Here is a 66,997-nt window from a genome sequence, read left to right as displayed (position 1 = left end):
TACCGAATGCCAAAGAAACAGAAAACTGCTGCGTAGCAAGATCTTGTACTTCTATTTCCTACATGGAAAGTAGGGAGTTGTATTCCATTGAAATAATGGGATTTTTCGTTTCTAAAATTCTAGATTTATAGATATGCTGTTTATTGATATTTCTGGGATAAAATGAAGTGGTTGCTTTTAGTAGGATGTATTTATTCTCGACATGGGGGTTGGTTTTTACATATTTGAAAATGGAAATTGCAAGCAGCGATAGGACAACAATGTTTTGCTAAAGCTGGCTGGCATTAAAGTTGGTATGGTCGTCCATGTGCAACAGAAACCCCCCAACGCCTATGGTAAGTGGTGTTTAGTTAAGAGTTGGGTGATCGAACAGCGGATCTTATTCTATGGAAAATTAGAAGCATTGATGCACATCCACTAGGAGGTTGTAAAGCAAACGCTGATGCTTCCAAGTGTTCCAAAGTTGCTAGGAAATTTTCAGGAAATGTAAAAATTATTTTTGTTTGGTTGATGTTTTTTTTAATTTTTTGATAAGTTAAAAGAATTTTTTTTCTTTTAATAGTCGCAATCTAGTTAAAATTAGTTTTGAGGTGATTTTTTAGGATAAAGTAACATTCTGTTTGCAGTTTTTCATTTTGGAAATATATATATATTTTAATTATAATTTTACAAAATTATAAATTAAATTTATTGATTTTTTTTATTAAATAAGATTAAAATTGAGTTTTTTTTTTTTCAAGGATAATGCATTGAAAGGAGAAAATAATGATACATGGCTGTACTGTACACAAAGTTAATATTTCTGAGCCTTTGCACTCAGCATCTAAATCCAAAAAATAAAGGCCTAAGCGCATACAATCAAATCAACAAGCAACAGGTTGTCCAAGAACTTCCAAGATTTAGATGGAAGGAAGTGTACGCCATCCCCCAACTCAACCCAGCAGCACAAATCAGCTAGAACCTTTTAGCTTTCAAGAACTTTGAGGGTCATCATAGTGGCAGTGAAGCCTGATGCACAATCCCAAGAGATCAAACATCTCCAAAATGTTGCATATCCTCCTAAAACGGGAACTTTAAATCCTCCAACGTTAAGTATTGTCTGCAAGAAAACTAGACCAAAACAAAACAAAAGACTATCTATGCATCCTATTTGGAGGTGAGGAAGGAAATAGTTTGAGTAAGGAGGTAGAGCTGCCTCTGCTTTGAAGGAACAGGAAAAACACTACGGACTCGTCCTTAGAAAAGTAAATAAAGTTGAGAGGTTTTTCTCTCTCTAACCAAACTAGAATGGGAAAGACAGCTAGAGTCGAGTGATTTTTATTAATAGAAAGTTCAATCCCATACTAGAAATTTGTCATTGTTTTAGTTCCTTGCAATAGCTTTCTCTTTTTACGCCAAGTTTAAATACTTAGTCTGGACTGAGAGCACGCCATTTTGCATTCTTGGATATAAAACAAATCCAAGGGATAACTGGGAGGCACCATACAGATGCTTTCTGTTTTGACTTCTTATCCTTCTGCCTTCTTTTTTTTTTTATTTTTCTCCTAATTTCTTAGCATGAAATTCTTATTCAGTTTAATTTTTTATTATTTAGACTCCTTTTGTTTTTTTTTTAAATTATAAATTAAAAAAATAATAACTTTTTATTATTATTTGATTATAATGTTTTAAAAACTATTAATAGGATTAAGATAAGAGGTATTCTTTCTAAAAATAGCTTAGTTTTTTTTTTTTAACCAAGAAGATATATTCTTTCTCCAGCTTTTTGGAGTACCTTAAATATTAAAAAAATTAAAAATTATTTTTTTAAAAATGAATTCTTAAAATTTTACTTTTTTTCATTCATGAGTATTTTAATATTATCTTTTTGAAAATTATTTTTTATAAAATGAATTCTTAAAATTTTTGTTTTTGTCATTAGCTAGTGTTAAAATGAGTATTTTAATATTATTTTTTTTAAATGAAATTAAGACTTTCATATTCATAAATAAATATTCGCTTACTTTATTTTTAGTGAAGCAATATTTATTCATAATTAGATTAATAAATTATTAAAAGAAAAAAAAATCTTACTTTCATATAATATACATTTTAAAATTTGACGTTCCACTTTTTGTCTCAATCACTTTGATTTTGATCAAATTTAATATTAATTTGTTATTCATATGTTTTAAAAGAAATAATTTTAATTTTAAACTAAACCGAATTAATCCATTTCAATTGTGATTGATTTTAGTTCAATTCTAATTTTGAATAGTCTACAATTATCTGACATAATAAACTGCAAAGCACTTGGCCAATAAATGATTCACATATTTTCTAACTGTGATTCTATGTAATTTGTCTTACATGAAACAAGAACCTCACTATCAAATGACAAATAGATATTAGTGGATCCTAAATTTTGTTTTTATCCACACGTCACAAAGTTTTTTTTTTTTTTTTCTTATTTGTCATTCAACTATTAGCTTACCATATTTTCCATATTCACAGTATAATTTGTTCAATTCATGACTCATTTATTATTATTATTATTATTTTATCTAAAAATACGAGATATCTTGGTAAGGTCCGAATCATATAAAACCAAATAAATAAAGAATTATTGAGAGCTTGACTGAAAAAATACAAAGAATTATATTATAATTTTTTTTAAAAAAAAAAAAGAGGACCGACTCCGTATCACAGATCACCGCACATCATCACATACGAGAACATGCTCTCACAATGAAAGCTCAAAAATGGCAAGACAGCTGATTAAAGAGGAAGCGAAGTAGCTGTGGCGATCAAGACAACCAATAACCATCGCTTCTAGAGCCGGAGAAGTAAAGCGCATTTGGTCGAAAAATGATCTCAACGCATCTCTACAATCGAATCGGTATATCATTTCCAGAATTTAAGTTTACAATCTCTAGAATTAAATACGCGAGCACGAAAGGATATGCGAGCCCGCAACTCTAATAGCCTTCTTCCATCAAATCACAATAAAAAAAGTATAAATCTAAAGGCAACCTACAATCAAAAAGGAGAAAAAAAAAAGACACCACGAAACCTATGGTTAGCAAGGTGAGGAGTGTCCTCCTGTTTAGGAGGGACAGAGCCGACCATGAGAAAATTCCGATAAAAAGAAAGCCGACGGCCTAAAAAATAAGAACTCTACTATTAAGAAAAAATCTCTCTCTAAAAGATAAAGAGAAGGATGAATTGTTGGCCTTTTTTTTACATTCATTTATTGAGTGGATATGATACTTGTGTAACTGATATTTATTTTAAAATGAAATTTACTGTGCACATTCTTGAAGCATGGCTAGCTGAAACTTCCATTAAACTAAAAAATTAAAAAGAAAAGAAGAATTTCTAATTGGGAAGATGCATAAACAAAAAGCCTCCATGCCACAAGCTGAAGAAGTACATCGCTGCACTAGAGGCAAAATCAATAGATCAAGCATCAACTCCTACATAAAACTTAAAAGGTTTCTACCATTGAAGGTTCTCAAACAATAATGGAGGAACATATAGAATTGTTGACAACTTATTCAAATGATACATTCATACTCCTTTAACAGTCGTCTCCTTATCCATTTCTTGCCCACCCCACCTTCGCACTCTTTCTGATGTTTGCTCTACCTGCAAAATGAAGTTAAACTTGTTTATTAGAGAAGAAGGAGCATTGAAGACTACAAGCAAAGATAAATCATGAGCAGTTCAGTTTACTTCTTTGTTCCAGTTGGTTCTGTAAAGCACAATCAAGAGCAGCAAGGTCTGCAAAGCAGTTCCAGCTATCATTCCTCCCCAAAGTCCCTACAGCAATGGAACCTTCAACTTATCAGCACAGATGTTTGTTTCAGTGCAACTTGAGCTGACAAACTGATGATGACTAGTTTGTTTAATCAGGCAAGAAGAGAAATGGCGGAACAAAGTTACCGTACCTTCACTCCTAAGTTTGCTTTGTAGCCAAGGAGGAAACCAAGAGGAAGCCCAAAAATATAGTAGCAACCAATGTTGATATAGGCCACTAATGCTTGCCAACCACCTCCAATGGCAACACCTAAAAGAATAGCATAAAAATCATAAGAAGGAGAGGCTGGAGAATGAATCATAGGGGTTTTATTGCCAAATCCAATTGTACCTCCTATTACTGGCTGAACACTGTTGAGAACCATGGTGACAGCAAGAAGAATTGCTAGCTTAGAGACTGCTATTTGCAGATCTTTGCTGTCAGTGAAAATGATTGCAAAATAGTCCTTGGCTACCAATATGATGAGCATGAAAAGAATCCCAATGAGGAATGATTGAAACACAGTCACATATATGGAATATTTGGCTGCTCTTGGACGTCCTAATCCAAGTTCATTGGAGACGCGAACACTGAAGAGGAAACAAGATATTTAAAATATTTTAGAGATAGAACTGGCAAATTAAAGAAGACAACTACCCATTGAATCCAAAACCTCCAACAGAACACAAACTTGCCAGTTATGTTCATAGACCAGTAGAGTTCCTGGGGTTTACCTTATAGCGGCATTTATTCCAATGAACAACATGGCCTCCCAACCATTGAAATTCATACTGAAATGAAGGGGGGAAACAATTAACTGAGATACAAGGCCAAAATCAAATAAAAACCAAAGTATTTAGAGCATATCAGAGGAAGGTAACCTATAGAAACAATAATGGCATCTGATTCATCACATTTCAATAACTAGTGATCTGGGTAATTTAAAGAATAAACTCACCATATAGAAAGCGAATCAACTGAAATCACTGCATTATCAAGATGACCAGCGAGGACAATAATACTCATCATATACCAAATCTCTAGACAAAGCATAACAGCTGAAGCAAGTGAGAGCCGAACAAAGGCCCAAATGTCTTTAATCGCAGACATTGATAATCCAGTCCAGCCTTCCTTGCACCAACCAATGACATAGACAACTTGACCCGCAGCAATTCCCCAACTGGTAATATCATATGCTATGGCTGCACCAGTTGTACCCCACCCAAATACAAAAATCAAGAGCCAGAGCAGGGGAATGTGCAGAAGCAGAGCCACAAAGCCGATCCAGGCAAGCGCAGTAACCTTGCTTTGGGCCTGAAGGAACTTTGAGGCAGGGAAATTGATGGCAAGTGAAAACAACTGCGGGATAACTAGCAAAGTGAAGTGTCCAGCATAGTCTGCTACGCTTTCTTCTTGCCCAAGCAGCTTAAGTATTGGACTAGCGAAAATGTAAATAGGCAACAAGAAGATACAAGTCACCAATAAGATAATCCATGACCGCTGCATGTAAATACCAAGCATTTGGACTTGACCAGCACCAAAAGCTTGACCACACAGCGTTTCCAGCGCACTCCCCATTCCAAGCTGCAATTTTTTGGAACAATGTCAGTTCAGTTTATAGTGGACTTGAAATCAAATAGCAGATGGCAGAAGAAAAGCAAACAACTTTCAGAACACCACACAAATTTACCAGCAATTTTTTTTGGTCTTTTTCTCTTTTCCTTCTACATTAAGAACAACAAGAAGAAGATAGCAAGTACTAACCATGAAGCCAAAAGAGAAAGTGCCAATAACAGATAGTGAAATGGCAACAGCAGAGAGCTCAAAATTTCCAATATGACCCACAAATATGTTAGTAACCGAGTTTATCCCATATTGGCACAGAGTATTAAACGCAATTGGTGCGGCAATCTTCCACAACTTCACTGTCTCAATCCAAAACATAGACTTTATTTCCTTGAAGCTCCTCACAGGCAAGTAGTCTCCATCGCCGGAGGTGAGACTTCCGTCAAGCAGCGGAGTCTCCATGTCCGGCGGAGATGGACACGTGAAGGATGTTGGTTTGGTTCAGAGAACGAGTCTCCTTGAGAGAGAGGATACTTTCGCTTAGAGTTATTGCACCTATGGACTCTTCAGCTGTTGCGCTTTCTTATAGTAAATAGTAGTGAGTAGGGGTGAGCATTCGGTCGGTTCGGTTCAAAACCGAACCGAACCGAATAAACCGAAAATCGAAATTTTAGTGTTTATGAAAACCGAACCGAACCGATTTTGGTCAGAAACCGAATCGAATCGAACCGGTCTGATTCGGTTCGATTCGATTCGGTTTGATCGGTTTCGATTTTTAATAATTTTTTTATTTTTTACACTTTATTTTTAATATTTTAAAATTTAATTAAAATATTTTAATTTTACTATGATTTAATTTCTCTATATTATTAAAAAATCACTAATCGGTTCGGTTCGGTTTTTTCGGTTTTTTTCTGATTAAAACCGAACCGAACCGAAATAATCGAAATTTCTGAAATTAAAAATCGAACCGAACTGAAATGTATAAAAAACCGAACTAAATTTTCAAATTGATTTAATTCAATCGGTTTTTTTGATTTAAACCGAATACTGCTCGGTTCTAGTCGTGAGACTCACGGCTAATAATTCCGGTGTTGACTCAATTATTAATTTTTTTCTTTATTTTTTTCATTTTAAAGTTTTTAAATTCTATTTTTAAAATTTTTAATTTCTATTTAAAAAAAAACAAAGACAACAACGATCGAAGATAAAAAAACTACTTCTAATAATAATAATAATTAAATATTAAAATTTGTCAATTAAAAATCACGAAAAAGAAAAACTTCTTCTCAGTTATTCACTATAATTTGAAATATAAACGTATTGAAAATTTTATATTTTTGTATTAAATTAAAATTATAATAGATTATGTATTTAATCTATTTTATAGTATACATAAATCGAAATCGAATGTGTATAAGAAATTGAAAAAAAAAAAGAAGTTTATGTGGACCCACAAATAAATAATTCATTGAGACTGAATGGGATTGTTGCCATGTCCCACATTAAGAGTTTTTACTTTTTAACTAAACATATTTTATTTTGATTAAGAAAATGACAATCACCTCATGGAAAATGCAGACTTGTAATATTTTATTTGAAACATGAAATATTATTAAATTTTTAAATATAAACATGATGATTTAGATTACGAAATAACTAACTACATATATAAAATATAATTCATAAATGGTATAATTTAATTTAATTCAGTAATTAAAAATATATCTTTCATTTAATAAATTTAAATTTAAGTCATTATAATTGAATAAATGAATAGTTTTGAAATAAATTTATAACTTGATAATATCAACGCTCAACCTTTTATCAAGAGGGTAAAGCTCATCAGTTAAATTATTATTATTTTTTTATGGCTAAATTATTTATTAATATGATCACATAATTACAAATAAAAAATCAATAACCTTACAAAATTCATTGCTAAATATAGTAATATTGGAGAATAAGTCATGAAAGGTTGAGGTCATTTTTCTTTAACTAAATAATCAGATTAATAACTTATGGACAATAGCTTATCTTTAATAATTTTTTAATATCCAAGTAATAATCTTATAATTAACAAATGAAATATGACGATTCAAATTTATGAATAAATTAAATTTATAATTATAAGTTAATGAGGAAAAAAAAAATCATCTTATCTGCATATGGAATTTTGTCGTTCCCAATTCCAATAACGACTGTAAAAGTAAGCGTTGTTTTCAGATCTATGACCTACGGCTCAAAGGAGTAGAAGTCGACGAGGACGAAATCCGGCCCCTTATTCCACCAACCATGTCCAGCAAGTAGACAAGCAACTATTTAATGCTAGTCGGCATTTTCGTAGAACGAGAACAGCTTCTTTGGTGCAAGACTGGTGGGTGAGAATGAGAATTCAGTGTAAATCTGGTAGCTTCGTGATTCGAGTAAATGCGTTCATCCCCCGGTTAGGTATCCAAATGTTTTTAATTGGAAGTTAATACTAATCTAATTAATTTTATTTCAATTTTCATAAATAATATATATATACATGTAATATTGCACCATTTTATTTAAATAAGTATATTATTGCTCTTTGTTGGAAATAATTGCTTTTAATAAAGCTTATATTTATATTTTTCAAATAGAATTTAGTGAATTTTATATTTAAATGTATATTAAATAATGATATATTAGTAAAATAACAAATAAGTAAATTATCTTGTAAAAAAGTAAAATTACATAAGAAGAGATAAATAAAGTTCAATTAAATGTTTTGTTTTTTTAATTTTTATATTTCAAAACACGTTTCATTATCCACATAAAAATATAGTATACATCATTAATAAAAATATATTACAATCTGATTAATATGTTTAAAATATACTTAAGTGGAGGATGATCGCTGAATGAATAAACATACAAATTTAAAGAACGAAGCATTTTCTTTAATCATTAAAAACTTGTTTGATATTATTGTTGTAGCTGTTATTAAGAAAAAATATATATTTTTTTAAATATTATAAATTATTTTTGTATAGTTTAATTATAAAAATACTAAAATAACAACATACGTGGGCCACATAATTTTTAAATGACCTAACCACTCTAATAGCTCTGACAACATCCGTGGCTTTGTAGGCCTCACATATAAGGCCGATCACTTCAAAAGGGGGCCCAAATACCTCCAAAGCATTTTGAAGTGAGAACCAAAAGCTCCCTCAGCACGGGATGGCTCAGCTTTTGGGCAGCAACGTAAAAATCACGTGCACTGCACACTGACAACTTCATGTCAAAATACACCTATGATCGAGCGTAACGTGTCCAGCAAATCTAAATCTAACGGCTCCTATTCACCAACTGTTGGATTCGAAGCCTCTCTCTATGCGGCACTCAGCATATGAACTGGAATTAAAAAGAAAAAACGAAAACGCAATATGCATGTCTTTGACTCCTCACGCAACATGCAGTTTCAGGATCGGACGATACAGTTATATAAATGTACAATTTTGCCCTCTCAAAATTTTGTATAAAAAAAAACTTATTTTATTAACTCGGTTTTAATCTCATTTCATTTATCTTTTTCACTTTGAAATAACTTAAAATATATAACAGTTAAAATTTCATTCCATTTATCTTTTTGTTATCAAATTAGAAAATAATTTAATTTCTTTACAATTAAAATCAGAAAATGCAGGAAAGCCCATCACTGCATATGGTCACTGTGCACGTGTTGGTAGAAAAAAAAAAGGTGAGACACTAAATTGTAATTCTCATTTCTGGGTACTATTCAATGTGATTTACTAACATCATTATAGTATAGTTTGAAATAAACACATAATTAAATAGTTAAACTATTGATAAAAAAATAAAAAAATCACTCATTTAAATTGATAATATTAGTTTATTTCAAAAAATAAATTTTTATAGTGTGAAATAATAATAAATTCTCATAAAATTTTATATATTTATATTTATAAAAAGTATCCGATCCATTTTCATATGGCATGTGGAAATTATGGAGGATGGCTGATGAGGAGCATTGAATTTATTTGTAACGTTTTATAAAGGGGGAAGGGGAAGGGTGCATTAAATGTGAGAAAATGGTGAGTTCACGTGAAACCAAAGACCAAAGAGAGCGACCGCGGTTGCTTCTTGTTGTTTGTTGGTATTTGGCAGTTGGCACTTGCGATTGAGATGATCTCAGTGTGAATTTAGCATTTGGGTGAAACGACTTCACATTTTAATACGAAACCCACAAGTTGCATGCCCAAGTGCCCAAGACTGTTTTTTTTTTTCAATGGTTAAAAGATTCAGCAGTCAAGTGGCACAATAGATTTAATACATTCACTTCATCATAATTGTATAGAGACATTAGATGTTTACACAAAAGACATTTGATTGTATTTGGTCACTATCTGTTGATGACGATATATTAGTCATTTTGATTCCACTATTACTAAATTTAGTGTTTTTCAAAAAATACTTTCTTAAATATATTAATTGTAAAATATTACAACCAAATAAAATTTTAATTTAATATATTCGTCAAAATTTTTAATAAAAATTATAATAAAATTTTAATTTAATATAATCGTTTTTTATTTATTTTACAAAAAATATTTTACATGAAAATACTTTTCAGGGGTATTCATAAATTTGGTTAACAAATATTATTTTTCAAATTAAAATGAAAATAAATCTTTTTGAAGAAAATAATGTTTTTTAAATTTTATTAATATTAGTGTATATATAAATTTATTAATAACTTTTATTTTTTAAATTACAATCCATATATTTTATTAAAAAATATTTTAGATAGGAAACAAATAAACCAAGAATATGTAAAAATAAAACATTAGAACTCATATTATGTATTAATTTTAGATAAATTTCCTCCATTTAATTTTATTTGCAACTAATTTAACGTCCACATCTAAAGTTATAAATATTTTATACTATTCTATTATGGAATTAAATTGTCACTTTTTTTTTATTATTAGCTTCTTTCGCCGCTTAGTTATCATATTTTTCATATTAGAATTACAAAACATGTACAATATTTTTTTGCGTAATTTTGGATTTCATCCCTTTTTAAGCTTCTTTGACCACTTTTTTTTCTTGAAACAATCTTCTTTGACCACTTAAGTATCATATTTTTCATATTAAACATTCAATACCTTATAATAAATATATCAAATTATTTTAATAAATTATTTCAAATTGTTACGATTTTAATAACGATTTTTTTTAATAAAAACATAAATTTCACAAGTTTTAAGAACGATCAACTCAGAAATACAGTTAAGATGTGAGGAAAAAACCTCAATCAGGCTCGGAATACTATGTCTAGCTCGATCAAGCGCATGAGTTACATCATTAGCAGACTTACGAACAAAGTTAATAGAAATAGAATTTATCTTCGAGATAAGAGACTTACAATAAAAAATAAGACTATAAAATAATGACAAATTCTAATAATTTGGATCAGATATAGCTCGAATTAAAAGTTGAGCGTCTGACTCTACAATAACTAATGATCAACCACCATCCTTGAGCTAGTTTAAAGATTCCCTAAAAGCCATGGTCTCAGTCGTAGAAGTGTCAAAATTATTATGAATTCGTTGTTGACGTGTTGCAATAAACTCACCATTCCCTCCCCTTAAGACACAATCCACTCCCATAGCCTGATGTAAAAATAATGCAGCATCAACATTTAGCTTAAAACTTTCAATAGGTGGCTTTTTCCATTGGACGCAACCCGGAGCATTAACAACTAACTCTCTGCGACTTCTAGCCGCCTCCCAATATTGAAGAAGAGACTTTGCACGTCTAATCACAACATGAGATGGACACCTTTTATGCTTCCATACCACAACGTTTCTATTCTCCCGTAAAACCCAAACTACCATAATCACCATGTGTAAAGTAGACGCAAAAACTGAATTGTATACCTGAACAAACCAATCGCTAAACAACTGCATGTGGGGGGAAGAGCCAACCAGATTCAGTCATCATTCAACAATCACAAGCAAAAGGGCAATTAACCAGAGCATGTATTAGCATTTCACTTTAACTAGAGCAAACAGAACAAGACTCACTGACTTGGACATTCCTACGAATTAAATTAACTAAGCATGGAATAGCATTAAGGCACGCCCGCCATACCAGATTCAAAACTTTCGGTGGAGCCCGAATATGCCAGAGTTTCTTCCATATTGATCTAACTGTAACTAAGCAACTCAAGTGAGTAGTCTGTGTCAAGAATCTATAAGCACTTCGAATCGAATAAAATCCACGTTTCTCAAATTTTCATACCCAATTATCTGCTTGTTCAGTAATACTCAAAGATATAGACAATATATTATGAGCATCAACCTAATTAAATATAGACAGAATCAAATCCCTTTTTCAGCATCCCCGTTGAATGAAATCAGAAACCAAAAATACATCACAATCTATCTGTTGAGGAGTAGAAACCTTACATTTCAAATTTAATGGCACTAATGGATCCTCCCAAATCGAAATACTTCTACCATGTCCAACTCTTTTGAGAGAACCTGACGCAATCAACTTCTTACTCTCCCACAAACTTCTCCACAAGTAGCTTGGATTGCTCCAAATCTTCGAATCTAAAAAAGAGCCAAACGGAAAATACTTGGTCTTGAGAGTTCTTACCACCAATGAATTATCTCTAGTGAAAATTGCTCATGCATGCTTCCTTAACATAGATAAATTGAACTCATGCAATTTCTTAAATCCCAACCCACCATCAAACTTCGATTTTGCCATCCGTTTCCAGCTTACTCAATGCATACCTCGTTCGTGAGAGCTCCCTCTCCCTCACCAAAATCGAGCCATAAGTCGTTGCAATTCATAACAAATTGTTTTGGGCACTAAAAATAAATCCATAGCATACGTTGGAAGTGCTTGGAGAACAGTTTTTAACATCACTTCTTTCCCCGCCCTAGATAAACATCTCCACTTCCAAGAGTTGAGTTTCTGCTACATTATATCCTTCATAAACTGAAACACCTCACGCTTATTAATCCATATTCACATCGGCAAATCCAAATATGCTCCTAAGTCTTTTTGCTCCATCATCCCCAATATAGAACATACATCCTGTAGCACATCAAGAGGTGTATTACGTGAGAAGCACAAAAAAGACTTAGAATAATTGATTAATTGTCCTGACGCCTCAGTATACCCATCCATAATCTCCTTCACCATACGTGCCTCTCTGCCACTTACTTGGAAAGTAACTAAACTGTCATTTGCAAAAAATATATGTGAAATAATAGGAGCTCTTCTCGTAATAGATCATTATGTAATCAAACCTTGATTTACCTTAGCTGAAATCATACGAGACAAACCTCCAGCACAAAGAATAAAAAGGTAAGGTGAGATCGGATCTCCTTGCCTTAACCCTCTGGATGGAACTATAGGACCCAACAACAAACTCCCAGATAGGACCGAATATTTCACAGTAGAAATACAGTGCATAACTAGATTAATCCAGTTCTGGTTGAAACCCAAACTTTGAAGCATTGCTTGAACAAACCGCTATTCCATCCTGTCATAAGCCTAACTAATATCCATTTTCAATGCAGCAAAACAATCCTTACCTCTCCTTTTATTGTTGAAATAATGCATCATTTCAAAGGCTATAATGTTGTTATCTTGAATACTTTTGCCAGGAATGAAAGCATTTTGTGTTGGAGAGACAATAGTATCCAGCATAACCTTCAACCTATTTGCTATCATTTTGCTCTTAATCTTGTAAATAACGTTACATAATGCAATAGGCCTTAAGTCACTCATTGCGTGAGGTGTTTGCTTCTTTGGTATGAGAACCAAAACTGTTTCATTCTAAGAGGTAGGAAAAGACCCCTCCTGTAGATACTGAATGCATACTCTGGACACCTCGGGACCCACAATCTCCCAATGACTTTGGAAAAATCTAGGATTAAAACCATTAATGCCTAGAGCTTTTTCAGGTTTCATGCTAAACAATGCAGCCTTCACTTCCTCCATTGAATAAGACTCCACCAGCTTCTGATTCATCTCCTCCGTAACACATGCAATAACGTGTTCAAGAATAGGCTCCATATTGCCCATGCGTGATGTAAAAATGTATTGAAAGTAGCCAACCATTAAATCTTCTAAGCCCGACCCTCTCAAACACCAGACTCCCTCCGAATTTTGAAGCCTAAGCACATTATTTTTTCGCTTCCTGTCTGTAACCATAGCATGGAAAAAACGTATATTAGCATCCCCTTCCCGAAGCTAAAAAAATTTTGCCCTCTACTTCCACTAAACCTCATGATCATGTAGCAGTTGAAAGAACTTTCAATATGCTTCATTAATAGCATTATGATCCCGCCCAAAACGAGAGTTATGTCGTGCTTTAATTATATTCTGGTACTCTTTCAACTCCTTCCTATGTATCTCCTTGTTAGAGCGAGAAGACAAAACCACTTTTTAGAGCTCGCTGAAAGATTTTCAAAGAAAAATAATAACGGTTTAATTCTATATATTTTTATTTTTAATAGAAAAAATTCTCTCATTATATACCCCATTTAATTTGATAGAAAATATGGATTTAAACGCTTTTTTTAATACACTGTGACTTTATTTATTATAATCTTATCTTTATTTTTTATACAATAAATTTAAATATTTTCAATTTATTTTATATACCCCATTTAATTTGATAGAAAATATATATTCTGGTACTCTTTCAACTCCTTCCTATGTATCTCCTTGTTAGAACGAGAAGACAAAACCACTTTTTAGAGCTCGCTGGAAGATTTTCAAAGAAAAATAATAACGGTTTAATTCTATATATTTTTATTTTTAATAGAAAAAATTCTCTCATTATATACCCCATTTAATTTGATAGAAAATATGGATTTAAACGCTTTTTTTAATACATTGTGACTTTATTTATTATAATCTTATCTTTATTTTTTATACAATAAATTTAAATATTTTCAATTTATTTTATAATTGTATGTGGCTCTATTGAATTTAAATTTATATGATAAATTAGAACATAATACCTAATTTTTTTGTAAATTTACAATATAGTCTACATATTTTCAAAATAAAATAACTTAACAAATGGAACACTGATACTGCGCTTATTAAAAAAACAAAAGATTTTAAAGAAATTGATAATGATTTTATTGAGTTTATAAAATTTAATTAAAATATATATAATTAATATATGAATTTATATATAAATATTGATTACAATGGAGCTTAAATAAATTTTTATGAGAGTGACTAATTTGTATTTTTATATCGAAACATTTATTAAAATGGAATATAAGGCTTTCATTTAATAATATTTCAACAGTATAATATTATCTTTCAGCGAATTTAAAATTTTAATATAAAAAAAAGAATAAATACTCATTTGAAATTACATTATTTCTTAATGAGTCATTTAATATAAACATAATTTAATTTCAGTTCAATAATATAAATAAATATTAATATTTATATATTTAATTTCATTAAAAATAAAGAATTATTTAATTGATAAATTAAGAGAGCATGTAATTGAATCATATATAGGATGAGGTTAAATACATAAATTTATTTCTAAATTAATTGAAAACTCGTCGATAAATATTTAGGTCTAAATTAAGTAATCAAACCGTTAATTAAAATTACTTGATGAAGACTAAACGTTTTTGTTTTGATACTTAAAATAGGGATAGCGATGCATTATTTATTGATATTAACATTTATTTTTTTAAAAAAATAAAATTCATAACCTTCTTAAAATTTATTATAATTTATTTAGTACGTGTACTTTTTATTTTCAGAATAATTTGACTATTATAAATTTTAGGACGAAAATGGAGTTTTCACTTTTCTTTAATTTGAAGTAGAAAGAATCAAACACGAGTGGGAAAAACAAATTCTACGCAGAGAGCCAAGTCCTCTTCTTTCATATATAAAAATATATATATTTTTTCTCTTCTGGTGTGTCGGAGGTTAATATTTTTAATGGTTGGGGCCTGGCCAACGTAGGAAACTTTTCTGGTTTTGAAATTCCTGCATTAGACCAAAAAGTCAGTGACCGACTCGTGTAAGTAAACTCCCCATGCATCAACCAGGAATTGTCCATTAGGACAAAACAGCTACCGGAAATTCGAATGAGCGAACCAGCTCGAGCAATTTTCAAACTCACGGTGCAGTTACCAAATGTTCTCTCAAAGCTCTTCATTCTACTTCCATGTGTCGGATATGTCGTTTTCTTCTCCCTTCTGGATTGCAATATTCGGGTTATTGTCGTTAGCTTTTTCGTATAGTTCGTAACTGTCATGTCAGGTGATCACTGCCCGCATAAAAGATCATCTCATTCGCACAAATTCAATTTCATCCTCGCATCGCAAAGAGGAGCGTGTATTCACTATCATAATATAATGGGCCCACTCCTGCCTTCCTTACTCTCTCATTGGCTACGCGTTATTGTTAAGCGCGATTGAAGTTTCACACTGGAAGTTGATGAGTTGTAGCACAGTGTACAAGCAAAAGGGCATGTTGTGGCCAGGTCACCGTTCACATCTTTGAAAATGAGAAACCGCTCGATCAGAAAGACAATCAAGCGGCAAATATTTCACGCCAAACATACTCCTGCAGATTGAAATAAATAGATAATAAAAAAATAAAGGCAACAGAGAGCTAGTTAGAATTTGTAGGCATCCTCCCTTATATTCATTAGAATCATTTAACCCCAAACCAAACTCTCTTTTTTTCTTCATTTCTTCCTGAACCCTTTTATGTCTTATGCGTTTCTCTAAGCACCAACTCTTGTAACTCCATTCATAAAGAGAGAGAGAATGGCATATGGGTTCTTCGGCGGTGGTGCAGATTTCTACACCGGCATCGCAAGTAGATCTATAGTCACCATGAATTCTAACGACCTGTCCCAACCTTCACATAGAACCCAGCTCTCTCAAATGTTTCTAGACCCCACCTCTCAGATTGTTAAGCACCGAACACCCACCGCGACCGTAACAACCCAGGGCGTAACCGGAAAGCGAACGCTCGCCGATTTCCAAGCACATCAACAACAACAACAACTACAGCATCCAAATCTAAACCCAGCACTAAATGGTCTCCTTATGCGGTCCGTGAAGCCCAGGATGTCTCTACATACGTCCTCAAACTCCACGCTTTCTCCCATCGATTTCACGGCTAACATGTCTCCAGAATTATCGTCCTTGTCTCACCGTTATGGTGTGCCTCTTATTCAAGAGCTCGGGGCTCAGACCATCAACCTTGCGCACGGGCCCACCATGCTCTCGATGAACCGCGCCTCTTCCGCTGTATCTGACATGAATACGCTCCAAAATCAAAACAGAGGGGAAGCAATTATGGGAGGACAAGAATCCAAGAAAAGGATGATGAATCGGTTGCAGGAGCTGGAAAAGCAGCTTCTGGATGACAATGAAGACGATGAAGGTGATGCGGTTTCAGTGATTACTAACGCTAATAGCGACTGGTCAGAAACTATACAGAATCTCATCACTTCTTCAACTCCTAACCCGATTTCTCCATCTCCTACTTCATCATCTCCGTCTTGTTCTTCTTCCTCAACATCGGTGACCACTCCAGTCCACAATTGCTCAAAACAAACACTACTTGACGCTGCTTCCGCCATTAACGAAGGAAAAACTGGTATTGCTAGTGAGATCCTGGAGCGGGTATCTCAGTTCTCGAATCCGAAAGGGAATTCTGAACAGAGATTGATGGAATATATGTTGATGGCACTCAAATCACGGGTTAACCCAGCGGAGAACCCGCCGCCAGTGGCGGAGCTGTATAGCAAGGAACACGTTTTGTCGACCCGGTTACTGTATGATATCTCTCCTTGTTTCAAGCTGGGATTTATGGCTGCTAATCTCGCCATTCTGGAGGCTACAATAGACCAGCCCAGCACAAGCAGAGGGTTTCATGTTATTGATTTCGATATAGGCCAGGGATGCCAATACATGAATCTTTTGCACGCACTATCTGAGCGTCTGAATAGGAAGCCTTTCACTGTGAAGATCACGGCCGTAGCCGATAATGAAGGGGAAGAAAAAGAGAGGTTGAAGTCGGTTGGTGGTAAGCTGAGTCAACTCGCAGGACGGTTTGGGTTATCTTTACATTTCAACGTTGTGAGCTGTAAACTAGCTGAGTTAAGCCGCGACTCATTGGGTTGCGATCCTGAAGAGCCTTTGGCAGTTAATTTTGCATTCAATCTGCATCGAATGCCCGACGAGAGCGTCTCAACTGAGAATCCTAGAGACGAACTTCTTCGGCGCGTGAAGGGGTTGGCACCCCGCGTGGTGACGCTAGTGGAACAAGAAATTAATAGTAACACGGCTCCATTCATGGCGCGAGCGAACGAGGCGTGCTCGCATTATGGGGCATTGTTGGAGTCGATTGAATCTACGGTGCAGAGGGAGCACCCAAATAGACAGAAGGTGGAAGAAGGACTAGGTCGAAAACTGGCCAACTCGGTTGCTTGCGAAGGTAGGGACCGCGTGGAAAGATGCGAAGTGTTTGGAAAATGGCGGGCCCGGATGGGAATGGCAGGGTTCGCGTTGAAGCCACTGAGTCACAACGTGGGAGAGTCGATGAAAGCTCGACTGAGTTCTGGAAACCAGGTGAACCCCGGTTTTACCGTTAAAGAAGAAAACGGTGGGGTTAGTTTCGGTTGGATGGGAAAAACACTCACCGTCGCATCTGCTTGGCGTTAACTTCACTTCCCTTCTTTTTTCGCTAATGTCAGTAATGGTTATACTTGTATTTTTGACTTTTTCTCATAAAATAGAAAGGGAATGAAGGAAAGGGGAAAAAAGAAAGAAAGAAATAATAAAGCGAGTGATTTTATTTGAGATAAATTCTTGCCATTTACATTTTATTATTTATTATTAGTATAACCTTTGTTTGTGAAAAAAAAAAAATTCAAAGCTTAATGTCTTGGATGTATGGTACATTAGGAATGGAGGGCACCAATTTAATATTATTTTATTAATTCAGTTGGATTTTTTGTTAATTATTTGCAGGCTACGTTTATTTCACTTTTAGGACCACCAATCTCCATCTCCATCTACTTCTTTGTATTATCTTTTTATTTTATATATTTTTCTTTAAAAATTATATTGATAATAAGGTAGGATTTCACATCCTCATATTACAAGATTATTATTTACTGTAAGTAATTGCACCCAAAAAGATATTTAAAAAAAATAAAAATTAAATGCTATGCTTTGTTAGAGGGTCAATTGGGTGTCTCCTTTTATTTTGTTTTCCATATCCCCCACAAATTATCCGCCTTTGGAAGAGACGAAAATAAGGAAGATTTGCTTTATTTTAATAAAAATACTGCTCAAGTCGTCTTCAAAATTAAACCTCAATAAAATTGGAAATGGAAACAAAAAAAAAAAAAAGGGAGAAGATTGTATATATGATAATAAAATTAAGCTATATGTAGGATTTGGATTTGGATAACGAAAATCTGTTAGGTTTCCAAACTAGCCTTCGCACAGTGTGCTTACCAATATTGGATTCAATTTTATAATTTAGATAATAAGTATACAATACACGATTAAACAATTTTGGAAAAAATAATTATACTCATGACATACGAATAATTCATAATATATGTAAATTATGTCAGAGATATATTTGAATATTAAAATATTAACAAAATTTAAATTTGAATAATGTAAGCTTCACATATATTTTATCCGTTACCAACTCTAATTTCATTTCTCCAAATTCTATGAAGTCATGATATGTAGTTGTAGAATGACGAGAAGTTCTGATATTTTCAAATTATTTTATATTATTTACTACTACATGTTTTCTTTTTAATTTTTTTCTAAAAGTAAAAGTTCCTCATTAATACTAAAGAGATATGATTTATTTTATAAACAAAAATTAATAAATTAAAAAAATCTATATAAGTTTATTTTTAAAAAATTAAAAAATAAATCAATTTTTTTATTTCAAATAAAAATAAATAAATTAAGACTTCATTATGTTACAAAAAATAATTTATATTTTAAAATATTTTTTGTGAAATTTCAACGAAATAATTTATTTATCATTATTTAATTTTAATTTAAAAATAAAATTTATTAATAAATATATATATACCTATATAAATTTTAACAAGAATTTAATATTTGAAAAATAACTTTATTTTTTTAAAATGATTTGTTTTTTCATTTAATCAAGAAAATATTTTTTGTATCCTAAAGGTTAAAAAATATTCTTTTTAAAAAATATTTTTTAAAAATAAATGGTGTCTAAATTAAATTCATTTATAATTTTTTTTTATTCTAAATAAGGATATAAAAAAAAAATCAAATAACTACGCGTACACAAAAGAACTTGTCCAAAAGCCTAAACCTTTAGGGGCTGCATGTAGCAGCCAACTAAGAACAGAAGACGCCATAAAAGGTATCAACCACTAGAGAGAGTGTAGAAGCTAATTCTCCTTTGAGAGATGCGAAATAGGGGATAAGAAAAACTTTAAAAAACCAAAAGAATCGAAACAAAAGCCATCAGTTACCGGAAGTCGAGTTCAGTTTAGAGGGAGAAATGAATTAAACTATTCGTGAGATATTTAAAATTCGACTCTATAAAAATTCAATCGGACTCGGCTCATTTTTTAAACGAGTCAAGTTCGAGTTGACTTTTTAGACTCGTTTAATAAATGAGTCTTGAGCTTAGCAGTATTCGACTCGTTTAGACTTGCGAGTTCGGCTCATTTTCAAACTCGTAAACAAACTTGCGAACAAACTCGTAAATAGACTCGCGAACAAATTCGTGAACAAACTCGCGAATAAGTTCATAAATTCGCCAACACCAATTCCATATCGAAAGTTTAAGAGATAAGGGAGATTGTGAGTTTTTTATAAAAAGATAAATTTTCTATATTTTTTTTATTAATTTTAAATTTGAGATATTTTAATTAAATTAAAAAATTTAATTTAAAAATTTTTTAACCACCTTAATATTTAAATTTTATTTATAATTTAAATTTATTTATAATTTAAATAAATTTAAATTATATTAAACTTGTTTATAATATAATCGAGCTCAAATTCAAGTTTTAATTTGAGCTTTTAAATAGAGTTTGAGTTCGCTCGTTAATGTGATAAATAAATTTATTACGAATCGAATTTAGAATTTAATATTTATTTCATGAATCGAGTTTGAGTTTATAAATAAAACTCGAATCAAGTTCGAGCTTATAAATAAAACTCAAGTCGAGCTTAAGTCGAGTTCGAGCTTAAATTCGAATTTATAAATTTATTTTTTAATCAAATCTAAATTTATTAAATCTCGACTTGATTTGATTGGATTATCGCATTAGGCCAGTTACAGTGGCAGAAATAATGTATGATTGATGTGTAGAGAATGAAAAAACGAAGAACTCATGAGAGACCGAATATGTTTATAAAATTAATATACATGCCACAGAGTTAATCATATAAAGTTTAATTGATTTTACTTTATTTTTAAAATATAAAAAGTAGGTGATGTTTTAAGTTGATATTTACTTTCATAATGAATAAAAAAAAATGGTATCGCTTATTATTATTAGTATCAATAAAAATAATTAAAAGGGACAACTTTATCAAGAAAGAACCTTCCTCACCATTAATAATATAATGAAAAAAAAGACACACAAAAGAAATGTATAAATAATTACTAAAGACATACAAAAAAGAAAGACATTTTAAATTAGTTTGGCTATTATGATAAGATTTCATAACATAAGGTACGTATTTATATATTTATAATATATATATTTTTGAGAATATTTATAATACATAGTTAAAGTTAAAGTATTGTTATAATCTATATATTTAATTTTATTTTGTCACTATTTAATAAACATGTATTTAATTTATTTATAATATTTTTTTTCAACAGGGGTTTCTTCCTTTTAGAAATCAATTACTTTTTTTTTATATATATTTTCTACAAATCATAAAGATAGATTTACTTGTACAACTTTAAAGCAAGAGCTATTAGCGTTTGAAAAGCGTTAAAAAATATATATTTTAAAAATTAATTAAATTAAAGTTATATTCAAGTAATTTTCATATTTGAAAATCGTTATTAAAATATTTCCAAAATATAATCATCAAAAGAATAGCAGAAAAATTTTGATGAGAGAATTAGTAAAATTTAACTCAATAATATTTATTTATTTATTTCAAGTTATGTGACTCGAATTTAAGTTTCCATTTCGACACAATGAATAATATATATATATATATATTTGAAAAGAAAAAGAAAAGATTTGAGAAATTAATCAGATGGCTCGTACCATTTGTAATTAACAGCCTAAAAGAGGGCATAAATGTAAAAGAAAACTAGTTACCGTTGCAACGCTGCCCCCTTCTATATAATAGCAGGATGCTCAATTTCAAGACCCATCTCCAAAAACTGCCGAGAACTGAGATACTCGGAGAGAAAGCGAAGAACTCGGGAAATTGGCTACCTATTATTGTGAGAAGAAGCAAGAAATCAGAACCCAATTGTGAGTTTTCTCCTAATATGCGTTTGATTAATTTTTCGTTCGTTCTTTTCTTTTCTCCCATGTTGGATTTCACAAGAAGAGGAGATTGTAATTGTTTGAAGTCGAAGATCTGGGCTTTTCACCGCCCTTGCTCTTCACATATTCACCATGTTTCTTAATCTTCCATTTTTTTTTTGATTTATTTTATAACGATTCATAGACCAGCGAACGTTTTTCTCTCAAGAAAAAAAAAAGTCTTGAAATTACTCTTTTTTTTAGGTTCCTTTTTAGTTTTATCTTGGAATGATGTGGTATAATAGGTGTATCTATTTCCATAGTCTCTGAGTTTGTTCGAGTCCGAGCTTGATCTATTTCAAATATCAATTATTTTTGCAGATTATTGATTTGATACATTTTCTCATAAATTCTGACCAATGGCATCACGAGCTGGGGCTGTGGTTCAGGATCAGAATATTAATATCCACTATAATGGTACTCAGCTTTACTAACTACATTGTTTTTTTGGGTAATTTGACTGTGTTGTGGGCTGACTTAACTTACTGCAGATGCTTATGTTGGCCAGGCCAATGCCTCCAAAGCACCAAGGAAAGGAATGCTTGGTGGAAGGACACCACTTGGTGATTTGTCAAATTCAGTGAAGTCTTCTCTGAATCAGGCATCAAAGAAGCAGCACTCTAGCATTTTCTCCTTGTCTGAGAAACAGAGTGGTGTCTCTCAAACTGCACTTGCTGCAACCAAGAAGAAGAGTACATCTATAGCCGCGGGGAAAGTGCATACCAGTAGTAGGAAAGCGCTTTCTGACATTTCAAATTCTGGGAAGCCGAACCTGAATGAGGGGTCAAAGAAGAAGTACAATGCAAACTTAAGTGTTGTGGCAGAGGAGTTAATTGATGCAAATACAATTGCAGTGGAAAAGTTTCTGCACAATCATCAGGAATGTATCAAAGCACAAGCAAAAGCCATGGACTTGGATAAATTTTTACAGACACTTGGACTGGACAATGGTAACCAAAAGTTGGCACTTTTCGCTACTTGTAATTATTGTGTATCTTTTGTTCTTGACTAGTAAATTAATAAATTCCCATATTCTTTTCTTGCCTAGGCTTTTCAAAACAGCAGGCAAATCCCAAGTCAACTAGGGTGACGGTCCGTCTGATATTTTCCTCTCAATTCCTATTTCAATTAAGTTTGCTTGGGGATTAATAAGCTTTTGTTTCAGGCTGAGACTCCCCTAAGGCACTTGAAACTGAAAGAGATGACAGAGCAGCTGTTTGAAGATGGATCCTGGAAACACAAGGTGACTAGCAAAGTTGATTCTCCACCTGCTTGCAGAACTCCAAAATCACCAAAGCATTTTATGGATGTTGACTACAAGTTCAAGTTGTTAGAATCCCCATAGAATCCCCATGTGTTTGTTAGATAGTAATTTTGATGAAATCATGTGATGTCTAGCATTTTGCATTCTCCTTTGGATTGGAGAGAAAATTATGCCAGATGTAGATAACAGGCTATTGTAGAATGTTGCAGCAGTTATTAAGTCATTTAAAAATTATCAGTAAAAAAACCTTCATCATCTATCAATTAGTACAAGTTTGATTTCATAAGAAAACAATTTTAAGACTCATCTTTTCGTCCATGAATTTTGTGAAAAAACTTCCACTACATATGTTGATCTTTGAAAATATTTTTATAATATACGTGAATTTTTAAAAAATGTACTTAATATAATATCACAATTCTAATTAAAGATATTGTGAATCATAAATATACTGATTGTTATTACGCAACTTATCCACTGGAATTGTGAGGTCATATGATAATTTCACTTTTAAATAACTTAGTTGTATTATGAAATGATTTCAAAATCACACAAAATATATAAATTTTGTAATTAAATCCACATTTTCTAAATTACAAGAATCTTTCCCTGAGATTATGATAATTACATTTTTAAATAATTTAGTTGCACTATGCTATGGTTGATAATATCTTTTTTTATTAAAATAAAATTTAAAATGTCTCTTCATTTTTTATACTTTTATTAGGATTCTATATATAAATTTATTAATATATTTTATTATTTAAATTAAATTTAAATGATAAAAATAAATTATTTTATTAAATAATATTTTTAAATAAAAATTATTTTCTATAAATAAACAAATACTTGAATTCAAACTAAGGCTCACGTAAAAGGAAATGCCATGGTGAAGAGTATTGTAACTGGCCCAAACTCACTAATGGGCCTTTAATGTCTAAGATATAACCCAAGCCCAATGAGCTTCAGGATTTTGAGATCTAGTCCATTATCGCGCGCGCACAAAAAAAGCAAAAAAAAAAAAGAATCGAACGGTCTACCAATCTCATCTCTTCTGCAGCTCTGCTTAACAAAAACTCCGGACTCCCACTGCTAAACCCCAAAGCAAATACCTGGAGAAATGGTAGTTTCTCTCAGACTACCGACTCTCACTTCCTTTTTCTCGTCTCCATCCATATGTCGGTTACCGGCGTTTTCTGGACGTCACTACTATTTCCGCCCGCCGCCTTTAACAGTACCCTTCTCCGCTCAGAGCGCGGCGTCGAGCCCTCCTGAGACAGAGGACCGAGTTGATAAACTTAAGAATCGTGTCAACCAGGATCGAGTCATTACTCCCCGATCTCAAGATTTTAATGCTTGGTATCTTGATGTTATTGCCAACGCCGAGCTCGCTGATTATGGTCCTGTTCGTGGTACTATGGTCATTCGTCCTTATGGGTATGCTATATGGGAGGCTATCCAGGTACCAATTTTATTGAAATAAATTCCTTATTTTGTTTTTGTTGCTGTTGAAAGCTGAAATTTCAAAAGCAATTGAAGTGCGTTTCGAATAAGCTTGTTGTGCTTGTGTGTGTGTGTGTTATAGCGTAATGATAACAGTTATTATTATTTTTAAATTTCAGGATTATTTGAATGTTAAGTTCAAGGAAACTGGGCACAGCAATATGTACTTCCCACAGGTGTGTTTGTGAACTAAGACTCTTGCAGAAAAGAACTAAAATTTTCTACTTTTCTTTGTCTTGGACGGGAAATGGTATCTGAGAACTGAGCTTCATCAACTTCTTTGTAGCTTCAGGTTAATTGGATTCAAGAGTTGTCTCCTATTCTACATTTTAAAATGACTGAAATTATAAGCTTCAAGTATTTAGTTAGTATTTGGATAAGAGATAAAATGTTGGTTTACCACTGGATTAAGCAAATCATTCATTGTGATATCTTTTTGGATAAGATATTTTTAGTTTGCTTTACAGCGTTTGTCAATTATGGTTGCAGTTCATACCTTATTCATTTATCGAGAAGGAAGCTAGTCATGTTGAGGGCTTCAGTCCAGAATTGGCGCTGGTAACTATTGGTGGAGGGAAGGAACTTGAAGAAAAACTTGTGGTAAGCATTTTGAACCAAAGTTTTCCTTTTGCATTTTCTTTTTCTATATAATTCAATAGGTTTATCTATACTTATAAATTAATAGTCAATAAAGGTGCTGGTTCAAGTTCATGAAAAAACATGACCCAAGCTTTGGCTTTGATTATTGCAATTCCTGAGGTTTTGGCAGGTTCGACCAACTAGTGAAACCATAGTAAATCACATGTTTACTCAGTGGATTCACAGTTATCGAGATCTTCCTCTCATGGTCAACCAGGTGAAAATTTTGCCACATGCTGTAAAGAGTTACCTATTATGCAGGTCATTGCGTGCAATTAATTTGCTTCTTTTCTTTTTTGTCTGGATACTATTTTCCTATTTCAGTGGGCAAATGTCACAAGATGGGAGATGCGCACAAAACCATTTGTGAGGACTCTTGAATTTCTATGGCAAGAGGGTCATACAGCTCATGCCACTCTGGAGGAGGCAGAAAAAGAGGTTTCTATCTCATCCATCCATGGAATGCTTGCAATTATACAACATGAATATACTTATTTAATGTATTGCTGATGCTGAACTGCAGGCATTACTGATGATTGACGTCTATACAAAATTTGCTTATGCGCAAGCTGCAATACCTGTTATTGCAGGTCGAAAATCAAAGGTGGAAACCTTTGCTGGTGCTGTTAGGACATATACAATAGAGGCTATGATGGGTGATCGGAAGGCTTTACAGGCTGGAACCAGCCACAACCTTGGTCAAAATTTTTCTCTGGCTTTTGGAACACAGGTAATTGAGACTCTTGTCATTTGCATGCGTATTTTAGATTCTTATCTGCTTTGCATCAATTCAAGTTTCAATTGCCTTGCACTTACAACTTAGAAGGATAAAGCTAAGAACGTACATTTTCTTTGAACACATTCCTCAGTGACTTAGCAGTATTTGTTAATGGGTTCCTATTTAAGCTTTCAATTAAGTGATTGGTTCTTTTTCTTTTTTCTTCCCCCTTACTTGACTGAATTTTTTACATATTGCTTTGAGAACTCAACTAATATCTGAACCATATTTTTTTTTCGTGCAGTTCACTGATGAAAATGGACAAAGGCAGCATGTATGGCAGACTTCATGGGCCATCAGTACCCGCTTTGTTGGTGGTATTATCATGACACATGGAGATGATGCTGGCCTAATGCTTCCTCCCAATGTTGCACCAATACAGGTATTTGTGGACTCCTATTATCGAATTAATAAATTGATATACTCTGTTATTCTTCTTCAGGCGCAGCATTTGAAAGTTATCCTTTTTAATCAATGTGCTGTTTTGGTTCAAATTTCAAACAGTCATTTTCCTTAAACCAGGGTGCCTAGTTATAAAACCAGTTCAATTTCCTTCTTATATGCCTTGCATCCTTGTAGGTGGTGATTGTGCCAATTTGGAAGAAAGACAATGAGAAAGCTGGAGTTCTCAATGCAGCATCATCTGTGAAAGAAGTTTTGCAATCTGCTGGTATCAAAGTTAAACTTGATGACTCAGATCAGAGAACCCCAGGATGGAAGTTCAATTTCTGGGAGATGAAGGTCAGTTTGCATAGTTAACGATATGAAAAGTTCAATTCATTATGATTAATTTGGAAGATCACCATACAAGTCTCAATCAATATAGCACACTGTACATTCAATCCATCAAAAGGCCCATATCAGCTCTTCCTCTTGATTGAAATGTTGACCATCGATTTTGGGGCCTGTTCTGTATTCTGCCTTGTATGATGTGCTGCTGCTTATTTTGTATATATAGAAAATTGATTGAAATACCCATATTAGTTTATAATATGAAAGTACCTTTCTAATGTATGAAATACCATGTTGACTTCACAGGGAGTTCCTTTGAGAATTGAAATTGGTCCTCGGGATGTTTCAAGTGGAAGTGTGGTTATATCTAGGAGAGATATTCCTGGAAAGGAAGGAAAAGTATTTGGAATATCTATGGAGCCTTCAATTTTAGAAGCTTATGTCAAGGACAAGTTGGATGAGATCCAGACATCCCTTCTAAGTAGAGCAACATCATTTCGGGATAGGTGCTTTCTCTTGCTTTAGCATTTATTTCACAGCAGAAGCTTAGAGCTAGGATTGTTAATTGTGGGGTATGTGAGTTGTGCTTTTTATTCAATTCATCTATTAATGTTACTTTCTAGCATCATGCCTAAGATATGTGCTAGTTGACCCTTGATGGCGAGATTTTGCCTAAGAAATGTTTGCAAATGGTGAATTCTGAAAACCCCACTTTAATTGCGCTACTGTTTGTTCCTGTCACTTCTTTGTCATTGTGGTGTTTGCCTTGATAGCCTAGGGAAGTGGCAGCACTTAAAGGCTGCCTGGGTAAGATTGAAAAAGTTATGATAATCTTAAATTTGAGAATATTTAATTTTAAACACTCAAGCAAAGCTGGGTTTGATTGAAGCCTGCTGAATAAAAGAGGATGAATGCCAGCGTGGCTCCTAGGGATTACATTTAATTGCTAACTTGTACTTTAATTTAGTGGAGCAAGGATGCAAAGTTTTTTCTTAAAAGGGCATGCTTTTTCCTACCACAATGTTGTCACGTGAATATTATTGAAGTTTGATAGATCTCACTGTTTCAGCACTGTTCGTTGAAGCTTTGCAATAATGCTTTCTAATATGGGGTTATCATATCCCCTACTGTGGGCATTTTGACTTGTTTATGATTTCCTATTAATTTAAAACCAACATCTTTTAAATTGCATTCCATTCTCTTACCCTTCAAATCCTTTCTAATGTTATTTTCATATTCTTTTGCAGTAACATTGTGGATGTGAGCTCTTATGATGAACTCAAAGCGGCAATATCTCTTGGCAAATGGGCAAGGGGTCCTTGGTCAGCTAGGTGTTTTTTTTTCTCCTATCTTTTTTGTCTCTCTCGATAAATTATGGACTACATATCATAGACATGCTTATGTTGTATTGTAATTGTTGGCTGCAGTGATGCTGATGAATTAAAAGTGAAAGAAGAAACGGGAGCAACCATTAGGTGTTTTCCCTTTGAACAGCCTCAAGGGACTAAAATGTGCTTGATGACTGGCAAGCCAGCAGAAGAAGTTGCAATTTTCGCCAAATCTTATTGATGCATAAGGCACTACAACATTGCAAACAGATGAACTTGTTTGAGGGAGCATTAATGGTCATGGTAAAAGATTTTGTCAGAGCTGTCTCCTTCCTCATATTTATAAGTTCTATCAAATTGGCCAAAGCAAAGCGTTTAATTGATTTATATGAATTATTTGGAGGAAATATTTTAATAGTGGGTATAGTATTATCATATTTTGTCTGTGTTCTTAAATTGGTAATTTGGCAGCTCCTTCCATTGGAGAGCACAAGTGGCTGAATATGGTAAAATGCTGTGGTGTTGTGTAATTTCTCTGGAGTAGACGCAGCAGTTAATCTCTTGTTCATACTATTCTTTGTAAATCTTTTTATCTTCAGAAGGCTAAAAAAATTTTAGAAACAGATGCTTTTTGTTTGAAATCCCTCTTATTGGTGTTTGTTCTTTGGGTTACTTGATAGGTAAGTTAGATGCTTGCCTGGTTAGATTTCTGCAATTTCCTGAATCAGCTATTTGCTATTTATTTGTTTTACAGAAAGTTTTCGTCTGCTTGACAGATTAATTTCATCATTAAGCTTTCTTTATCACTGTAAGTATGAAACTGCCCGTAGGATTTTTGGAATCTGAAAATGTAGTGTCCTCTCCCCGTGCCTCACCAGCTAAAGCTAATAGACTCAAAATATAGGTTAGCTTCCAAACTGGATGAGCAGATTGCTGCCACTTCCTGCCTCATCTTTCTTGGCCCGCTTACAAGAACTCCTACACTGTCTCCTTTGCACTCCAACAATATTTCTGTAAGAATAAACATTTTAGGAATGTTAGAATTTAGACGTAGTTCTTATTATTATTATTTTTTTAATTTCTATTGAATTTTAATTTTTCTGTATTTCATTCTACTTGGTTATTCTATCCATCCACCAAGCATAAGTAATGCATGTTAAGGTTTAGAGGAAGTGCAAGGAAAATATCTTACTCTTAAAGTTCGGCCTTTCACCGGGGTGCACCCTGGTGGCTTGGAGAAGCGATTGCTGAGGTAGGCTTTCCAATTCTCTGTCAGCATGGTGAAACTGTGAACCTGGGGATGTTGCTGGTGTTGGCATATCTGCGTTCTGAATTTGCTTCATTTCCCTGGCATTCTGTTTCTTGTTCCAAAGAACTGCTGCAGAGGCAGCCATCACCATGGAAATGCATATGAGGAATAGGTTTAAAGCAGCCCTTGCAGGCATTGAGTATATCATATCAGTATTATGGTCAATTGGATATATATAGTATCGCGCGAGAATGATGATGAGGATGAGGAAGATTACGAAAGAAGCTGAAATGATTGCACCAAGCCAAAGCCAGCTATTAGGACCCAAGACTGCAGAAACTGGCACATCTGATACGTTAGGCTTGAACCATATTGTTCTGAGGAGCTTTTTGCCATCTGCTTGGAGCACTTGCTCTCTGGTAATGTAGGCTTCAATTTTCAACTGCAAAAGGGATATGTCAAAGGCGGTGGCTGTGACTGGGAGTAGAAGGTCTAGCATGGTGAGTTCCTCAGATTTCTTGAAAGCACATATGAGGAGAATCCTTGGCATCTTGCCATTCGCTGTATTGGCCAGAAATAGGACCTCACGAATGATGGAGATGAAAGGGGTTATCCCACTTCCTCCACTCACCATCACTAGCAAGTCATGTCTGTGGAAACACAAGTTAATTCAGGCACAACAAACGTATCATAGAACGTCTTCAAATTTTGTTTATAAAACAATCACCTCATAAAATGAGTTGAACCATGACCGTAGGGCCCTTCAAGGGAGACCTCAAGGCGATCTATCGGTTCAGGGGATGACAACATCTGGTACAACTTGTGAGACCAATTTCCTTCACATTTGATGACTATGCTTAACTTTTCTGGATCCATATTGCTGCTGGATGTGATGGTAAAGGGATGCCATTGTACCTTGGAAATTTTAGGCACATTTACAAACGCGGTGCTTCTTGGAGCATACCTCAATCCTGGCACAATGGTCGAACATCAGTCGCATATGAATAGAGTTGCACAAGAAATCTATCCATAAGAGTTAAAAACTTCACCTGGGCTTTTTGAGAAATTTAGCTCTACAGTTTCACACGGCGAAATTCGTGCTGAAACCAAACGAATTCTTTGTTGGGATTGTAAGAACCTCAAATACCGATCGATCATGAAGAGGTAGAAACCAGGAAGGATTATGCAAGCACGAGAGAAGCAAACATGAAACACATAGAAGACGACAAAAAGAATGTAGAGATGATGACTATACAGAAAGAGCTCGAAAATCTTTCGTCTTATGCGTTTTAAGCTTGTGAGCCACATGATCAATCCAGAGAGCAAAGCTATTTCTCCGGCTACGTTCGAAATAAAGTACTTGTCCCATTTTAGCATCTGCCATCCACAAAGAGGGACACTTGAATTCTCAAATATTCAAAGCTCAAGTGCAACAATAATCGCAAGGGATTTAAGTTTTTACCTGAGACAATTGATGGGTTTTGGCCCAAAAGATAATGTAACATAAGCCATGGGCAGTGAAGATGGTCATAGTAATATGGCCTAGCCATATATGGTACTTGACGCTTGCCTCTGAGGTGAGGCCAATTAGCTGCAAAACTGAGGAACCCCTAGTTACTGGGAAGAAGAGAAAGACAAGGCAGATATTCCCAGCGAGTCCCAGAGATAAAGCTGATAACTCCAACTTGACTTCCCACCTGCCAAAATGCCCAAATAAATGAAATTAAAACATACCCGAAAATTTTTCTGGAGAAACAGGAAAAGTTGTTGAAAGGAATCCTTACACTTGGAATCCCAAAGAAGCAGCCGTAGGAGCAGCAAATGCGAACATGGCTTGCAAGTAAGAATACAATGACCACACCATTAAGACAAATAACATACCAAGAAATGATAGCTCTATCAACGACACAATCCCCAGAGGACCCTTCACGAGTATTGGACGTTTGCACCAGGCAAACCAAGATGGGACTTTGCTGTTTTCAAGCACCCATTAATTAGTTACTATGTACTTACTATTATCTTTTCCCTAAAACAGAGGTTAGTTAAATATAGAGCATATTTATGTATCTTTATGAGCACAGAGCACCATTAATTACCTGGAGCCACTGCCAACGGATTTCTTTCCCAGATGGAGGTATACACAGGCTAAGGTAGCAATAAAGAGAATGGGGAACATGTAGACCAGCGTGTATTCACCTTTTAAATTAATGGATGTATATAAGAATGCTTTCTTGCAAAATTAAATATCTAAATGATCTTAAAAATTGTAAAGAAAGTAAATTCAACCTTGCTCTCCGAAAAATTTGGAATCAGCCTTTGCTTGAATATGAGGCTGCCAGTCTACAAAATAAACATTTGTGGGCTTCATGACCCAGATCATCATGTAACCAGCAAAGACCACTGCTGACAACACTATTATGGCTAATCGGACGGCCATCACTGCTTCATCACTAAGTCCTGAAACCATTTCTCCCTTTTTGTATGCGTATATCAGTATACACTACAGAAGGTTTTAATTAACCTTGACTATTTGAGGATTGTTCAGTTTATAGCAATTAGAAGAAAGAAGAATTATGAGAAAGTGGGTTTTCAAAGACAAACTAAGTGTCTATCTCGGTCACGAATTGGAAAAATAAAAAAGGTTGACATGTATCTGAGAAGCAGAGGCAGGAAACTAAGTTTCTAAATGGTATGTTCGTTCCTTACAAAGCAATTGTCATATGCAAAGCAACAAAACTCTATTATTCATGTATTCTATTATAGATTGCAATCCATTGCATGCATCTCTTTTTTATTTTCTTCGCCAAATTCCCGATTTGGAGTTCTATTCCTTCCATCCTCAGCAGTGCATGTAAATTGGCTTATCTCTACTCATATTCTTCTTTATTAATTAATTAAATTTTCTGTGTGAAAATACGGAAGCCTTCATTTAGAAAAACTTTTAAAAAAAAAATCTATTCACATTGTAAATTGCTGAATTATATGTCAAAATAATATAAAAGTAGAGTCCACACTCTCAAAACTATACACAATATTCTAATATTTACTTGTTTTTTTTTTTGTAAAAAATAGAGTTTAACGGATTTCCATTACTGCAAATGTGATTCAAGTATACGCGAATTAATATGTTAATCCCATACCGTCCAACAAAAAGATCGAAAATTACAATCCATAGAAAACGGGGAAAAAAATGTCATCCGCTCAAACCAATGCAGAATAATTAAGACGTCGTTGGGTTACCGCCAAGTTCTAAGTCTGGTTTGGATCCACGTTTCTTCCTCCCGTCCTAAGTAGTTATATAAAACGCATGCAAATTGCCGTACCGCTACTCATGTTCTTATTAATCAACTAATTTAGAAAACTAAAGATATAATTCCCATGCACATTGTCAATATGCATACAAAATTATATCATTTTCTTTTAAAAATGTGTAAAAATAGTATTCATACTAAAAATATAGTTTATCTTACATATAGATATATATATATATTCGCCTATTAATATATTATATTTTACTAAATTAACATATTAAAAAGTAGTGTGATAAAATAAATGAATTTTCTCCTCCCTTGTCACCATTACCGCCACTGTCATTTAGATAGTTGAAATTTAATAAATTTTATTTTTTTAAAAATATAATTTATTAAATAAAATTTATTATTAAATATTAATAGTATACAATAATTAATATTAAAATTTTTATTTTTTTATTGCAATTGAATTTGAGAGTGTACCAATTTATATTTATTACTATTTTAAATTTAAATTTTAGAAAAAATATTTTATTTTTTTAATAGGCGAAATGAACTTATAAAGAAAATATATTATTTTATAAAATAATATCATATAATAGTACTATAAAAATTTTAATATCCACTTAACATGCGGTAAATGACCGATTATAATATAATGCTCAATTCAATAACATTCAATAATAATTTTAAATGTAATATTAAGTATTTTCGTTTAATTAACACATTAATTAATATTTAGAGTTGAGGAATTAAATTGCAAAAAATTATTAATTATAATGTTTAGTTAATTAATATTAAAACGATTACTAAAACGGTCAATATCACCTAACAAAGTCTAAGAATAGAATTTTTTAGTACATAATATTCTAATATTTATGTTTTGTTTTTCAAAAGACTAACTAATTTCCCCAATACTGCATTGTGATTTAAGTAGTCGAGCATTAAACTGTTAATCCCATAATAGTTAAAAAAAAAAAAAAAAAAACTATAATAACGTCCAAATGATCAATAGGGTGTTGTATAACAACGATAACAATAACTAGTAGGAGGATCATGGCAAATGATGAGACGATTATTGCACCAAAAACACAGCCACCTGCTGGGCCCCAGAGCAGCTGTGATGTGTTTGGCTTGAACCATGTAGTTTGGAGGAGTTCGGTATTTAGGATAGATGCATCAAATCAATGATGTACTCTTCAAATTGCAACTGCAGCAATTGGCTTACTTTGGGATTTGGCTGTATGAGTCTCTGTCCATGTAATTAGTATTTTACTTTGGAAGTGAAGGTACGTTTCAAGTGAGATCTTAGTACAATGGATTTCTTTATTCAACTGTGCTCTGAAACCACTACATTACAGTTGGTAGTGAAGCCTTGGACCAAATTAATCGGAGATCTAATTAACCTTTTCACGGTGTTCAAATGGATGCAATACTTTTATACCAGAACTTTCTACTTCCTCTGTTTAAAGTTTCCCCTTAACCATAAAAAGAAAACTTTCTGTTATCATGATATTAAATCCTTTATATCCCATTTTTTTCACTTGATTTTTAGTTTAAGGATATATATACACAAGAACTCGAATTGCTCTGGATCCTAGCCCCTCATTTAACGGGTCAAGAGTCATCCACTCTTCTCTTCTCTTACCTGTTGTTATATACTTTCTGTTTGTTTAAAAAAAGTGTTATTTCGAAACAATGATGGGCAATGTAGGTAAAGAGAATGAATTATTGACCTTATTAGCCATCTAAGACTAGCTAGTTGAAGCAGAAAATAAAGAAAGGTGCATATAGAGTACAGAAATAACAAAATCTTTAGAAATCTAAATTTTGCACATGAATCTCAGCACCTTATCTCCAAAAGCAAGTCCAAGAAAAGTTGCTATGGCGATTCCAAAAATGCCAGCAAGAATACCAGGAACAACCAAAGAACTCCACCCTTTGGCTGTGGCCATTCCGCATGCCGTTGTAGGGCCTCCCACATTAGCATTTGATGCCAAAAGCAATAGCTTCAGATCGAAGCGAAATAGCTTTCCCAATCCAAGGATCACCAGTAGATGGATAACAATCTGGACAAAAGCAAACATGAAAATGCTGGGAGCTGTTTTGATCACAAGCCATATGTTTCCGCTTGCACCAACCACTGTGAAAAATACCTGTTTCGAAATGAAGAAAGTCAAAATTGCAATGCAGCATATTATACTCAATAAGATTAGAAAGTTAAATTTAAAAATGAACGGAACCTTGCTAAAGGAGCATTTCAGGGACTCCAAGGTAATGCAAGCCAACTAAATAGAGAACTATTGCATAAAAAAAATTCATCTCACCTGCATGAGAATCAAAGCTAGAGCCTCCCCAGATGGTGCAAGGTAATTAAACTGTGTTGGAAATGCAGTTGCTAAGATAACCACGATGGCTGTTACAATTGGCAGGATACCTCCTTGAATTCCAAAAGACTGAGAGAGATAAGAACCAGCCTTGCAGATGGCAAAAGACACTGCAAGGGAAGTACCAAGCTGTAGAACAGGAAGCTTGTTGGTAGGTTCAGACCCACTCTCTATCTCAACTTCTGGTAGAGTACAGACCAATTATCAAAGTCACTCAACTCCATAAGATGAGGATATTTTGTAACAGAAAAATGATTAAGTTGAGAGAGCTAAATTAATTCATGGCCCAAGTCACTGGCTTCATAAAATCATCAAAATGAAGGAGGCCAAAAACTGAAAAGTTTTCCTCTATGTTCTGTAACACTAATGGGGCCTATGTTTTGAAACGACTTAAATGTTCACTAATGAAATGTAGGAGAACTGAAATAAGAATTCATCTGCCAACTCAATGGAATAGAAACAATCATGCAACATGAAGTTAAAATGGTCTCACCATTAGTTTCTGTTGAAGACTCGGGTGGTATTTTAGATGCTAAAGCAAACAATGTTGTAAAATATATTGCACAAATAACATTATCTGCAGCGAGTCCAGAAGCTAAAACTGATGAAGATACTTCAAGAGCATCCGCGATGGCAACGTAATTTACAGCTACACAAAGTCAGAGCTGAAAGGCATCATGATTGATGAAAAGCATGGAGAAAACAGATAAGGATGGTTCTATGGTGGGGCTGAAGTACAGTGACCAACATATACAGAAACAAGTCTTAAAATCTCGAAACAAAATTACCTCCACCAATGTGTCTTCCCATGAGGGCAGCTGCTATTTTCCAACTATCCTGACCAAGTGATCGCATTGGCACAATCCAATAAGCCAACAAAGTCCCAACTGTTGTAGCAACTGTCACATAACAGAGGCAAAACAAACTTGAAAACCCTTCCAACCAGAGAATACAGAAATCAAAAAGTCAAAACCGTTTCAAGTTTATTTTCACTATAGAGGTTACTGTAGTTTCAAAGTTGATTACCTGATCCCAGCAAGAAAGCAGAGAGAAGTGTCCCAGTGGATTGAATCACACGACGTAAGTCCGCTCTGAACAGCAACAATGGAACTGCCAAAGGGAGCAGAAACTCCAAAACATTTGAGTAAGCTGGAGATTCACTCGAAATGATCCCCAAATTGCTAGCTGCAAGTCCAACTAAGGTGCTCACTAGCGCTCCGCTCAACGCGCTTCCGACCTTGGTCTTCTCCGACCTTCAATCTCAAATCATAATGATAATAATCGCAGTAATGTCAAATTCAGAATCAAGATTCTAAAGTCGATCCATTTGGTAAAAGCTTCAGCGTCAAAATTCTAATTCGTGTGTGAAGAGTAGGAGGCGATGTTTACCAGATACCGAAGACGCCGGTTGCGAATAGAGCGGTCCAAGTGCCCCATCGATCGTTGGGAGAAATAAGAGGGAAGCTCAAATTGGATCTGACAGCAACAGATCGGAGCGAACTTGGGTCTTTGGGATACAATCGCGGAGACAGAAATGTTTGGCTACTACTATTATTATTGCCATTATTAGCTAATGAACAAGATGATGAAGTTAAGAGTGTTGGTGCAGTGGTGGTTGATGAGACTCCAACCCCAAAGGCATTTTGGCGGGAACAGAAAAGTGACCGTTGAATCTCCGGCTTCGGCAGTGGAGCACCAGCTAAATGTAAAAATGGGAACTTCGATGCCATTGACTTGGAGTATCCGGCGAGATGAGAGGCAGAGACAGACAACAAACAAGCCTGCTGCGAACTTGGATTTGGAAGTTTACTAGAAAGGTTCATACAGTGCTCTCTGATAAATTTAATTAAAATATTAAACCAGACAATGCCTTGGCTTTATCAACTTTAATTTAAATATAATCAAAATTTTTTATTAAATGTAAAATATTAAAATTTTCAATGTTATTTATTAAAGAATCAATCAATTTGATAAATTAATGGCAACTAGTTATTCGACACAAATTCTTAGTATTATTTTTCAAAAAGAGATTTTTAAAGATAGCGAGCACAAATATCAAATGATTATATATGATCACGCTAATATGAGCAAAAACTAATAGAAGTCGAAGTATATTTACAAATGTAAAATAATTAAATAAATATAGATCTTGAGTTGCAGGCATAGGAGAGAATAATGGCAGTGATTCAAAGGCTGAGATAGCGATGTTTATTGGAGGAGCTATCATCCTTGCATGTGTTATTTTTTGGGTTTTTCTTCATTGACCCACATAGGAGGGAGGTAGTGTGACGGTCTCTCACTGTGTTTGTTCTAATCGAGATTTGTATGGCTGCTTTTCTGCGTCTTCAAGCTTCTTCTGTCTTCAATCTGGGGCGTTGGTATGTTGGTTTTCGATTATTTCTCCGTTTTTTAGTTTGTTTCCACGACCTTCTGGGCGTTTATAGATGGAGATTCTTCGCCGTTTTGGTTTTCTCACCAGCGATCAACGGCTTCCAGGCATGAGGGTGGCAGCTTCCAGTGATTATGGCGATAAATCTTTTCTCCTGTCCGGGTCGGAGCAAGTCAAGAATGCTAGGCTTATTGGGTGCTAGGGTTCTGTTGTTCTTTTTTTGGGTTTTATCTTGTGGGCCTTAGTAGCTTTTTATGTTCTTCTTAGACCTTGTTATGGTTGTAATGAGTTCTGACTTTATACTTAACGAATGAAATGTTATCTTTAAATAAAATTATTATTATTATTATTATTATTTAGAGATAGGAGATTGACGGAGTTAAATTCAAAACAACTTTAATGTGTTTTTTTTAAGGAAAAAGTATAAAAAAATTACTTTATAATTTCACTATTTTTATTTAATTTAATTTCTATTAAAATAATATTTATGTTATTGTGCTATTAATAAATTATAATAGTTTGTTAACTGTAATTTTCTGACGCTATGACTAATAAAATATAATTATTAATTAAAAAATAAAAATTTAAAATTAGAAGTAAAAATTAAAAAAAATATATAATTTTATTTATTTTTATTTTAAAATTAATAATTTAATTTATATTAAATTAATATTTGATAAACTACAATTTAGTCCCTTCGATTTAGTGAAATACAATTTTTTCGTCCCTCTGTTTTAAAAAATCGTCAATTTAGTGATTTTTAAAAACTATGCCATTGATCCCTCCCGTTAGATTTTCAATTAAATTATCGTTAATTTTAGTTAAAAAACTAAAATACCCATATCAGCTTCTTCTCCAATACTTTCGACGACTTTGTACATTTTCTTTCTCTCTCTCTAGAAAGAAAAAAAAAAATTCTTTTCCCCTTTTTATTCTGTGATAACGCATCACATCTTTGCTATGGTGTTGAAGATCTGAGTTTTGTATATTCCGCTTATTAACTTGCATGTACTTTTTATTCTTAACCTTATATAGTGGTGTTTGAACTGGGTTGGATCAGGCAGAGGGTTTGATGTGAACCGACTATCAGTAGAGGAAGCAAAAGAAGGAGTAGCAATGTCATCACCAAACAGTGTTGTGTCGTCATTTCAGATGGATTTTGGGATTAGAAGCAGAAGCTATAAAAGATAAATTGTAATACCCGGCTAGAGTCCGGCATCGGAAGTCCTACAGTCCGGTGGAATCTCGGATGTCGGAACCCTCTAGAAGGGTAATAGATATGTTTTCTAAAGTGTTTTTAATATGTTTTAAGGTTGTAAGTATAAAGAAAATGAGTTTTTGAAAGAAAAGCACCAAGGAAGAATTGTCAAGTTCGGCCGCCGAAAGTGATGTTCGGCCGCCGAACGTTGCATGGTTTTGGAATCACGTTTGGCCGCCGAAGGTGGTCTGGCCAGCCACCTATAAAAGGCCATATGTCGGTCAATGGATAAATTTTTTCTTTCCATTTCCACGGACAGAGGTGAGACTATGATCTTCCTTGGATGCTCTTCATGTTTTCTCAAATCCTTCAAGGTTTTGACAAGTTTTCATGTTGTTTTGAAGCTTTTGAGCTAAAAACCAAAGTTTTGAAGCTTGGAGACTTTGTGAGCGAGTTTCTCCATATCTCCACGTTAGGATCACCTATCCTCTCGATCTTCAAGAGGTAAGTGTAGATCCCTACCTTCTTTCATGTTTTATGGGTAGAGATGCATGATTAGGTTAAGTAGGGTTTTTGGTTGATTGTTGGTGAAAGCATGTTTATGTGTTGAGTTGTGATGTTTGGTGGGGTTTTTAAGTTAGTTTTGGACCCCTTGTGCATGTACTTAAGTATATGTTTGCTGTTGAGTTGTGGGTTGCATGTATGAGGAAGTTGGGAGGTTGGTCGCATGAGACAGAGCAGGGTTCTGCCTTACTGGAGAACCCAGTTTCGGTCGCCGAAGGAAGGTTCGGTCGCCGAACATGCTAAGGAGGTGGTTTCGGCTGTCTAAGCTCGCCTCCGAAAGTTTAGACTTTCGGCTCTGGAGGGGGTTTCGGCAGCCGAATGTGCCGCCGAAGGTTGAGACTTTCGTCTCTGGAAGGACTTTCGGCTACCGAAGGTGCCGCTGAAAGTAGCTGAGTTTCGGCTCTAGAGGGACTTTCGGCCGCCGAACTTGCCATCGAAAGTGCCCTGTCCAACCTTCTTTTGCATGTTTTCCTTGATTGTTTTAGGATGTTTTAGAGGGTTTTTGGGGAGTTTGTTAGAGATGTTTTTGAGTTAGTTTGGTCCCTCATTTGAGTCCACCTGTGTAGGAACGGACCAAAGGAACCGAAGAGATCAGCAGTGAGCACTGTTTCAAAGTCAGTACAGAGTTAGCCAGAGGTGAGTGGAACTAAACTTAATCTTCCTAATTGAGAAATCAAATGCTTTTAGCATGTTTCATGCATCATGATTATGCAATAGATTGATTGCATTAGAATTCACTATTCTGTGCATTGCATTATTTCTTGTATTTGCGGACGGACATAGAGTTTGTTTTATTAGCCCTCCCAGTAAAGTCCTGAGGAGCCCCATTGAGGGCCGGGCACAGTAAAGTCCTGAGGAGCCCCGAGAGGGCCGGGCACAGAGTACTTTTGTACTATTGATTGTATAATAAAGTCCTGAGGAGCTCCTTCGCGGGCCGGGCACTGAGGGATTTTTTATTCAGTCCGTCCGGTATGTGCTTACTTGTGCTGTTATGCATTTCATGTGAGCATGTTTATAACATGTTTTTAATTGTTCTACTCACTGGGCTAGTATAGCTCACCCCTCTCCCTTAACCCTAGTCTTGCAGGATCAGAGTACAGGGGGAGTTCAGCAGAGTACAAGAAGAGTAAAGAGTTGTGTAATAGCATAGTGTGGACATGTATTCTTGTAAAGAGATGTTTTAGTATTGTATAGAGGTCAGTAGTGTGCTTGACCCATATGTTTTGTAAATCCCTTTTTGTATATATGGTCTGTTTATGTAAATGTGCTTGTATGAGTATGAAAACCAGGCTTAATATATTAAGAGTTTTAAACCGTCTAGAGCAATGATGAGAGCTCTAGTAAGGGGTTCTGTAGTACAGAGATAGTGCATGCACAGGTTGAGCCTTAGTACAGAGCGAAATTTTATGTTTTTACAGAAAATGCATGATCATGTATGAGATTTTACAGGTACACAGAGAGTATAGCAGGCTTACTACGGGTCCCGGCGACCTTATGTCAATCTGGATCCTAGCGCCGGTAGCGGTCCGATTTTCAGGTCGTTACATAAATGGAAGCCATTGATGTCGAGAGAGCGAGTTCTTGTTCCTTTCAGATTCAGAAAATCCTCACAGTGGCCCTAATGCCACACTTGCAATTCTCATTCAGTTACCTTCCCTCCCATTTGCCGCTAGTATCGGGTGAGCAACTGGTGACCGACTGAAGAAGAAGATAATGGGTTTTGGATTTTTGGGGTGTGGATGTAAAGAAGAAGAAGGGTTTTTGGGGTGTGGGCGTAAAGAAGAAGAAGAAGAAGATAATGAGTTTTTAGGGTGTGGGTGAAGAAGAAGAAGAAGAAGAAGAAGATAATGATATTAATAATGGATATTTTAGTCTTTTAATTAAGACTAACGGTGACTTTAACTGAAAATCTAACGGGAGGGACCAATGACATAGTTTTTAAAAATCACAGTGACTAAATTGATGATTTTTTAAAACAGAGGAACGAAAGATTGTATTTCACTAAACTAGAGGGACTAAATTATAGTTTACCCATTAATATTTGATAATATAATTTTCATATAAATATTTTTATATATTATAAATATTATTTAAATATATTTTAAAATAAAAAATTAATAAAATCATAAAGCATCTTTTTTGTACTTTTTCTTTATCTTATCAAATGTTCAATTAGTCATTCTTGTTTGTGTACAAGTCCCTAGTCTTTTTGGAACTAAGTTACCAGTATTTTATGAAATCCGATTAAAGAGTTCAAGGATAACATCACTAGTCCCCTCCGTCTGCCATTAAACGCATCACAAGGGGGTAAACACACTGTTTGCTATATCTTCTCCTCTGTTGAATTGATTGCTTCTCCCCACTACTCCAGCCAGACGTCAAAACTTGATTTAATCATGGCACATAAATTTAAATAAGTGGATCTACTAATACATTTACATCGAGTTGGTATTGCTGGTGCAAATGTCCTCATTACTTGCACGTATAGAACGCTTCTTTTTCCTATAGGCAACTTGCAACGACTGTCTAGGAACTAATATAAATCCAATTGTTTATTTGCATGAAGTTAATTAATGGTCTAAAAACAACTCCACAACCACAAAAAACAGAAAAAGGGAATCAGACAAACATGTTTCGAAGCCGTGCCGAACACCAGGCTTTTAGAAGTAAAGGGCGATAGGGAGCATGATAGTGCAATATTTGTTCAAAGAAGAAGCTGCAACATACATATGATAAACAAACCAACTGCAATATATGCAAACCATTATTTAGAACTACGATCATCACTCAATTTTAGAGGGAAATGAGTGCTTTTCATCTATCGTCCTAGCATTCCATTGATGACGATTGTGTCGACATGTGCATCCTCAGCAATCTGGAGTGATGAAACAGCCTGTGCTGCAATGAGATCAGCTGAGAATTCTGTTGTGCTCCAACCTCCATCCTCAACGTATGGTGCATGAAGATCTCTTCCAAAAGATGCATATGAGAATGACCAGTTGCTGTTTTCCATTTCACTCCACTCACATCCAGTTCCACACGCATTCGAAATCCACCCAGCTCTTTCATGTGAATGCCTCAAGTGGTCCTGATGCGGAATACATGCTCTCTGTTCACCCATTAAAAGATTGATACTACTAGCACAATCCCAAGGGTCGAAGCCATCTTCTTTGTCTAGCACAATTTTACATGGATCATCAGAGTCCTCACCAAGTAATACATGCAGAGCTACAGCCTCTGCGATTGCAGCACCCTCTTCATCAAGCCTTTGCTGCTCTTCCTTCTTTTTCTGTTTCTTCTTCTCTAGTGCAGATATGATGGCTGCAGATGTAGCAAGTGCTTTCTCCAAACGCCTCTTTTTCTTCTCTGCCTGTTTGAGACGATCCAACTCGCCTTTCACCTGCTTTTTCTTCACTTTCCTCACAGCAGGTTGCACTTTATTACACACTATGCTATCCATGATAGCTACCACCTATAAATATAGTCCCGATTTGCTCTACTTTTTAACTTAAAGAGAAATCCCCTAAAATGTGTACATTTCCCTATAATTTTCTTCTCTATCTTATTTTTCCTTTGTTTAATATCTTAATAATTACCAACTATTTCAGTATAGAAAAACTTAAAAATATCTCAGAAGCCTCACAACTACACCCACTCAGGTCTGAAGGAATACCGCATTTTCCGAACAACACAATCCCAGACAGAAACAACAGGAGATAGCAAAAGAGAAAAATGGTACACACTCACAGACTCATCCCTGGGCACCATTCTTCCTAATTTGCCACAACCCTTGCATTTGCCCATTTTGTGCACACAAATAAGACTACAAATGCAATCACTCTGGTTCAAACAGCTCACATGGCCTTCCCTACTGCAGTCCAAAATAACAAAAGTCAACAAAATGTAAGCAAATTACAGACCACCAGAAAATAAGTAACAGGCATACAAAAGCACAGTAAGATAGAACACGGTACCAACACATTATAAACCTCAATTCAGTCCAAGTCATTGACAAGGACTTGACAATATGAACAACAAACCTTGAATAGCAAATTACTTTCCCAACATGACTAACAAAAAGCTAACCTAATCAACCGATAGATAATATTACTTATGCAGAAATGCAAGAAGAACCCATCATTGCTCAAATGATCTTGCCTAGATCAATTGAAGAGAAGAGCTTCAAGACTGTGAAAAACAAAGGAAGGTGACAGGAGAACATGCGATTGAACTGAACAAAATACTTTCTACGCTAATCACATGTTTCAGATGTCAAGAAAACCTCATTTGGTAGTGGTATATAGAACTTCAATAGTAATTATTAAACAACAAAATTATGATAACATATACTGACTAAACCTCATCGTCCCAAACGTAGGAAATTATTCTTGCTGGGCTAGGACATCTGGGGTCAGCATGATCCAGTGATAATTTTATTTATAAGTCTCACCACAAGTAATCTCCTCCTATGAGTAATTCTGAAGTTAAACATTTGTCGTTTTGGTCAGATTTTAGATATCAAAATGTTGAAGTCTATACACCCAATTAATAATAAAAACTCTGTCAGAAAAACAAATATTAAAAAGTGTTGGGATACAAATATGCGAAATTTAGTTATTTAAATACCTAAAAACTGATGAATCCTATCCAATTTTACTCCCATCAAACTTATGCGGAAACAAATCCAGGATGCACAAACAAAATTATCACTCAGCTAGATCTACGCCACAGCTTGTTCAAATAACTTGAATCCGATCAAATCTAAAAAAAACACATCATTTCTAACCTATTGGCCTAGAAACACATGAAAACATTAAATTACAGCCATGTAAATATATAAATGAACATCAGATCCAAATATTAATTAAGCTAACAAGCAAAATTTTGTCACAAAAACTCATTTCGATAGAATCACATCAATCCGGTAATCCGAAAAATAATAATTACAAAAAAAAAGTATGAATATCAAACCTTGTTTCAATGGTAGGGAGATTAGAAGTGCCTCGAGATTCCTCCGACGACGCTAAAATCACAAGCTCAGAGAGAGAGAGAGAGAGAGAGAGGTAGGTTACGATACAGTACAGGGTGTTTGGATCTGGAGAAAGTAGAGAGAGATAAAATAACTGTATCACACGAGGCGGGCGAAGAAGAGTGTAGGGGACGGAGAGGGCGCAATATCGTGCCACTGACGAATAATAAGTAGACAAGTGTCGACGGCAGTTTGGCAGACATCAATGTAAAGCCTTAGAGAGGGCAAATATGGAAAATCAGGCTTTTCATGTATAAAATGATTGCCACTTGGCAGCCTTTTGTGATGGATCAGATAGGTAAGGTGGGTCCCACTTGAAAAAAATGAAAATTAAAAGGTATTACCACCCGTCAGATTAGGTTTCTTTTGGAGAGCAAGTAGTTGAAGGGTCAAGATTCCAGATCTGAATTTATAGTAGCATAGTCCAAATTGGCTTCGCTATCAACTCAAAAGTCAATTCTCAAACGATTAAGCAATTACTCTTGGGCTTAGGCCCAACATATTTGGGCCTAGGGCTCGTAATCTTAGAACACTAAAGCCCAACTCATTCACTAAGGAAGTGACTACTTACTAGCGAGAATCTTGCGGTGCGCTCTGATATTTCAGTGATTTCTTTCTTGTGAGAATCAAATGATCTTGCTCTTCCTTTGCTTCTAAACCCTTTACTCTCTGACAATGATATCTCTCAAACCCCTTCCTACCAATCTCGATTCCTCATTTTTCCATTCCTTAATGCCATTTAAATCCTTCAATCCCAAAACCCAGACCCTAAAATACTCGAAATCCCACTCCCATTCTGCCGTCCAATCCGTCCTCCAATGGAATAGGAAGCCCGAATTGGCTGGGGAGACCCCACGCGTTGTCGTAATCACCTCTGGCAAAGGTGGCGTCGGCAAGACTACCACCACTGCTAATGTCGGTCTGTCATTGGCTCGTCTCGGTTTCTCCGTCGTCGCGGTCGACGCCGATGTTGGCCTCCGAAATCTCGACCTTCTCTTGGGTCTCGAAAATCGAGTCAATTATACTCTCGTTGAGGTTATGAACGGAGATTGCCGCTTGGACCAGGCCCTAGTGCGTGACAAACGGTGGTCCAATTTCGAGCTCCTGTGCATCTCGAAACCTCGCTCAAAGCTGCCATTGGGATTCGGTGGCAAGGCGCTAGTTTGGCTAGTGGAGTCACTAAAAACCAGGTCCGAAGGTTGCCCTGATTTTATAATTATAGATTGTCCAGCGGGGATTGATGCAGGGTTCATTACGGCCATAACTCCAGCGAATGAGGCAGTGCTTGTCACCACACCCGACATCACGAGCCTTCGAGATGCGGATAGAGTGACGGGGCTGTTGGAGTGCGATGGAATTAGGGATATAAAGATGATTGTGAATAGGGTGAGGACTGATATGATCAAAGGCGAGGACATGATGTCGGTGCTGGATGTGCAGGAGATGCTGGGGTTGGCGTTGTTAGGGGTGATTCCAGAGGATTCAGAGGTAATTAGGAGCACGAATAGAGGATACCCACTTGTGTTGAATAAGCCTCCTACTCTTGCAGGGTTGGCTTTCGAGCAGGCTGCTTGGAGACTTGTTGAGCAGGATACTATGAAAGCTGTTATGGTGGAGGAGGAGCCTAAGAAACGTGGGTTTTTTTCCTTGTTTGGAGTGTAAACATGCTGCTATTTGGTCACGTTAAATTTGCAAGCTACGTTGGCTGTGACAAGGGGAGAGGTGAGCTGTGTACAGTTTGTCAGTTGGTGTATTATGTTTTGATTTGATGGGGACATTTCTTTTATTAGCTCTTGGGTTGCGAAGCTGCATGCCCTTATTGTTGAATGAGGATTGTTTTGATTTAGTTAATTTTGTCTCTTGAATGGAGAATGGTATAATGCTTATTCTGTTTTCGTTTGTTGGAAGCTTATGATGAGAGAAGATTGTTGCAACTATCATAATGAGAAGATTATCATAGAAGCATAATTTGATGCGAGGACATGAAATGCGTAGTTTCACGTTTTGTGTGGAAAACCCAGGAAATCATGCTTAAAAGTACAAAGTAAAATTAATTGTAAGCATCACAAAGATGGGGATTGATTAAATATTTTGAGTAGAACTGGCCTTCCCTAATTTGAAACCACTGAAGCAGAAGATATTGAAGGGGAGGATTAAAATGCTGCGTGGATAACATTGCAGCAGGAGGTGGTAAATTGCTATGATATTTTAAATCCTTCTAAGGTCTCAAACAGTACGCACCATTTTTTGTATCATTTCAGTGTTTTTTTTTTTACCATTTCAGTGCAAAATACTAAAATGGTGTAATACCATTTTTAAGACTTACATTATTTTTAATACTAAAAAAAATTTTATTTATATTTTTTTCTCTTTAATATTATATTATTTATTTTATTTAAAAAAATTGACACCGCTACAGTGAAGCATTAAATATAGTGTGATACTTCACCAACACATGAAATTGACGCTGGAACGCTGAATTATAGAGCTGCATTGGATGATCAACTCCAACACTAAAATGGGATATGGGATTTGAAGTAGCATTGAAATTAGTTTAAATTAAACAATGGAGCCTTCTCTACTTGTTTAATCTCCGTTGAGGGTCTCTTTTCATCTAGGTGTCGAGCATTTCTTACCTCAAGGAATTGCAACTTTTCCCTACCTCTTTTGGGCACAAGAAGACTCGCCCTAGAGAGTGTGTCTGGTTAGGTTGTGAATAAGTCTTTTTGGTTATTTTCTTTTGGCTGCATTGTGGATCTAGGAGAAGGATTGTTAAGTGTTTGATGTTTGCATGCATTGGCACCTCCTTTGCTAGTGTTTCTTGGTACTTGTGTGTGTTTGTTTTAGCTTTTGGAAGAATTGTGTTTATTGGTACAGTAACTCTCAATTCTAAGCCCACCATTTAAGCTTGCAATTAGGCATCATTACTGCTCGGTTAGAATCGAAATAATCGACCAAATCGATTTAATTTAATAATTTAGTTCGATTTTAAAATAAAATCGATTCGATTCGATTATAATTTTTGAAAATTTCGAATTGATCGATTCGATTCAGTTTCAAAGATAAAATAATTCGGTCGAACCGAACCGACTGAATTTAACCCTAAACGTTGCGTTTTATTACAGGGTTATATCACTTTGGCACTTCCCATCCTATATATAGCCATCTACTTCCCTCTCTCTCAGATCTCAGTTTCAGTTGAAGCACCTTGACGGCCGCGAGACGACTCCTCACTAATCACTAGCTGTCGTTCTCCTTTTTCCGTTCTCATCCTTCAGTTCAGTGCTGCAGCCACGGCCACCCACCCACCTAGTTGCCAGTCCCGCAGCCACCCACCCACCCAGTCGCCAAAGCCAGAGTCTCTTCTCTCCATCCTTTGCGTCTTCAATCCCACAGCCACGACCACCCACCCAGTAGCCGATCTCGTAGCCACCCACCCACCCACTCGTCAAAGCTAGAGTCTCTTCTCTCCATCCTTCGCATCTTCAGTCCCGCAGCCACGGCCACCCACCCACCAGTCGCCAATCTCGCGTCTCTCTCTCACAGCCGTCGCTCGCGGCTCGCATCTCTCTCTGACGGCCGTCGCTCGCATCTCTCCCTTACAATCGTGGTAAATTATAATTAGTTTAAACTTAATTTTCTTTATATTTTTGAAACTATCTAATACAAGTTTTGGGTGTCCAAATTCTGGACACATGATGTAGCACGCTGATTCTGAATTGGATTTTATGATTAATTAAATATATTAGGTTCAAATCAATTTTTATTAGGCCCAAATTATAGTATAATTCAATGAAATAAGAGAAAAGCGCAAAAATCGATTTCGAACCGAACCAAACCTAACTAATTCGGTTGGGTTCGATTTTCTATCTTATTTGGTTCGGTTCGATCTATGATTTAAAAAAATTTGATTAAATCAATTTTGGCCGATTCGATTCGGTACCAATTTAATTTTCTTTATATTTTAAAAATTATTTAATACTAGTTTTCAGTTTTCAGTGTCCAGATTCTGAACACATGGTGTAGCACGCTGATTCTAAAGTGGATTTTATAATTAATTAAATATATTAGGTTCAAATCAATTTTTATTAGGTCCAAATTATAGTATAATTCAATGAAATTAGAGAAAAGCTCAAAAACCAATTTTAAACCGAACCAATTCGGTTGGGTTCGGTTTGATTTTCTATATTATTTGGTTCGGTTCGATCTACAATTTGAAAAAATTCGATTAAATTAGATTTTACCTGTTCGATTCGATACCGAACCGAGCCGACCGATGCACTCCCTTACTTTCCACGCAACGAGGAACAAAGAGGACAATCAGAGTATGTTTACTTATTGCTTATATTGTTCCAATTAGTTTGGCTTCTTTATACATGCTTATGCTTGAAGTGCACCTTTGCCGGTATCTAGAGATCCAGGATTGCAAAGGCAACAGTGTATTAGGCTATTAGCCCGTTTACTTGAATTGTTATGGTGGGCAGTAGAACCAGCGACGATCATATATCTTTCTTGTTTCTCCATTTTTGTTTATGGCCCTGGACCCTCTTTGTTGTTAGCTATTGTTATGGGCTTTCAGGAGTTTTCTTGCCTTAAATCTAGCGGGATATATTGGAAAAAGCTATTTAAGTAGGAGAGGGTGTAAGGATTGAACTCTTGATCCTTTACTTTGGAGCTACTAGCCCAACAGCAGAGTAAATACAGATTATGTTGGGAGATATTAGCACTGCTCTAAGCGATTAATAAATGTGCAAGAAAAATGAATGACGTGAAGCATGTTGAGGTCAAATATATCGTAGCTACTTGCTACGCTATCAAGATGATGACCTACTTATACAGCACAAATTTCAACTACAGTAGCATAGTTTCATGGTCAATTGGGAAATAAGCAGAGCATGCAACTGATTTGCTTATTTAAATGGTTTATCATATATTTAAAAAATAAAAACTATATAAAACCCACTTATTTATATTTTAAATATATAAATAACGAGCTGAGTTCAATAAGAATTCTCCTCTTGCTATAATAGTCGAGGCCTAATTCCTAACTGCTGGCAATTAAGATGGACTTGGTGTTCTAGGTTATTTCAATTGACCCAAACTAACAAAATTGTTAGCAGGCCTTGAAGATCAACTTCAACTTGGATCTATCAGCCCAGTGTGTCATGCTCAGCTTTGGTAACATGGTGTGAGCATCGTCGTTAAACGCATGTGACAAAGATACCAACTTGCCCAGATGGACCCAATAGCTCCACTTAGGGTTCAAATGCGTGGCTGTGAATTAATCTTTTTGCATGCCAACCCACAATGCATACTAATATAAAATAGCCGTATGAAATGCAAAAAACCAACACGTAGCTGCAATTAATAATATATTGGAGAATGTCAAAATTGAAAAATCCATTTGATATTTGGCTACACCAATCAAAAGTTAGTGATCCTGAGACCAACAAGTAGATAACAAATTTCCCTTTTCCTTTTTCCCTAATCCAATCTTTTGATCCAAATTATCCTAATCTAATTAAGATTAGTGGATGCACGTCTTTATCTATTTTTGTTAAATGGGTAAAGTGCATGAGCCACTAAGGTCGCATTTTCCATTATATAATATTATTACTGGTGGAAATGGAGATGGATGGGGCTGCAGGGCTAACAAGTAGTCTAAGAACAAATAAATTGCGCTGCGTCACTCCCACAAGACTTGCATAATGCGTTCGCTCAGTTAAGTTCTGTAGCCATTGAGCAAAAACAATTCACATTTTATTTACGTCATTCTTATCATGCGATTTTTATTTTATGGAGTTAGGTTTAATTTGTTTTTACCGGTATGATATAACGTTAACCTTATTTTTATGTCAAATCACCTATAAATATTTAAATTTAATTCCCTAAATTCTATATTCTAAATTTTTCTGGGTGAAGTATTAAAAAATTATTTTATTTTGAATTGATGTGCACATACTATCACCTTGTATCATACTATCATTAAATAAATGTTCTTCCTAATTTATTTAAAATGTCATTTTTCTTTGAAATGTTTTGAAAATTAAATATATTAATTAAATACTCACCTTATAAAAATTAAAGTTTTCTATTCATAGGATTATTTATTTCCATTGAAATTATCGATATTTATAATTGTTTTCTTGGAAATTTTTTTATCTATATAAGGGTGTTTTTACATCTCTAATAAAATTTTATTAATTTAAGTTTAAAATTTATTATAAATTTTAATAATATACTTATTCATTACCTACTTTTATACACTTAATGCGTAGATGGGATTCGCATTATATAGAAGGTCAACTACATTTTGGAGAAACTTACTGCACACGCGGACCGCAAAATTATACGAAGGAAAAGATTGAATTTCCAAAATTTAACTCCCTTCGAAAGTTAGATATAAATAAATAAATAAATAAGAGAAGTATTTAAAATTTCTATATTATATCTATTCCTGATCAATGGGAGATTCATTATATTTTATATTTAAAATTATACTGTAGTGTGATATAATTATATTTTTTATAAAAATTTTATGAGTTAAACTCAATTCAAAGTTAACACGATATCAAAGTTTCTCTGTGAAACGCTATTGATATTGAATTTTTCATAAATATTTCATACTAATTATGTGAGGAGATGTATTAAATGCACATCGATTTTGGAAAGAGATAATGTGTCTTTTATAAAAATTTTAAATACTGAATTAATTGATAAAAATAATTGATTGATAATAATTTTAAAAATATTATTTAATATTTTTACGAGTTAAAATAGTATTTAATGAGAAAAAAATAAATTATTCATGTACTTTGATTAATCAATATTTAAACAATTATTAACTGCTAAAATAACTAATAATTATTACAACAAAAATTGTTCAACATGACTTTTGTAACTTTAGGATGAATTAAATAAAAGATTGAATTGCAAAATTATGACAGAGAAGCAACAACTGCCTAATTAAGAAATTAATTGAAAAGGCGATAACTTTGAAGGTAACTCTAATATTATTAAATTAATTTTTTTTTTTAAAAAAAATTATTGATTAAGATGTTATTTCATTCTATTATTAGAGTAAGTATTTGAGATTTGTACAAGTCACACTCATTTATACACTGAATATGAAAACTAAAAGCAGAAATACTTGACATTGATTTTTTTTTTTTTTTTTTTGTCAATGGACCTTGATAATTTGAGGGCTCAAATACAGTGGGGAATAAATGAAACACGTTTTGGTATAGTTCCCACATAAAAGTGAAAATTTGATAACCCCATCTCCCATTGTAAATTGTAATATTGGTCTTCTATTTTCTCCCTTTGGAGTGATTGATAATATTTATATTTTCACTGACCACTATTGTTTCTCTACAATCTACTTTACCAAATGATCCAAAATTTATCCATCTCGTTAGCTGCCTTGGTAATATTTTATTCTTCTATTCATTTCCTTTTCCAATTCTTCAAGGCCACCAACTTCCTCAATTTCCTGCAATTTGATATACTAATCACATTCATATTCACCTTTTTAAAACAATAAATAAAAGTAAACAACAAGTTTGCAGAAGCCCACCTTAGGTCCCAGGAACAACCCATATGGAACGCCATTGAATTTCTCTGAGTGATGAAGCTATAGCCAAACATTTTGAAGGAAAAAAAAACGGTTAGATTCTGTTTCTGTTAGTGCATTTAATAGAAAACAAAATGTAAGCAACAGAAACGCTCGAGTGGTTGGAAACGCTAAAGAAGTGATTTTGGGAAGAGAGACAATTTCCTTTCCAATGCTTAACTAGCTAATAAATTTGTCTTATCCGAGTCAGTAACGACAGTGATGGTCCCGCAACGCACAGGACCATTAGTCCTGCAAATTTACCTGGTGGGCAGCAGCTACCTTCCTGAAATAGGGCACGTTGGCAATGGGACCCACTGGGAATCTCTTGTGAACAAGACCATCGTGGACAAACATGTACGCCATCCCAAACACCGTAATTCCAAGTCCCTGTACCGTTGATTTTTTAATGATTAATCCGTTGATCAAGGAATAAACTCTGATTAACAAAGATGCTGGACACAGAAACTGAAACTTACTGCTCCAAAGCAAAGACCAGGAAACAGGCCTTTGTTGAAGAAGCCATAGTAGAGAAGTCCTATAGCTGGGACTGCGTTGATTATTGCAAATACATCGTTTAGCTCAAACGGACCTTCTCTGGGTCGATGATGAGACTGCCATTCAAAAACACTCTTAATCATCATTCTGTTTGGTAGCAAAGAAAATGCAGCAGAAAGAGAATGATATGAAGAACTTTAATAGGTCCTTCTCGTGCCAGTCCTAATGTGATCCAAGGTTCACGTATGAAAAATTTTAAATTCTCCTTTCAATGATTATTCCTTGTACTTCCAATGAACGTTTCGAACCGGGAGGTGCATATCAATTATCATACCTCGTGCATATGCCACAATGAAGCATGCCAGAGAGCTCTATGAGCCCATCTTGCCCAAAACTCCATTCCCACCTGAAACATAGAACCCCCAATTCGATTCAACCCCAAAAATTGTCCGGGAAATTGGCAATATTCCAAATCAAACAACAACAATTTCCCAAATTGGATGGAAAGAAAAAAAATGGAAGAAGAGATATGGAAATTTGCACTTACAGCAGCGCCCACTGATAGCGAAAATGTGCCAAACATTTCGAGCAAAGGCACCTCTCCACCCTGCTCCATAAAGAATCCAACTTCAGAATACATACGGATGGAAACACAATTGTAAAACTAGAGAGAAAAAGGAATGTTGGAAAGTACCTCCATTTGCCAATAGAATCTATAGTAACAAGCCAAAACAGCCATTGAAGTAATCCCAAAACTAGACATCACAGCAGCAACCAAGTAAGTAAACCTCTCCGACCTCTTCCTAGCCAATCTCTGCGCCATGCGAGGCGTCAAGATCTGGTAATTTACTTCTTCAGACTGTTCCGGAACGAGATTCTCGATCTGAAGGCTCTGTTTTGAGTCTTCGAGGACAAAACAGATAGCAAAGCTGGATGTCCTTCGACAACCATGGAATAAACTGTGATATCGAGTTGGAGCAGGAATTGAGAAAAGTGAAGTGGGTATGGGCTTTGGGAAGAGATTGGAAGCGCGGATACAAAGGAAGGGCTTGAAGACGGGAGCAGCCGATAATCCAGCCGCCATCGTAGGGAGGTGGATTGAACGCTTGAGAGCTTCCGAGCTTGAGAAGGAGAGATGCGTTGCCTAGTAGCGTACACTATGTAGTGTGCTGTGAGATGTGGAGGGCTTGGAACCCTTGGTTAAATGCACGAAGACCACATCTTTATTTCATTTTATTTTGTTTTGTTTTATTTTTTTTGGGCTCTCGTGAATAAAATACTCGTCACAGACAGGCACGAGATCAACATTACAAGGCCATAGTGTTTTTTATCAAATTACGAAATAGCCACTGAGTTGGGTTGGGAGTACTAGAGCAGGTGTCAGAATCACAGAGAAGAACGAGAAGCGGTGGAGCCGCGGGAAGGATTGCGGAGGTGTCGACAACCAATCACATTTCTTGATAAAATGCGACTCCTTTTCTTTTGTGTTTAGCATTGGATTTCTAGCTCCTGCATTGCGCCACGTTAGCGTCGGTATAATCGCTAACCTGTCAAGAGCTTTTTGGGGATTGTTGTTGTCTGCCACTTGGATTCGGTTGATTGGTGTACGTTGTTGACACCTGGCTGGGCTTCTGGTTGCCCTGGCGCACTTGGGTCGGGTTGACCGAAGCATACCGGATCCATCGGGCGGCATTGGCTTGCCAAAAGACGAAATGTTCTGGATGAATTTAAAAAAAGTGTGGCTTCAATTGATGGAAAAAATGACTACATGCTTGATTGCTGACACACTCCACAGTATTGAACTTTTGAAAATTAATTTAATATCTTTATTTTTTTATTAAAGATATGTTGTATTGTGTGATTTTTTTTTTCTTCAAAGATAAACATTATATTAAGAGGATTAAATATTAAGTTTAAAAGTCTATTATAAGACATTTCAAAGTCCTCAAAATAAGGAAAAACTAGTAAGGCCCTAAAACAATTAAAAGCTTACAACAAGGCTCTAAACAACAAACCCTAGAATTAGAGGAAACAAGCAGTAGATGCTGATGCTGCCGCTGCACATGAACATTCCTTCTCCGACAAGATAAAAAACAAAGTAAAAACAAATAACATAGAAAAGAAAAAGGGACCCGCTGGATACCTTTTGTAGCTCATCTCTTTTGTTGAACCAATCATCAAAGAACCTGCAATAGAGACCTCCAACTATAGAAGCCAAAAAGGCTGCAACACAAACTAAAGATCCATAGAAATCCCAATGAGAACAATATTCAAAGATAACTAGTAGCACAAAGTTAAAAATGGAACCTTGAAACATCAAAAGGTTGGAGCCACAAAGAAGTTTCTCCAACCAGTGGATCTAAAAAGGGAATGATAAAGAGAAGAAAGTGAGACACAGCTTTTCAAAGCCTCTAAGGTCAGCTGCCTTCAACCGAGGTGAGCTAAGAACCATGGATCTGCCTTCTTCCCATTCAAGATCAAACTGAAGCGCCTCCCTTTAGCCACACCTAAAACCCTAAAATTACAGATCTAATAGCAAAAACCCTCTTCAATAAGTCCAAAGATCTATGCCCAAAATATACCACAAAATAAAAAAATTACAACCCAACCCATAGTGAATATTAATGCATCTTATCATAATCAAATAGGATATAAGCATAGATCATTGGCATCTCATTGATTAGGTTTGTTCATCGATCAAGCAACAATGAAGATGGGAGAACTAGTGGAAACAAGAGAGGGGGGTAGGAAAACTAAAAATCTCAAAAAATTGGCAACTTGTTTATGAATTGGAAGAATTTCATAGTACACCGCATATAATAAGAAGTTCTGTGAATTGAGACAAGAGAGAATAGTGTAAAAAGGCAATAAAATTTAAAAATTAAAAATTAAAAAGCTGAAAAATAATTATATTTTTTTAGAGAATAAAGAATTTATTATTTTTTTATGAAATAATCCACTTATATGTGTTTTATATCGATTCATATAAATATTTTTTTATGTTTTTATTTTTTAATTTTTTAAAATAACATATAAAAAAATTTTAAAAATATATTAACTCACCAATAATTAAAAAATTAATTCAAAAAATTTTACAACAATTATTTATATCTTTCATAATTATATTATAAAATATATCTACAAACTCATTTTAATTTTTATAATTTTTTAAAACGCATTATTCATTTCACAATAACACAACTAATATAATATGTGGTTTTCTCATTATTATAATCGGATTAAATCCGTTTATTAAAAAAATAATAATAATTAAAATATCACTAATCACCGCCGAATTTCTGATTTTTGAAATAAAACTAGACTTTAAGAGAAAATTCAGACTCAAAATCCATCAGACCTTTCTCATAAACAAATCAGCTCATGCGGAGTGCTCCAACCCGAAAGTATAAAACATGCCGAACCAGACGCACGTGTAGGTCCATCCTCTGGGAACTTAGTCCGGTGACGTGACAGGAAATAAGCAAGGCAGACTAATCACTTCGCAGTCTTACCTACATACGCGCTAGAAAAATTAAATGGCCACTTAATATAGATGAGGGCTCTGACGCGTCCGTAAGTACAGATCTGAATGATAGAGACAGGTGGCATGGTATCAACCGTTAGACATCACTAGTGACATGATCAATATCTTACTCTCCAACTAAATTTACATTTATAATGTAAACTTTATTTTCTGTATTTCATAATATCAATGATTTCATTTTGCCCTTAATATTAAAAATTTTCATATTAATAATTGAATGGGTTAATTATCTACTTTAAATTTTCAGTTACTTTATCAATTTTTTTTTTGGATTCATTTTTTTTACTTTACCTTAATTGTCGATATATATTAAACCAAAGCTGATAATTTCTTTTTCCCATTTGGAATTGTATTATTCCTAACATGTCACTCCACAGAGATTATCACTGTAATATTGACCTAAATGAATTCCTAATCAGCCCACAGAATAGCAGAAACGTGCATATATAGTAATATCCAAATCAACATTAATATTTTATATGGTAACTATATCTCAATTATGATAAATATTTCCCTTAAAATTGCAGCTTTGAATGGAAATTTATTTAAATTTTATTGCTACTTTTACTAATAAAATAATTGGGTATCCTTTTTGGTAACCACTCTATAATAAATTGATTAAATAAAAAAATAATTACAGCTGTTAATTATTTTTGCTCTTTTAAAAACATTTATATTGTTGAATCACTCGTAATTTCTCTTATTGAATGCCAGATTCATTTAGGATATTCTCATCATTTTAGAATTGATTATTGGATTTAATATTATAATAATAATAATATAAAAAATATATAATAACGAGATAAATTAAATGAGAGTTTAAATTACACTCTTTAATCATAATTTATTTTTAATAATAATTTTACTTAATACTTTCTAAATAAAATTCTAATAGTAATAGACATTTTATTTATTTTGAACAATCAATTTTATTTCATTTATAATATATTAGTATTTATAAAGGGAGAATGTATTGTATAATTTGTCATCATCAATAATCAATCCAGTATACTATATATATTTCTCTTTATTCATTCAGTACAAGATTCATCTTCACGTTATCCATAGAATGAAGTCGTCTCCCAAATACCATGTAGTTTGTTCGCTCTCTCCAAAATTTTCCTTTTTCTCTTATGTTCATTTGCAAACTACGTGACAAATAAATTATTTTCTCTACAGATATTTGAGGTCCTCTCGATTATTTTCATATTGGGATCAATAGTTTCAAGGCTCGGAGAATGTAGAGAGGTTATTGCGGCTTCAGAGGGCGTAAGCTACCCTGCAATTAATTGTCGCAGGAACAGCGCAGTTTTGACAGATTTTGGAGGTGTTGGCGATGGAAAAACATCTAACACAATTGCTTTTAAATCAGCAATCGCTAATCTAAGCAATTATGCATCAAATGGTGGAGCACAGCTTGTTGTACCTCCTGGAAAATGGCTAACTGGGAGCTTTAATCTCATCAGTCATTTCACTCTTTTTCTGCACAAAGATGCTGTTCTTCTTGCTTCTGAGGTATACAAAGTTCTTTTCTATTGCTGGTGATTTGGAATCTTTGCCAATTTATTTGTTTCATTTTATTTGATGGAATGAGCAGGATGAGGCAGAATGGCCTATTCTTCCTCCGTTGCCCTCTTATGGAAGAGGAAGAGATGCCCCTGGTGGAAGATTCAGCAGTCTCATTTTTGGTACTAATCTCACTGATGTGGTGATTACAGGTAATACAAAATTCAGCCCTCTATTTTACTAAGTTTAGTTTTAGGCATGAATGTGGATTAACAATTTTGGGTTTAGGTAACAATGGCACGATCGATGGGCAGGGTGCAACTTGGTGGGACAAGTTCAAAAAGAATCTGTTGAAGGAGACCAGACCTTATCTCATTGAGTTTTTGTACTCTAATAATATTCAAATATCCAATCTTACCTTAATCAACTCTCCATCATGGAATGTTCATCCCACATACAGCAGGTTTTATTCACTCATCATCAAACTCTTCACTAAGTTTTTATTCATAAATCAATGAGAACTAAAACATTTTCGACCAAAATTGCAGTGATGTTTTGATCCAAGGGCTGACTATTGTTGCACCAATTGATTCCCCTAACACAGATGGGATCAACCCAGGTTAATTTGTTTGTTTAATTAGATTTTGCTCCATTTTTTTAACCCTTGTTTGGTAGAATTTACTCAGAAGTTCCATGGTAATTGTGTTCTAGACTCGTGCTCGAACGTCAAGATACAAGATTGCTACGTAGTTTCAGGAGATGACTGCGTTGCAGTTAAGAGTGGTTGGGATGAATATGGAATCAAAGTTGGGATTCCCACAAAGCAACTGGTGATAAGAAGATTAACCTGCATTTCCCCTGACAGTGCAACAATTGCTCTCGGCAGTGAAATGTCCGGTGGAATCGAGGACGTTAGGGCTGAAGATATCACAGCAATCAACACTCAATCCGGCGTCAGAATCAAAACTGCAGCGGGAAGAGGAGCTTATGTCAAAGACATTTTTGTGAGAAGATTGAACCTCAACACCATGAAATATGTTTTTTGGATGACAGGCAATTATGGGTCACACCCACATGAAGGCTACGATCCAAATGCACTGCCTAACATTACCCAAATAAATTACAAAGACGTTGTGGCTGAGAACGTGACATATTCTGCGAGACTTGAAGGAATTGAGAAAGATCCTTTTACTGGTATTTGCATTTCTAATGTGAGCATAACATTGACAGAGAAACCAAAGAAACTGCAATGGAACTGCACGGATATAAGTGGTATTAGCAGTATGTGAGTCCTGAGCCGTGCGAGTTGCTGCCTCCTGCAAAAGAAAAGATCGATTGTCCTTTCCCTGAGGATATTCTGCCGATTGATACTATTCAGCTACAAACCTGCTATGCCCCTTGAAAGATAGATTCCATATTGGTTATAAGGAGCGAGGAATCAAATTTCATAAATTAGATGAATAATTTTTTTGCGCTTAATGTGTTAATGTATAACATTGTATTAATTACCATAAAGCAGTTAATACAATTATATTTACATATAACAAACTTTTAAATAAGATGAAATCACCTGCTTTTATAATTGAAAAATAATCTACACCCATAAATTATTATTTTTTCTACTTGTTCAAATTTTTTATACTATCCCGTCTTACTTTTTTATCCATATTAAGAAAAACAAATTTTTTTATTAGCTTTTCAATTATATTCATTTTAAAAATATTAAATTTTATTAAATATCAAAATATGTTTTAAGAATTTTTTAAAAATAAAATAGAAATTTATATGTTAATATAATTTAAAAAGAGAAAATAGACAATAATTTTGATATAATAAAAAAATTGTGGAATAGAGGAAGTATTAATTTTTAAAAAAAATTTTCAATCTATTAAATTAATAAATTTTTAAATTAACAAAAAAACAAAATTTTACTAAAAAATAAAATATTATTTTTATTTGAAACGGTGATTAAGAAGAAAAACTTGAGATCTCTCATACTTATTCGAATGCACTTATTTATCATCAGATTAGCTCTATGAGATAAAATATTAAAATTTAAATAATTCAAAATTTTAAATTAAATTTTAACATGATTAAATTAGAGGATTATATTAGAATATAATTGTGTTATTAAAATTAAATTAAATAATTAGATTAGATTATTTTTAAAAGTCTTCGATTGTCATATTATAAATTAAATATTTAATTGAAATTGATTAATCAAAATATAGAAAAATTGAAAAAATAAAATAAAATTATCTTTAAAAAGGAAAAATAAAAGGTGTTTAACTTTTTCTTTATTTCAGCTTTTAAGTTTACGTTGAATGCAAAACACCTATCCTAATACAATATGATTTTGCAGTCAGTTATTAACAACAAAACTGTCTTCTATTTAAGATAATATTTGAACTCCAAATCCTACGAGAATTTTACATATAATTAATTTCCACTATAAATACATCTCCATTCACACATTATTTCTAATCTATCATTACAGTAGTAAATTTTTTAATTATCATTAAAAGGTAATTATTTATTATAAAATGCATGGAAAGAAATAGTAATAAATTGCCTAATAATAAGAATTAAAAGCTTAACCAACGCAGGACAGGATACCAATTTTCAGTTTTAATCAAGTCTAAAAATAAATCTACCTTTTTTAGTTAATTTCTTATATTTGTCCTTTGAGGATTTTCTTTTTCTCGCAGCTATTTAAGGAGACGAGGAAAAAACAGATTAACTTGGTGAGCTTCATATCACAATGTCTTTGACGTCAAAATCCAGCCGCCTCAATGTAATTTCTTCCACAGTTCTTTTTTTCTTTCAATTATGCTATTATTTTTATTTGCAACATTAAAAATAAATCCTTTTGCTTTTTACAGATATATTTTTTTTCCTTTTTATTCGATTTCTTGTTATGTTGTTGTTTTAGAAAAATCCTATTTTTCATTTTACTTGTGTTAGATGAAATATGTGAAAAGGGAATTCAATTGATGATATAATTTTGTGCAGATTTCAAAGGTTTTTTCAATCCTTATTCTGGTGGGAGTCCTTTGTCTCCCATCAGCAGAAAGCAGAAATGTGAAGGTTTTAAAGATAAAAACCTCAATCGAGTATCCTGCCATAAGTTGTCGAAAGCACAGTGCAGTTTTGACAGAATTTGGAGGAGTAGGCGACGGAAAAACATTAAATACAAAGGCATTTAAATCTGCCATTGCCAATCTAAGCCAGTATGCATCAGATGGTGGTGCTCAGCTCATCGTACCACCCGGGAAATGGTTAACTGGAAGCTTCAATCTCACCAGCCATTTTACCCTTTTTCTACACAAGGGTGCTGTTCTTCTCGCTTCTCAGGTACGAATCCAGATCTCTCTTTCTTTCTCGCTTTCTGCTTTCCTCTTAACGGTGATGATATGGGCAGAATGAGGAAGATTTTCCTCTGATCGATATATTACCCTCTTATGGGAGAGAGCAAAATTTTACCGATGGAAGATACGCCAGCCTCATTCTTGGAATGAACCTCACTGACGTTGTAATTACCGGAAACAATGGCACAATCGACGGCCAGGGTGCTCCTTGGTGGAACAAGTTTGCCAAGGGTCTTCTCAAGGCAACAAGACCATTCCTGATTGAGATCCTGCACACTACTCAGCTCCAAATAACAAATATCACTTTAACCAATTCTCCATCTTGGCATATCCATCCTATTTACTGCAGTAATGTGGTGATCCAAGGACTGACGATTCTTGCTCCTGTTAAAGTCCCTAATACTGATGGGATTAACCCAGGTTAGATCTTCTTCTTCCTCCTCTCCCAACAATTTTGGATGGATTTTTGATGATGTTGTTGTGAATGATATTATTCAGATTCATGTATAAATATGAGGATAGAAGACGTTTACATTGTCTCTGGCGATGACTGCATTGCTATTAAAAGTGGATGGGATCAATATGGAATTAAATATGGAATGCCCACAAAACAACTGGTCATAAGAAGGCTAACTTGTATTTCCCCCAAAAGCGCCACCATAGCCATTGGAAGCGAGATGTCTGGTGGAATTCAAGATGTTAGAGCAGAGGATATCACAGCCTTCAATACCGAATCTGCTGTCAGAATCAAAACAGCGCCTGGAAGAGGAGGCTATATTAAAGACATATTTGTAAGAAGGATGACCTTGAAAACCATGAAGTATGTTTTCTGGGTTTCAGGTGCTTATAAGACGCACGTGGATGATGGGTATGATCCAAATGCACTTGCAGAGATTAACAACGTGAATTACATGGATGTTGTAGCAGAGAATGTGAACATCACAGGATCACTTAGTGGATTTGCAAAGGATCCTTTTACTGGATTCTGCATTTCAAATGCAACTATAACATTGAGTGAAACTGCTAAAAAGCTGCAATGGAACTGCACTGACGTACAGGGAGTTTCAAACAATGTGACTCCTAAGCCTTGTGATTTATTGCCCCAAAAGGACACTCGTTGCTCTTTCCCTGAGGAGAAGCTACCGATTGAAACCATTCGTATGAATACTTGTTCTGTGAAATGGTTTTAGGTCATGTTTATTTTAAATTCAAGACATAATCACGTGAATTATATCATGTGAAACTCTTGGTATTATTGTCTTGAATTTAAAATAATCTGAACCTAATTTAAATTTATTACTGTTATACTGGTAAATGATTGGTTGGTAGAAATTTTAACAACCAAGTTTATTCCTCCTTAAGGACATTCAATAAAAATAAATTAAAAAAAATTGAATCCTTTTGTTGGTATTTTATTTTTATGTGTCATTCATGGATTATGATTAGAATATGATTAATAAATTTTACATTTTTAATATATATTAACTGAGAGTCTATTAGTAAACTAATAAATAATTATAATCTAAAAGAAAAGAAAATTAGTCTATAATTTAAGAGAGATAAAGAAAGAAATTTATTTTTTAGCATATAAATTAAAATCTATTAAACTCTTCTTCAAAGGAGAATTCAAATTTGGCGTTTCTATATTTAGTAATTTTTTTTTGTTTCTTCTATATTTAATAAAATTTAGTTAGGTCTCACTTTTTTTTTAATCAATTACAATTAAGAATTAGATTATAAATATTTTTTATTTTTATTTTTTAATATCATGAAGGAATTTAATTCTACTAGTAAAATTTAAATACAATTTAATGTGTATCGATCAATATATAAAAAATAAAATAATATGAACAGTTATGTTAATATTTAAATCAGTAAATCAATGAAATAAATAAATATAATAAATTACTTTTTATAGGTAAAATATTTATAATATGTATTGATGTATCAGACATTATTATGTAATTCTATTCTATGATGAGGATTTATTTTAGAAGATTATTAAGTATTATAATTATATTATTTATTTTTTTATTAAAATTATTTTTATTATTATATTTTTATTATAATAATAAAAAATTAATATGATTGTACCTAAAACAAAAATATAAAAATATAATACAACTTTTATATTTTGGTTTTAAATACAACCATATTTACTTTCAAAAAAAAAATACAACCATATTTTTTATATAATATAATTATTAATAACTATTAGCGTATAATTATTAATTGTAGAGCAATTTATAATTTTTTAATTAATTAATTAAATGTATTTTTATATGATATGATATAATTAATTACCTAACACCTGGTAGTGGTAATTGAATAATTATTAATTATAAAATATTTGCTTGCCGTTCGTTATTCCCTAAACAGCCTCATTTATTTGCAAAATATACATCAGGGGCAAAAATTTTTTTCCCAAGTTTAAGGTAAAAAAAAAAGAGCATAATTTTTAGGCAGAAATATGAGGCAGGGAAGGAAAGCGAAGGAAGCAAAACAAACACAGAGTCGGTGAATTCCAAAAAAACTTGTTAAAAAGCTATGTTTATTTTATAATTTTTTTTTGTATTTTGTAAGATTTAAAATATTTAAAATTACTAATAAAAATATTTTCTGATAAAAAAAGTTAAATTATTTTTTTTTAAAAAATACATTTATTTTTTAAAATAAAAATTATTTTTTCATTTCAAAAATTTTATTAATAAAATAAATTTTATACATACAAATTTCTAAATACTTTTGTTTTTTAACATTATAATTAAATATCCAAAAATAATTTGTTGTGAAAAAACAATTTTTACATCTAAATTGTTACACGAATTTATATGTATAGTGAACCCTTGCACATATTTGCTAGAAAAATGCTAAATACACTTATTTATATAAGTGATTATTTAATATCCTTTATTTTATTAAATAAAAAGCAATTATTGTTTTCTCCTATTAATTAATCATACTTCAACTAATGGAATGGAGAAAAAACACTTTTAATCTTTCCAATTTTTGTTATAAATAAATTTAATGGTGGATACTGCTTTCAATATCACTCCTTTGTTGTATAGGTTTACTTTTTTTTTTAAAAAAAAATTGTAATTAATAAATTTTATTTTTTTTAATATAGTATAAGATCAATAATAATCGTCTTCTAAAAAAAAATAGATACAATATCAATTTTTTATGACTTAACAATATAAGCGTCATAATTTAATATTTGAGTGAATTGGCCAATAATTAATATATTAAAAATTAATAATAAATTATTATCCGAAAAAGAGATTGGATTTGTATGATGGAAAAATAATAATTATATAAACACATATTTCTTTTTCCACATATTCAAGAGACACGTGCTTCGCCAGTTCTCTTACACGCATATAATAAATAAGATAAAAACAAGTACAATAAAACAAGTACAACAAAATTTTGCCGAAAGCTCAAGGTGAGCAGAGCACTCAAATTTGACCCAAAAAAAAAAAAAAGAGCAGAGCGCTCAAATAAAACGAGGGTCTATTTTCAAGTTCTTACAGTTCAAATGGCTTTGTGCTCAAAATCCAGGCGACTCAATGTGGTTTCTCTCTCTTTTTCTCCGCTGTTCTTTTTTCCATTTTTTTTTTCAATTATGTTACTGTGCTACCAATCACTAATTGTAGCTTGTTTTATCTTGATTGGGGTTATGTTCTTAAATGAGTCTGCTTTGAATTTATCTAGAAGATGTTTATGAAAAATCCAATTTTTTTTTTCAGTTGTTCATTAAATTTTTTCCATTCGTCTAATTAATTTTGTGCAGATTTTGGAGATTCTCTGGGTGTTTGTTCTATTGTTATTTGCAGAAACTAAAAGTGTGCAGATCTTAAAAAAGGAAACCACAATCAAGTATGCTGCCATAAGTTGTCGAAAACACACTGCAGTTTTAACAGAATTTGGAGGAGTTGGCGATGGAAAAACGTTAAATACGAAGGCATTTAAATCAGCCATTGCCAATCTAAGCAATTATGCATCAGATGGTGGTGCTCAGCTTCTTGTACCACCGGGGAAGTGGTTAACTGGAAGCTTCAATCTCACTAGCCATTTCACCCTTTTTCTACAAAAGGGTGCTGTTCTTCTTGCTTCTCAGGTACCAATTCAGATTTCTCTTTCTTTATGCTTTCCTCTGAAGTATATTGTATAAATTTGCATGATAATATGGGCAGAACGAGGCAGATTTTCCTATAATCGATCCTTTGCCCTCTTATGGGAGAGAGAAAAATTTTACTGCTGGAAGATTCGCCAGCCTCATCCTTGGAATGAACCTCACTGACGTAGTAATTACTGGTAATAATCACACATTATGCCTCCGGATTAGCGTTGTGCCAATGTTAAAATTCTCCGATGCGAGTTTGGTTTTGTAATTTTTCAGGTGAAAATGGCACGATTGATGGACAGGGTGCTCCCTGGTGGGATAAGTACAAGAAGGGTTTATTTAAGGCGAGTAGGCCGTTCCTGATTGAGCTCATGTACACTAATCGGCTCCAAATATCTAACGTTACTTTAATTAATTCTCCTTCTTGGCACCTTCATCCTATATATTGCAGGTTTGTTGAGATTTTATTGAGAGCATGATGCCCATTTTTGCACATTGAGTGATTTCTGATAAAATTTGCATCGAGCAGGAATGTGGTGATCCAATGGCTGACGATTCTTGCTCCTGTTCAAGTCCCCAACACAGATGGCATAAACCCAGGTTACATTATCTTTTCATTAGCGGTTGGATGTTCTCTTCTTCTTCCTCCCCTTTCCCCCATTTTTGATGGATTTTTGGATGATGAAACAAAAATTCATTCTCAATAATAGCATCCTGCTAACTGAGCCTTATTAATCTCCTGTAGTACTTCTAGAATCATTTATAGTAGCTGGATTGCAATTCACTGAATATCTATGTTATTCAGATTCGTGCGCAAATGTTCGGATAGAAGATATTTTTATTGTCTCGGGAGATGATTGCATTGCTGTTAAAAGTGGATGGGATGAGTATGGAATTAAAGTTGGAATGCCCACAAAACACCTCATTGTAAGAAGGCTTACCTGTATCTCTCCTCATAGTGCTACCATAGCTATTGGAAGTGAGATGTCTGGTGGAGTTCAAGATGTTAGAGCAGAGGATATTGCAGCCTTTAATACTGAATCTGCTGTTAGAATCAAAACTGCGCCTGGAAGGGGAGGCTACGTTAAAGACATATTTGTAAGAAGAATGACATTAAAGACCATGAAGTATGTTTTCTGGGTTTCAGGTGGTTATAAGTCACACCCAGATGATGGCTATGATCCAAATGCATTCCCTAAGATTAACAATATAAACTACATAGACGTTGTAGCAGAGAATGTGAACATCACAGGTTCACTTGATGGACTTCCCAATGACCCCTTCACTGGAATCTGCATTTTTAATGCAACTATAACATTGAGTGGAACAGCTAAAAAGGTGCAATGGAACTGCACTCACGTACAGGGAGTTTCAAACAATGTGACTCCTAAGCCTTGCGATTTGTTGCCCGAAAAAGCTACTCGTTGCTCTTTCCCTAAAGATAAGCTGCGAATTGAAAGGGTGCATATGAAAACTTGTTCTGTTAAGAAAATTTGCCTGTGAGAGTGCTCTAGTTAGATTTGCTGTGTGATCATGTTGATAAGAAGTTGGTAGGTAAAATTATGATCAACTTTGTTCAGACCTCTCAAGGGTAGTCAATAGAAAGAAAATGAAAAATTGCTGTTTTTTCTGCTGTTGTTTTACTTATTATGTGTTCCGCCCAAAAGGGGCAGATCGTGCCATCTGATGCAGTATTTTAACACTGATGTGTAGCAACGTCCTCTGAATGTTCAACAATTTTATATAGTGAATGTTCAATAAGAGAAGGATAATCTTGAATTCATTGTTACCTCTACAGTTTGACATCAGTGAGCGTATTATCATCTTTTGATCAACATTGCAGCTGCTTTCTCTTTCGTATGTATTGAAGTCGCCCTCACCTGAGTTTGCAACAACCCGACTCTCCAGTGAGCAACTTCGATGAGATGAGGATCCTCTCCTAATCCGGTGTTCCTGCATCACAGGATCATCGTACCAAGTTTATATATACAAATTTTGGACTCGTGCATTTTAAATATTTATAAATTCCTTGTCACATCATTTAGAAGCAAGTCCCGTAGCTCGAGCATGGCTAAAAACCCA

At 34.1% G+C, this 66,997-nt stretch overlaps 13 protein-coding genes and 1 pseudogene across 16 annotated transcripts in view; 8 read left to right on the top strand and 6 right to left on the bottom strand.

The window, feature by feature from the left end:
• LOC110630703 (rRNA 2'-O-methyltransferase fibrillarin 2) overlaps window positions 1-511 on the top strand; it is a 3,587-nt gene extending 3,076 nt beyond the window's left edge. The window contains exon 7 of the mRNA XM_021778250.2: window positions 1-511. This exon is cut by the window's left edge and continues 141 nt beyond it. Coding sequence (XP_021633942.1) covers window positions 1-36 — 36 coding nt within the window. The 3' untranslated portion in view covers window positions 37-511.
• A 2,863-nt stretch (window positions 512-3,374) lies between these two features.
• Window positions 3,375-5,917, bottom strand: LOC110631100 (protein DETOXIFICATION 35). The gene is made up of 7 exons (XM_021778817.2): window positions 5,543-5,917; window positions 4,737-5,362; window positions 4,513-4,569; window positions 4,130-4,368; window positions 3,930-4,048; window positions 3,715-3,801; window positions 3,375-3,627 (listed from the first exon to the last, which is right to left on the bottom strand). The coding sequence occupies exons 1-7, from the start codon at window positions 5,804-5,806 to the stop codon at window positions 3,550-3,552; spliced, it is 1,470 nt and encodes a 489-aa protein (XP_021634509.1). The 5' UTR covers window positions 5,807-5,917; the 3' UTR covers window positions 3,375-3,549.
• A 10,067-nt stretch (window positions 5,918-15,984) lies between these two features.
• On the top strand, window positions 15,985-18,234 carry LOC110600007 (scarecrow-like protein 8). The gene has a single exon (XM_021736677.2). The coding sequence runs from the start codon at window positions 16,183-16,185 to the stop codon at window positions 18,088-18,090; it is 1,908 nt and encodes a 635-aa protein (XP_021592369.1). The 5' UTR covers window positions 15,985-16,182; the 3' UTR covers window positions 18,091-18,234.
• A 3,530-nt stretch (window positions 18,235-21,764) lies between these two features.
• LOC110600196 (protein PATRONUS 1) lies at window positions 21,765-23,486 on the top strand. Its single transcript, XM_021736990.2, has 5 exons — window positions 21,765-21,896; window positions 22,272-22,367; window positions 22,442-22,900; window positions 22,999-23,042; window positions 23,116-23,486. Exons 2-5 carry the CDS (start codon window positions 22,310-22,312, stop codon window positions 23,293-23,295), a joined length of 741 nt encoding a protein of 246 aa, XP_021592682.1. The 5' UTR covers window positions 21,765-21,896; window positions 22,272-22,309; the 3' UTR covers window positions 23,296-23,486.
• Window positions 23,487-24,245: 759 nt separating this feature from the next.
• On the top strand, window positions 24,246-29,299 carry LOC110599943 (proline--tRNA ligase, chloroplastic/mitochondrial). Of its 3 annotated transcripts, none has more exons than XR_002485622.2 (13): window positions 24,246-24,676; window positions 24,837-24,893; window positions 25,207-25,317; window positions 25,487-25,573; window positions 25,681-25,794; window positions 25,880-26,086; window positions 26,379-26,516; window positions 26,714-26,875; window positions 27,173-27,372; window positions 28,114-28,197; window positions 28,294-28,497; window positions 28,949-29,002; window positions 29,104-29,299. XR_002485622.2 is itself a non-coding variant. In XM_021736582.2 (11 exons), the coding sequence occupies exons 1-11, from the start codon at window positions 24,335-24,337 to the stop codon at window positions 28,433-28,435; spliced, it is 1,644 nt and encodes a 547-aa protein (XP_021592274.1). In that variant the 5' UTR covers window positions 24,246-24,334; the 3' UTR covers window positions 28,436-28,817. The 3 variants fall into 3 exon arrangements, 1 of the variants encoding a protein (XP_021592274.1); XR_002485621.2 differs by having other exon boundaries at window positions 29,099-29,299; XM_021736582.2 differs by lacking the exons at window positions 28,949-29,002; window positions 29,104-29,299 and having other exon boundaries at window positions 28,294-28,817.
• Window positions 28,940-32,095, bottom strand: LOC110599944 (ferric reduction oxidase 2-like). Its single transcript, XM_043950533.1, has 8 exons — window positions 31,730-32,095; window positions 31,540-31,639; window positions 31,228-31,416; window positions 30,906-31,140; window positions 30,493-30,820; window positions 30,171-30,414; window positions 29,387-30,093; window positions 28,940-29,205 (listed from the first exon to the last, which is right to left on the bottom strand). The coding sequence occupies exons 1-8, from the start codon at window positions 31,908-31,910 to the stop codon at window positions 29,066-29,068; spliced, it is 2,124 nt and encodes a 707-aa protein (XP_043806468.1). The 5' UTR covers window positions 31,911-32,095; the 3' UTR covers window positions 28,940-29,065.
• A 2,312-nt stretch (window positions 32,096-34,407) lies between these two features.
• On the bottom strand, window positions 34,408-37,066 carry LOC110631329 (uncharacterized membrane protein YjcL). Of its 2 annotated transcripts, XM_021779111.2 has the most exons (6): window positions 36,471-37,002; window positions 36,108-36,334; window positions 35,870-35,980; window positions 35,575-35,730; window positions 35,022-35,263; window positions 34,408-34,850 (listed from the first exon to the last, which is right to left on the bottom strand). In XM_021779111.2, the coding sequence occupies exons 1-6, from the start codon at window positions 36,902-36,904 to the stop codon at window positions 34,518-34,520; spliced, it is 1,503 nt and encodes a 500-aa protein (XP_021634803.1). In that variant the 5' UTR covers window positions 36,905-37,002; the 3' UTR covers window positions 34,408-34,517. The 2 variants fall into 2 exon arrangements, with proteins under 2 accessions (XP_021634803.1, XP_043806116.1); XM_043950181.1 differs by lacking the exon at window positions 35,575-35,730 and having other exon boundaries at window positions 36,471-37,066.
• Window positions 37,067-41,759: 4,693 nt separating this feature from the next.
• On the bottom strand, window positions 41,760-44,402 carry LOC110631262. Its single transcript, XM_021779028.2, has 2 exons — window positions 44,204-44,402; window positions 41,760-43,103 (listed from the first exon to the last, which is right to left on the bottom strand). Exon 2 carries the CDS (start codon window positions 42,690-42,692, stop codon window positions 42,051-42,053), a length of 642 nt encoding a protein of 213 aa, XP_021634720.1. The 5' UTR covers window positions 42,693-43,103; window positions 44,204-44,402; the 3' UTR covers window positions 41,760-42,050.
• Window positions 44,403-44,844: 442 nt separating this feature from the next.
• Window positions 44,845-46,160, top strand: LOC110631260 (putative septum site-determining protein minD homolog, chloroplastic). The gene has a single exon (XM_021779027.2). It carries the CDS (start codon window positions 44,937-44,939, stop codon window positions 45,921-45,923), a length of 987 nt encoding a protein of 328 aa, XP_021634719.1. The 5' UTR covers window positions 44,845-44,936; the 3' UTR covers window positions 45,924-46,160.
• Window positions 46,161-51,389: 5,229 nt separating this feature from the next.
• On the bottom strand, window positions 51,390-53,631 carry LOC110631003 (beta-carotene hydroxylase 2, chloroplastic). The gene is made up of 7 exons (XM_021778688.2): window positions 53,066-53,631; window positions 52,919-52,978; window positions 52,706-52,777; window positions 52,353-52,487; window positions 52,138-52,263; window positions 51,838-51,894; window positions 51,390-51,753 (listed from the first exon to the last, which is right to left on the bottom strand). Exons 1-7 carry the CDS (start codon window positions 53,453-53,455, stop codon window positions 51,676-51,678), a joined length of 918 nt encoding a protein of 305 aa, XP_021634380.1. The 5' UTR covers window positions 53,456-53,631; the 3' UTR covers window positions 51,390-51,675.
• A 70-nt stretch (window positions 53,632-53,701) lies between these two features.
• Window positions 53,702-55,175, bottom strand: LOC110631004. The gene is made up of 2 exons (XM_021778689.2): window positions 54,515-55,175; window positions 53,702-54,088 (listed from the first exon to the last, which is right to left on the bottom strand). The coding sequence occupies exons 1-2, from the start codon at window positions 54,686-54,688 to the stop codon at window positions 53,702-53,704; spliced, it is 561 nt and encodes a 186-aa protein (XP_021634381.1). The 5' UTR covers window positions 54,689-55,175.
• A 1,103-nt stretch (window positions 55,176-56,278) lies between these two features.
• LOC110599773 lies at window positions 56,279-58,823 on the top strand (annotated as a pseudogene).
• Window positions 58,824-60,182: 1,359 nt separating this feature from the next.
• LOC110599772 (probable polygalacturonase) lies at window positions 60,183-61,979 on the top strand. The gene is made up of 4 exons (XM_021736342.1): window positions 60,183-60,215; window positions 60,434-60,775; window positions 60,843-61,209; window positions 61,288-61,979. The coding sequence occupies exons 1-4, from the start codon at window positions 60,183-60,185 to the stop codon at window positions 61,977-61,979; spliced, it is 1,434 nt and encodes a 477-aa protein (XP_021592034.1).
• Window positions 61,980-64,217: 2,238 nt separating this feature from the next.
• Window positions 64,218-66,698, top strand: LOC110631264 (probable polygalacturonase). The gene is made up of 6 exons (XM_021779030.2): window positions 64,218-64,360; window positions 64,583-64,909; window positions 64,986-65,106; window positions 65,192-65,366; window positions 65,445-65,515; window positions 65,721-66,698. Exons 1-6 carry the CDS (start codon window positions 64,328-64,330, stop codon window positions 66,416-66,418), a joined length of 1,425 nt encoding a protein of 474 aa, XP_021634722.1. The 5' UTR covers window positions 64,218-64,327; the 3' UTR covers window positions 66,419-66,698.
• The last annotated feature ends 299 nt before the right edge of the window (window positions 66,699-66,997 follow it).

This window comes from Manihot esculenta, chromosome 14, assembly GCF_001659605.2.
Source record: "Manihot esculenta cultivar AM560-2 chromosome 14, M.esculenta_v8, whole genome shotgun sequence".
NCBI lineage: Eukaryota > Viridiplantae > Streptophyta > Magnoliopsida > Malpighiales > Euphorbiaceae > Manihot > Manihot esculenta.
The sequence above is the reverse complement of the archived record's forward strand: the minus strand, read 5'-3'. Positions and strand labels throughout refer to the sequence as shown.

Excerpts from the sequence above, each read along its gene's own strand:
- LOC110631100 (XM_021778817.2), bottom strand. The coding sequence starts at position 5,806 with ATGGAGACTCCGCTGCTTGACGGAAGTCTCACCTCCGGCGATGGAGAC. Across the intron at positions 5,363-5,542 it reads CTTTCTCTTTTGGCTTCATG|CTTGGAATGGGGAGTGCGCT; the intron begins GTTAGTACTTGC and ends AAAAAATTGCAG. Across the intron at positions 3,628-3,714 it reads GAACCAACTGGAACAAAGAA|GTAGAGCAAACATCAGAAAG; the intron begins GTAAACTGAACT and ends TTCATTTTGCAG.
- LOC110600007 (XM_021736677.2), top strand. The coding sequence starts at position 16,183 with ATGGCATATGGGTTCTTCGGCGGTGGTGCAGATTTCTACACCGGCATC.
- LOC110600196 (XM_021736990.2), top strand. The coding sequence starts at position 22,310 with ATGGCATCACGAGCTGGGGCTGTGGTTCAGGATCAGAATATTAATATC. Across the intron at positions 22,368-22,441 it reads TATTAATATCCACTATAATG|ATGCTTATGTTGGCCAGGCC; the intron begins GTACTCAGCTTT and ends AACTTACTGCAG. Across the intron at positions 22,901-22,998 it reads GACACTTGGACTGGACAATG|GCTTTTCAAAACAGCAGGCA; the intron begins GTAACCAAAAGT and ends TTTCTTGCCTAG.
- LOC110599943 (XM_021736582.2), top strand. The coding sequence starts at position 24,335 with ATGGTAGTTTCTCTCAGACTACCGACTCTCACTTCCTTTTTCTCGTCT. Across the intron at positions 26,087-26,378 it reads CTCTGGCTTTTGGAACACAG|TTCACTGATGAAAATGGACA; the intron begins GTAATTGAGACT and ends TTTTTCGTGCAG. Across the intron at positions 26,876-27,172 it reads TCAATTTCTGGGAGATGAAG|GGAGTTCCTTTGAGAATTGA; the intron begins GTCAGTTTGCAT and ends TTGACTTCACAG.
- LOC110599944 (XM_043950533.1), bottom strand. The coding sequence starts at position 31,910 with ATGGTTTCAGGACTTAGTGATGAAGCAGTGATGGCCGTCCGATTAGCC. Across the intron at positions 30,094-30,170 it reads GGTTCAACTCATTTTATGAG|ACATGACTTGCTAGTGATGG; the intron begins GTGATTGTTTTA and ends GTGTTTCCACAG. Across the intron at positions 29,206-29,386 it reads TGAAAGGCCGAACTTTAAGA|AAATATTGTTGGAGTGCAAA; the intron begins GTAAGATATTTT and ends TTATTCTTACAG.
- LOC110631329 (XM_021779111.2), bottom strand. The coding sequence starts at position 36,904 with ATGAACCTTTCTAGTAAACTTCCAAATCCAAGTTCGCAGCAGGCTTGT. Across the intron at positions 35,264-35,574 it reads GTCTTCAACAGAAACTAATG|AAGTTGAGATAGAGAGTGGG; the intron begins GTGAGACCATTT and ends GTACTCTACCAG. Across the intron at positions 34,851-35,021 it reads TAGCTTTGATTCTCATGCAG|GTATTTTTCACAGTGGTTGG; the intron begins GTGAGATGAATT and ends ATTTCGAAACAG.
- LOC110631262 (XM_021779028.2), bottom strand. The coding sequence starts at position 42,692 with ATGGATAGCATAGTGTGTAATAAAGTGCAACCTGCTGTGAGGAAAGTG.
- LOC110631260 (XM_021779027.2), top strand. The coding sequence starts at position 44,937 with ATGATATCTCTCAAACCCCTTCCTACCAATCTCGATTCCTCATTTTTC.
- LOC110631003 (XM_021778688.2), bottom strand. The coding sequence starts at position 53,455 with ATGGCGGCTGGATTATCGGCTGCTCCCGTCTTCAAGCCCTTCCTTTGT. Across the intron at positions 52,264-52,352 it reads CTGGTCTTTGCTTTGGAGCA|GGACTTGGAATTACGGTGTT; the intron begins GTAAGTTTCAGT and ends TCAACGGTACAG. Across the intron at positions 51,754-51,837 it reads GGTTGTTCCTGGGACCTAAG|GAAATTGAGGAAGTTGGTGG; the intron begins GTGGGCTTCTGC and ends ATCAAATTGCAG.
- LOC110631004 (XM_021778689.2), bottom strand. The coding sequence starts at position 54,688 with ATGTTTCAAGGTTCCATTTTTAACTTTGTGCTACTAGTTATCTTTGAA. Across the intron at positions 54,089-54,514 it reads AAAGAGATGAGCTACAAAAG|AACATTTCGTCTTTTGGCAA; the intron begins GTATCCAGCGGG and ends AAATTCATCCAG.
- LOC110599772 (XM_021736342.1), top strand. The coding sequence starts at position 60,183 with ATGTCTTTGACGTCAAAATCCAGCCGCCTCAAT. Across the intron at positions 60,216-60,433 it reads CAAAATCCAGCCGCCTCAAT|ATTTCAAAGGTTTTTTCAAT; the intron begins GTAATTTCTTCC and ends AATTTTGTGCAG. Across the intron at positions 61,210-61,287 it reads TACTGATGGGATTAACCCAG|ATTCATGTATAAATATGAGG; the intron begins GTTAGATCTTCT and ends GATATTATTCAG.
- LOC110631264 (XM_021779030.2), top strand. The coding sequence starts at position 64,328 with ATGGCTTTGTGCTCAAAATCCAGGCGACTCAAT. Across the intron at positions 65,107-65,191 it reads CACTGACGTAGTAATTACTG|GTGAAAATGGCACGATTGAT; the intron begins GTAATAATCACA and ends GTAATTTTTCAG. Across the intron at positions 65,516-65,720 it reads CACAGATGGCATAAACCCAG|ATTCGTGCGCAAATGTTCGG; the intron begins GTTACATTATCT and ends TATGTTATTCAG.